Source organism: Bos taurus, chromosome 19 (assembly GCF_002263795.3).
Source record: "Bos taurus isolate L1 Dominette 01449 registration number 42190680 breed Hereford chromosome 19, ARS-UCD2.0, whole genome shotgun sequence".
NCBI classification, from domain to species: domain Eukaryota; kingdom Metazoa; phylum Chordata; class Mammalia; order Artiodactyla; family Bovidae; genus Bos; species Bos taurus.
In genome coordinates, this window is record NC_037346.1 from 7,922,046 (window position 1) to 7,992,214 (window position 70,169).

A 70,169-nucleotide genomic window follows, 5' to 3' on the forward strand; every position below is an offset into this window, starting at 1 on the left:
CATTTGACCATATATATGAATTAAGATTTATTCCTATATAGCTTTGTAGATTTTGATCCTATTATGAATGGTATTTTTAAAAATCTAATTTTCTAATTGTTTCCTTTCTCTTTTTTTTTCAAGTTTGTTTTGTCTGGAAATGGTAGTCAACTTTTTCACCAGTTCTGAGGATTTATCTGGAGTGGTTCTTGATCAGAAATTTTATCTCTTAATTTTGACACACAAGTTAGTTTTCCTTCTGTAAAACATGCAAATTCCATAATGTAAACCTGGGATTGTGATACCGTGTATTGATTTTCTTTGACTTAACAATTAACGTTTATTTAATTCTTACTGGAAGCCATATGGTCTATGGAACTGTTTTACAAAGCATGTGTCATTGACTAAGAGGAGGTTTTCATATTTCATACTATAATTATTTCTCAGAGATTCACAAAGGCCCTGAGAAGTCCTGCAAAGAAACCTCTCTACCTCACTTAAACCCTGCATTCCAAATTTATTTCATCACAGAACTCCTTTTCAGGCAATACCTTTCAGCCTTCTGAGGAACTGTTTTTAACAAAGAGCTCCCTTTGGGAATTGATGGTCTCAGGGAATAGTTATTGTGAAAACTGGTTAACTCCAGGATTGTCGTAAAGAATCTATTGTCTCTGTCACTACATTCTGTGGAAGCTGACCTGGGTAGAACAAGGCTCTATTTGGCATTTTCTGATCCTACTCTTGTGTTTAACAATAACACCCTATGGGTTAATGCTATCATGATAAAAAGAAAGAAAAATATGCATATTGGTCTTCATGAGCCTACTTATTACCTCTGTTCCCTGGGAAAGGACCACAGCTGGTCACAGTGGGAGAACGTCCTTGAAATTCTATTGCTATCTTTTGCCTGTTATGGAGATGACATTTTTTCCTGCTGCTATTACTCTTCCTGTTAAACCCCAGGCCCTCAGCTCTTCTGTAATGTTTTTTCCTTACATTGTACAGAACCACATATGTTTACTGAAAGCAGTCCTTTCTGTGTTCTGGATTATGTACAAAGGCTACAGTTTACCGGAGTATAACTAACTGGAAATGGAAAAGGCCCACAGGTAGGAACAACTTTTATCAGGGAAAAAGGGTTCTAGTTATTAATATATAAGTTTTCCTTGTATTGCTATTTCTTATCAGTGTTTATTAGAGCATTTGAAAGGATAATGATGAAGTTCATCCTCGTGTACATCAAAATCATTTGTGAGCTCTGAAAAAATATGTATGTAAAAAACTGGTCCCTATCTGGGACTTTCTGAATTGGAATCTCCAGGGAGCAGCTTAAGCATTTGCTTTTTTAAAAGCTGTGCAATTTACACCCTGGCTTTTATGATGTGGACTTTCTTTGTTCATAAACCACTTTCCCATACGGCTCTGCCTATGTTCTTCTTCTGATTTTGATGTAAAACAATAAAGAATATTTTTAAAGAAAATAAATCAATTTCAAAATCAGTTCCAAAACCCTAACACATTTTTTTTTCCTTGTCTGGCTCTAGTTGCTGTTTATGTAGAGAAATTTTTGAGTTCCAAATGTGTCACTTAGCATTTTGTTTAAAAATGTTTCCAGGCTTTCATATAGTAATAATAATTGTCACTTTAGGAATCATAATATTCCAACAAGTACTTACTTGTGTTGTAATTTAGCTAACCATTTCCTTACTACTGGACTGTTTATTTTTAGCTGCTCTAGGGAAAATGGCAACGAAGAACTTGGCGTGTATGCACTTTGCTTTTCTTTTGAATCAGTTCCCTTGGGATAATTTTCTTGAAATCTGGTTATTGGGTCAAAGGATATGAACGTTTTTTTATGACTTTTGTTAATGATTACTAAATTGCTTTCCAAAAGGTTGAAGAAATTCACAAAGTCATGCCCCAACTGCACAGCTTAATGGCTGAGGTTTTCAGGGAGTGGCAAGCAGTACTCGAAGTCTGTTGGGTGTTCCCATGACAGGTAGAAGAAATTGTTCTGTTAGCAGTCCTGTTACCTCACTTCTCCCTTCTCCAGCAGATCTTCTCAACCCCGGAATCAAACCGGGGTCTTCTGCACTGCAGCTGGACTCTTTACCAACTGAGCTATCAGGGAGTGGGTAAACATATCAACAGTTCTCTGCTTCTTCTCCCGCCCAGAGGTGGAGCCTACTGACACTTCCCTCGGACCCTGGAACACAGGCTGTCATGTTAACTTCTTTTGACCAATAGAATATAGCACAGCGATGCTGCCTAGGTCTGGACGTTGGTCTTAAGATGCCTGGCAGGTTCAGATTTCATCCTCTCGGAACCCCAAGCCACTATACAGAGAGGCCCAGCTTCGTTGCTGGAGAGTACATGGAGGGAGAGGGAAATCCCTGGCCAGTCCAGCTGGCAGTTGAGGCACCAGACAAAGGTGACTCCATCTTGAATTCTCCAACCTCAGTCAAGTCACCCAGCCAACATCTGGAGGAAAAACAAACCTTCCTGATGAGCTGATAATCAAGGGTTGTTTTAAGCCATTTGTTTGGGGGTGAACTGAAGTAATACATTTTATTTTGCTGAATGTCAAATGCAGAGGCATACCAGTGATACAATCAAGCTTCCTTAACCCTGTTTCAAGCAGAATGAAACTCACTGACATTCACCACCTCTCATCCCACCTCTGTACTGACCTCTGTCACAGAACTGACCCCGCTGTGCCATCTTCATGTCCATTTGCATCTGCTTTCCCTACCACATTGTGGGTATTCACCTTGGTAACCACAACAGTTTTCAGTAGGCCTGGCACAAAAGAGTTGTTAATGGGGACTTCCCTGGTGGTCTAGCGGTTGAGAGTCCACCTTGCAAGATAGGGGTCCAGGTTCAATCCCTGGTCGGGGAACTAAAATCCCATATGCCATGGGGCAACTAAGCCTGGGCTCTGCAACCACTGAGCCCTGACACTCTGGACCCTGTGCACCACACCTAGAAAGCCCCCACACCACAACGAAAGCCCCCACATAACACAACGAAACTCCTGAGCGCCACAGCTGAAACATAATGTAGCCAGATAAACACATACTGAAAAGCAGTTGTTAGAACTTATTTGCTGAGTGAATCTTGACTTGCTCTTGATTGAGTGATAAAAGCACTTGAAACGCAGTGATAGTTTTTATTCCTGGGCTCAGCACTGTGCAAAGTATTTTATGCTGAAAACCTCATTTAACTGTCACAACAATCCCATGAAGTAGGTCTTATTATTATCTTCATTTTGCACGCGAGGAAACAGAGGCTAGGCAAAGTTACTTGAGGCAACAAGTGTACTTGTGCTGATCAAGGCAATGCTTTAGGCTTTGGCAGCAATAAGATGAACAAAGTCACTTCAGTTAGGTGGCCAAAACCCACTGACATCTGGTTAGATGACTGTGTCATAGTGGACAGCACTCTCTCTGAGAGGGCTGCCTTCCAACTGCAGGAATGTCATGGAGGCTTGTGTAGGGCAAGTTCTGCACAAGGGTATCCAGCCCAAGGTCAGGTAGGGGCTAAAATCTAGGCTATGCTCACCATGGTGCCTGGCATAGAGCTGTCTATCTGGGGGAAGGGACACTTGTTGCTCAATGTGTACCGTGTCACTGGGTGGGTTAGTGGCAGTCCTGGGTAAAATGTGCTAGTCTATGGGAAACTGGAATGCCTGATCAAACACAAGACAGAGATGACTAAGAGACATGCCAGGTTTTAGAACGGATAGAGCAAGGAGACGGTTCCAGAGAAATAGATTATGTGGAGCCTGGGGGCAATGGAAAATCTAGGTGTGGTATCTGAGTGCTGTTCACCATCCTAGAGGTGGGTCACTTTGGCTAAATGTCTCATCCCTGGGAAGTTCCTGTCTCTCTGCCATTGTTTGAGACTTCCAGACTTTGCTGTTTCAGTCCATCCCAGCTGCAATGGTGCACAGTAAGTTATGCAAACTAGCGAAAATATTTCATAACGATTATAAACCTTGCCAGAGAGGGCTTACTGCAATTTTTCTTAGAGAGTCCAAGCAATTCAATGTCCATACAGCACCCAGCATGTGGGGCCTTATGGATCCTGACAGTTAACCCAAAAGAGATGTCTCTCATGGAATAAAATGAGATTGGTAACAGCCTCTGATTGCTCCTCTATATGCACGAGCGGAGCTAGAGCTGAAGGATCGAAACTGGTTTGGAGTAGAACTTCACTCTGTCCAAAGTAGCTTGCAGAGTTTCTCACGCTCCACTTCGAAACTGGAAAAAACTGGGAAGAGTGGAGAGGGCTCTGGGAAATGGCTAACCATACCCTTGTCAGACACCCACTGAATAGAACCAGAATTAAGATCTTCAAAATGTAGCTGGAAAATTCCCAAGAACAATGTAGCGGTGACGGTGTCTGAGTCTGGCTAGTACTTATTTGAGGCCCTTTCATCATAGCCACTTGGATGAGGCCTCTGCCTTGTGAAGACATGGCACGTGGGTGCAGACAGGCGGAAGGGGACAGCCCCCTTTTATCACCTGCTGAATGACATCACATTCTCTTGTACCACCTGGCATATATGAGCTCAAGAAAGAAAGGCACTATTTCAGTTTCCTAAGGCTGCTGTAACAAAGTACCACCAACTGGGCAGCTTAAAAGAATGGAAATGTATTGTCTCACAGTCCAGGGGGGATTAAGTCCCAAATCAAGACGGTAGCAGGGCTCTGTTCCTCTGAAGCCTGCAGGGGAATCCCTCCTTGGCTATTACCTGCTCCTGGTGGTTTGTGGGCAGTCTTTGGCATTCGCTGGCTTGCAGATGCATAAATCCAATCCACTGTCGTCACGGGATATTCTCTGTTCCCGTCTTCACAGGGCCATCTTCTTATGAGGACACCAATCATTTTGCATTAGGGGTCCAATCTACTCCAATACCACCTCAGCGCAACTGCTGACATCTGCAACGGCTCTATTTCCAAGTGAAGTCACACTTGGAGGTACTGGGGGTTAGGACTTCATCACTGGGGAGGGGACAGGGTCACACTTCAATCCATAACAGACACGCTCCTGTATAAAACTACTTTCTGGACTCCTAGATCTGCCTCTAGTATAGTGAACTGGTTAATCCATGGGTTCTGAGTCAGATTTCTCAAGTTAAAAATTTGGTCTCTCATACAGATGGCCAATAAACACATGAAAAAAATGCTCAACATCACTCATTATTAGAGAAATGGAAATCAAAACTACAATGAGGTATCACCTTACTCTGGTCTGCATGGCCATCCTCAAAAGATCTACAAACAATAAATGCTGGAGAGGATGTGGAGCAAAGGGGACCCTCTTGCACTGTTGCTGGGAATGTAGATGAATACAGCCACTATAGAAGACAGTATGGAGATTCCTTAAAAAACTAGGAATAAAACTACCATCAGTTCAGTTCAGTTCAGTTCAGTCGCTCAGTTTTGTCCGACTCTTTGCGACCCCATGAATTGCAGCACGCCAGGCCTCCCTGTCCATCACCAACTCCCGGAGTTCACTCAGACTCACATCCATCGAGTCAGTGATGCCATCCAGCCATCTTATACTCTGTCGTCCCCTTCTCCTGCCCCCAATCCCTCCCAGCATCAGAGTCTTTTCCAATGAGTCAACTCTTCGCATGAGGTGGCCAAAGTACTGGAGTTTCAGCTGTAGCATCATTCCTTCCAAAGAACACCCAGGGCTGATCTCCTTCAGAATGGACTGGTTGGATCTCCTTGCAGTCCAAGGGACTCTCAAGAGTCTTCTCCAACACCACAGTTCAAAAGCATCAATTCTTCTGCAGTCAGCTTTCTTACCCAACAATCCAACTACTGGGCAATCCCACTACTACCCTGAGAAAATCATAATTCAAAAAGACACAGTTGCCCCAAAGTTCACTGAAGCACTATTTACAATATCCAGGTCTTGGAAGAAACCTAGATGTCCATCAACAGATGAATGGATAAAGAAGTTGTGGTGCATATACACAATGAAATATCATTCAGCCATAAAAAAGAATGAATTTGAGCCAGTTCTAGTAATGTAGATGAACCTAGAGGTGGTTATATAGAATGAAGTAAGTCAGAAAAAGAAAAACACATATCATAGATTAACACACATATATATAGAACCTAGAAAAATGGTACTGATGAGCCTGTTTGGAGGGCAGGGATACAGATGCACACCTAGAGGACAGACTTGGGCACTTAGCAGGGGCAGGAGCGGGCGGGACGAAGTGAGTGGGTTGCACTGAAACAAATATATTACCATATGTAAAACAGATAGCGAGTGGAAAGCTGCTGTGTGACACAGGAAGCTGAACCCGGTGCTCTGGGTCAACCTAGAGGGGTGAGAAGGGGTGGGGGGTGGGAGGAAGTTTCCAGAGAGAGGGGACACAGGTATATACTTCTGATTGATTCACTGTTGTCGTATGGCAGAAACCAACACAACATTGTAGAGAAATGACCCTCCAGTTTAAAAAAAACACAACTGTCTCTACGTCTGTGCGAATGAGGGTGGGGGAGGTTAGAATAAGGTGCAGTGCACAGCGCTGGGTATTAAGTGCTCATTTAAGTACCAGTCGTCAGTGTTTTTACCTGTCACATCTTTCCACTGACTTCTCTGGAAGGAAATAATTTATTCTTTCCTGCAGACACACACGGTCCAGGGCAGAATCAAATGCTCTGCAGTTACGCGAACAGGGAGCAGAATGGAGAGTCGGAGAGGTTAGTTTCACTTGTTCATTCAGTTAGACTGAAGGAGGAAAGCCACTCCTTCGCTGTATTACCCATAAAGGAGACAGTTCATATTTGTTAGCACTGAAAAAGTTCTCTCTGTAGACGCTTCCAGTAGGAAAGGCAGGCATTTCTCAAACACATGCCCTTGACGTTGGAGAGGTTGCTGGGAGAAGACGACTGACTCATGTTTAAAGAGAGCCTCACAAGATGATGCTTTTGGTTTTTGGTTGTTTGTTTGGCAGAGCTGAGCTGCATGTGGGATCTGTTTTTTTTTTTTTTTTGACGAGGGTCAGACTTTATTGTGAGCAGGATGGTAGGGAGTGGGGCTCAGGTCAACCAGAGACTGAACGCATGTCCCCTGCATTGGAAGTGCGGAGTCTTAAACAAGTCTTAGACCCCGGACTGCTTTTGATGAAAGCATGTTTGAGGATGTTTTGATGAAATTCCCTGTGGTCAGGTATCAAGCCCTCACTCAGTTTTAAGACAGGCTCAGAAACTTCACAACAAAGACCCAGAACTGAAAGCTGAGTCAAACAAAAAAAGTTCATAAAAATGTACGAGATGTCGAAAACCAGAGGGCCACTTTTATAATTTGCAGTGACAAAAACCTACGTCTGTTGGACCAGAACTTTCCATCGGTCCAACCAATGGAAAGTCTAAGTCTCTCCTTAGACGTAATGGGCCCAAAAGGAAACGAATGATTCTCTGCCCCCATCTGGGTCGGTTGCGCCCACTTCACACCCATAACCCAGGCCAGAGGAAGCCCGGTTCCCTCTTCTTTACCGTCCATGACAGTAAAGCCAGTCTTGTCGCTACTACTTCTGAAATCTGCCTTGAGTCCAAAGCGTCTCTCTTCCGGTTCACTGCCATGGCTCTTGCCTCAGGCCACATCATTTTCCCTCTGAACCTCTGTACCGGCCTCCCAACTGGTCTCACTTTTTCTGTGCCAGTCTTCCTCTAGTCCATCGGTCCCCAACTTTTTTGGCACCCAGGGCTGTTTTCGTGGAAGAGTGCTTTTCCACAAATCGGTGGGGGTGGGGGGCTATGGGTCCAGGATGATTCAAATGCATTACATTTATTGTGCACTTTATTTCTAATCTAATGCCACCGCTGATCCGAAAGGAGGTACCTCTGTAGCCTGGAGGTTGGGGACACCCTGCTCTAGCCTGTCCTTTCCGCAACAGCTACAGCTCCCATTTCAAAGCAGAAATTACAGTGTCACTCTCTACTTCATCCTCTTTATGGCTTCCCATTCATTCACTAAACATTTTTACTGAGTGCCCTCTCTGTGCTCTACCCTCAACAGTGCCTCCATTCAGGAAAAGAAATAGTATATAGATTGCGGTAAATGCTGTGAAGAAAAATTAAGAAGGTGTGAAGGGGCAGGGAATTGTGTGTGTGTGTTTACAGTTATTAAACAGGGTCTCTGAGGAAGGTTTCACTGAGACTAAGTAGGAGGTGAAAGAGGTGAGAGTTGAATTCTGCAGAATATTCCAGTGGGAGGGAATAACTGGTGCAAAGGCCCTGGGGTGGAACAGAAGCATGCCCGGGAGCTGAACAGAGTACAACAAAATCAAAGCTTCACTATGGTTTATAAACTGACCCAGTTCCCTCACCCCCCAAAAAAACCCTTCCCTTGACAGTCCTCCAACCTTCTCCAGCACTCTCCCCACCTCACTGCAGTCCATTCACACCAATCTAGTTCATCAGACGCTGTTTCCTGAAACACAGGCAATGTAGCTGCCTCTGCAGGAATACTTCCCATCCAACTCTTAAGTACAATTTGCTAGATGGGCTCCTTCTCATCAGGCAGGTTTCAGTTTAAATTTCACCTCAGGCCTTTTTGAACCACAGAAATTAAAATAGGTCTCTTCTTATTACTTCTTTCCTAATTGTTTCCCTCCTGTCCCTAATAACATCATACAATTGGGATTCATATTTACATATATATATATATGAATTTATACTTACAACTCAATAGGCAAATGTTATCTCATCGTCATTTAAATTTGTATTTGAAAACTAGGGAAAATTAAGCATGTTCATAAGTAATATGAACTTTTTTCACTTCCTGTCCTCACTTCCCTGGCCAGCTGGAACCCGACCCTGTCCACCTGTACCGGGGGTTGGGGGGGGGGGGGCGCAATTTATTTTCCTAAGTTTCCTCTTGGCAATAATTATTCCAAATCCCAACCGTCTTTAGAGCAAAGTGTGTCACTCCGAAAAGGGGCAAGAGTGACATGTGAGTTGTGACGGGCACTCCCATTATGCAGTTGCTGCTAAGTCACTTCAGTCGTGTCCGACTCTGTGCGACCCCATAGACGGCAGCCCACCAGGCTCCCCCGTCCCTGGGATTCTCCAGACAAGAACACTGGAGTGGGTTGCCATTTCCTTCTCCAATGCATGAAAGGGAAAAGTGAAAGTGAAGTCGCTCAGTCGTGTCGACTCTTAGCGACCCCATGGACTGCAGCCCACCAGGCTCCTCCGTCCGTGGGATTTTCCAGGCAAGAGTACTGGAGTGGGGTGCCATTGCCTTCTCCCATTATGCAGTTATTATCGTGCAATTATTAAATATCACCAAATCACGTACAATGCAATGATGAATCACACTGAATATATCTATTTAAGTGAAGGCGAGGGAGGCGCTGCCCACCAGCGGCCCCTCTGCCTGCTTCAGGGGCCTCCCGAGGCAGGCAGACGGTCTCACTAGCCCCGGAGACCGTCCGCGGCCGAGGCGGGCGAAGCCGCGCAGAGCTCGGAGCTTCACCGATGGAAACGCGCAAGAAGCGTCCCAGAGCATCCAGCGCGGCCTGTCTCCCGAGCCCCACCGAGACGACAGCTCATCTCGCGAGAGCACGGGCAGCGCCCGGCGGCGGCGACGGCGGGCGGTGGCGAGCGGCGGGCGGCGGCGAAGCGCTCTAGACCGCGCCCCCTCTGGCGCGGCCGGGAGCGGCGCGCACGCGCAGGGGTGGCTGGCCGGCGTGGGGGCACGAGGGCGGGGGGCGGGGCCTGCGTCGCGCCGCGGGCACGTCGCCGCGCGTCCTCGGTATTTAATGTGTCTGTGTTCCCCTGGCCCGGCCGAGCACGTGGGGGAGCGGTCAGAGCGCTGCGCTGAGGGGCCGCGCGGTAGAGGCGGGGACCGGGGGGCCGGGGGGCGGCGGCGGCGGCGCGAGGACTCTGCACCCTGACGGTGGCCGAGCAGCGGTGAGTGGGGGCCGCCGGTGAAACGGGGAGCACCTGCGGGGGCCCCGGGGGCGGCGCCGTCGGGGCGGCGCTGAGGCGGCCGGGCCGTCGCCGCCTGTCAGGCAGGCCCTCTCCCTCCCACCGCCCGCGCGCCCCGCCGGGCCCCGCCTGACGCGCCTCTGGTGACCGGCCACGGCCGCCCTCGGCAGCCTCGCGGGCTCCCCGCGCGCGTCCTCGTCCCCGGGGGGCGGGAATCGCGGGCTCGGCGCTCCGTACGCCTCTCCGCGGCTTAACTTTCCGCGAGCTGCGGCTCACACCCTCCGGGGCACGGACGCCAGTGCGTCCCACCCAAGGTCGCCCGGCCTCGCGCGCGTTTCGCTTTCAAAGGTCGCGTGCGCCCGGCCTGCGCCGGGAGAGGCGGCGGCGGCGGGCAGGGCCAGGTGCTCACAAGGGCGCGGGAGTGTCCGAAGGCCCGCGGGCGCCCTTCCCCCGCCTCCTCCGGGGTTGGAGCTGAGCTGGTCACTTCAGAGAGCTCCCCCAACTTCTGGGCTCTCCCGTCGTGCCCCGGGTTTCGCCGCACCGAGGCCCGGCGGTGGCACACCCGAGCGGGCAGCCCAGCCCCTGGGAGCGGCACGCGGCGAACTCAGGGCACGGGGTCTCGGTCTGCGGGACCGCGAGGCTGAGCTCGGAGATCCGCTGTGCTTGGAACCCTGTTGCGGGAGGAGGGAGGTTTAGGGTCCTGGTATCGAAGGCTTGGTGTCTCTCGAGGACAAGCTCTCCCAGCCCCTTTACAGGGTGTCCGGGGAGACGGAGGCGTGCCGCCCCGGGCGCCCGCTGACCTCGCGCCCCGGGGCGGCCCGGGGGGAGCACGCTGGTTTCGGGGTCACAGGTCCCAGTGTGCGTGGGCAGGCTTTGGTCTGGATGCCTCGGGGGCGAGCTTTCACCAGCTCTCCTGCTTTGTGCCACCTTGGGTACGGTCGCTCCTATTTCCCACCCCCGGAGGAGGCCCAGAGAAGGACCGGAGCTGTTGGTGGCAGGTGGTGCCCAGTCGACTGGCTGGGAAAACCGCGCGTTTCGCGGTCCCCCTTTCCCGCGGAGATGACGAGGTTGGCGGACGCCTTCTTGCCCTCTCGTCCTCCGCTAACAGCAGCCGGGTTTATGTACACAACTCCAGGTGTCAGAGGAGGCCTCTCAAGCCGTGTCGGGTGTATGGGCAGAGCCCTGAGGTTGAACTAGCTGTCTTTCCCCTGTACAGGCTGTCTGGTGTTTAAATGTATCTCCTGTAGGTTAATCTGGGTTGCTGGACACTAGGTACAGTCATATCTTGTTGGTTGGTTTGTTTTCCAATACCCCCATCTCCTTTGTCGAAATTCTTGATCAAGAAACCCCATTCACAAAAAGCTGTCAATTCTGGGAATTAGTAACCTTACCTTGCTGCCACATTCTTGGAACTAAGTCCTTCCAAATAATTTTCTTTTAAATTCTAGTTAGAAGTTTGAGCTCTTAGCACTGCCCATCCCCTTTGCTCTTAAAGGTACAGAGCATCTTTGAAGCGAAGAGAGGGGAGCATGACGTGCCCGTCTGTCAAATTCCTCTGTTCTTGAAGTTCAAGGGATTCACCTGCTGATGATTTAAGACATTCTTAGCACTGGAGACAAGTGAGGTAGCTTTTTTTAACTTGTGTTGAACCTTTCCTCTAACTTCTGAGCTTGTATTATGGGTTCTGGGTAGTAATTCCTGGGTGTGCATTTAGATGAAGAATGGCCTTGGGCTATAGTAGGATCTCTGGATCCTACAGGTATGCAAATCATTGAAGCCTTGGTGCCTATCTGAATTCAGTAGGCTCTATTGTCACACATATTGTCAGGTGATGGCCCCTGAAGTCGCAGAAAACTGATCCCCTCCCAGCCTGTGGTGACACTGGTCTGCTGTCTAGCTCTTAGATTATCTGCTCTTCCGCCCAGCAGTCTCTAGGAAGTACTTGGCCACTGCAGGGTGTCGGTGAGGATGTCAGTTGAAGTGGCTGCTCAGGTGCCAAGGAGATATGTCTCCAGAATAAGGTTGCTCAGCGTCAATATTTTAAAGTAGTTTATTCTACCTAGTAATGCAGATTATTCTTGGGCGTTGAACCCAGGCCAGGTCAAAATCACCGTTTGTGGGTGTAGGCTGGTTTTAAGTTTTTCAGTCTTCTTTCGTCCTCAAGACAAATTGAGATAATATTTGTGGGGCGCAGCGCTGTGCCTGGCACATGTTGGGTACTCACACATTATTTTTTTTTTCCCTCCTTCTCAAGAGTCTCTGAGACTGACTTTGTTTCTCTTGAATCTGTTAAGTGACTTGAATATTAATAAAAGGACTCTATTCCCCAACCTCTCACCTGGAAACTTGGTTGGAAGGAGGAAAAATTGGCTTCCTACACATTGCCAGCCAGCCTCCTGGCTCAAGCCACGTGCCTGGTGAGCTGGTGCTTTCCAGCCCATTCTCCCCCAGTGCTTCCTTCCTAATCTTGTGAGTCTTGAATGAGACGTCTTCTCTGCAGTGTGGACTGTTGTGCTCTGGTGGGGAAGTTTGGATGTGAGTAAATGCCTTCACCCTGCTATCTAGGGAGTTTATCTCCTCTGGGGAGGAGGTTGGTCCTTATGGGCCTCTTAGTCCGTTGAAATCGTCTCATACTATTTGAGTTGCTAATCTGTGTGGGATATATTTTAATCCCAGACCTTCATTCCTAGGGCATGTGTTTTCATCTACATCCCTTTCTGATGTAATGCCTCACACAGATTTCACCTTTGATTATTAACATCAACTACCGATTGTGTGTGGCATTCTCACTGAGCAAACCTGCTGTCCCTCATACCTAATTTTAAACTTGGGCAATGCAGAACAAGGACAGTGCTTTGGGTAGGACAGAGTGGCTGGAGAAGTCACTTGTGGAGACAGAAGCTAAAATTTAGGGGACGGCTTTTCCTTGATAGTTACTCTGCGAGGTGAGTTACAAGCAGGCACCTCCCTGTTCCTTTAATCCTCACACTTCTGAGTACAGTTGAGGAGGGTGAAGCTGGAGGTCATTCGGGATTGTTTCAGTGGCAAATAAAAATACAAATTGAAGGATAGAGAAACTGACTAAATTTGTGTTTGGACTTACACTCGGTCCTCTGGAGGGCTTTTGTGAGAAGAACAAGGAGTCGTCAAGTCTATGGGGTTTTCACCTTTTCTGTCTGCTGCTTCCTAAGCAGATTGTTGCAGTAAAAGGAATGTGTGTTGCCGTTCAGCATTCTGAGGACTGGCTTTCAGTCTTATGGACCTTTCTAGGTGTCCTCTTCCTGTCCTGTATGGTTCTGCTAAGTGGTCTTTGTTCTGTTCAGTTCTTGCCATCTGAATGTTTCCACAGCTCAGTTTGGTAAGTTTGTAGAAGTTGATACTAAACTTGCTGTCGCCATCTGGCAGTGCTGGTCCTCACTGAGGCCCATGCACTTGGGAACAGAGCAGGGCCCCAGGAAAGTTCTGGAAGTAAAGCTGAGCAGTGCTGAGGTCTTGTTTCATCCCTGAGGGGTTAGCTAACAGGAGTCTTGATTAGGGGTGGCAGGGTGAGGTGGAGGTTGAGGTCTCTACAGCTTTCAAGACTGAAACCTGGCTGGAGTTCCGGGCAGGTCTCAGTTTCTGCAGCTGGGGAAATAAAGTTAGTCAGTATGAAATGCATTCAGATTGTGCTTCTGGGAGCCCTGGAGTTAGTCTGCCCCTTACAACTGCTGGTAGGTGGAGTTGCCTGCAGGGTGGGGTATGTTTGGGCCAGGGATGCCAGGATAGTACTGCTGCTGCTGCTGCTAAGTCACATCGGTCGTGGCCAACTCTGTGCGACCCCATAGACGGCAACCCACCAGGCTCCCCCGTCCCTGGGATTCTCCAGACAAGAACACTGGAGTGAGTTGCCATTTCCTTCTCCAATGCATGAAAGTGAAAAGTGAAAGTGAAGTCACTTAGTCCTGTCCAACTCTTAGCGACCCCATGGACTGCAGCCTACCAGGCTCCTCCATCCATGGGATTTTCCAGGCAAGAGTACTGGAGTGGGGTGCCATTGCCTTCTCCGAGGATAGTACTAGCCAGACCTAAAAAAAAAAAAAGTCAATCCACTGTTTTAAGTGCATTTGAAGTTCACTTAGCTCTCAGGTGCTACTGTATTAAGTGTTTTTATTTCTTACTATATCTTTATTTTCCTGAATCCATCCTTAGGGCTGGGGGTGTAGAGCTGCCTGTCCTATAGATAGCTACTAGTTATGGGTGGCTAGTTAAATTTAAGCTTTTTAAAGCATTAAGGAGAATTTAATTATTAGCTCCTTGGTGACATTAGTCACATTTCACATGCTCACATAGCTTCATGTGGCCCAAGGCTGCAGTACTGGACAGTGCAGATCAGGAACGTTTTCATCGTCACAGAAAGCTCTGTTGGACAGCTCTGGTCTTAGTTCTTTGCCCAACTCTAAGAGCTTCATTGTCTCGCCTTGTAAAGCATCACGTGTTTGGCCTTAGTCTTCTATATTCCACAAACCGAACATCTTTGGTGACAAGTGATTTATCAACTCTCTCCATGGCATGTTCAGAAGCAAGTTCTGGTCTGCCAGTTTGGAGGGCAGTGATCAATCATGAAACAGTTTGAGAGAGGCGTGTAGCAAGGGGTCTGGGGATGGGAGAGAGAAGTGAAAGGCCGGACGCTAAGCCTTTGGAAAGCCATCTTGGCTCGAGAGACTGTTCATCATCGTAAAGGTCCTCGCTAGTTCTCCAAGGCCTGTGCTCATTGGCCTTGGTCATCATGTCAGCAGACTTGCTATTTGGTCCTTCAGTGGCCTGGTGACTTTTGCAGGATCCCAGCGTGGGCCTTTCTAAGCCAGGTTGCGCGCACCTTACAGACGAGTGTCATTTTCATTCTGTCCTGGCAGGCCGTTTCAGCGGTAGGAAGCCTGTCTTTACCGAAGGCTTTGGGGAGAGTTGGTTCCCAGTGGGGATCCCCAAGTCTTGGTGTGGGTCTGGCTCTGGGGAGCAGGCTTTATTTCCATATGCCCCTCATCTAGTCCTGGGTGTGCTTGGTTTTAACCCTGCTAGACTGGCCTTTGGCATATACTGTGAACTCTTTTCTTGGAGCCTGACAGAAGATTTATAAGGCATTTATTGAGCATCTGCTGTATACCTGATAACTTAGGAGGGTTTTTGCACATTATTCCCTTTTTATTCTCTCTCATCCCTATGAGGTTAAGAATTTCTAGTTTTGTGTATATGGAAGCCAAGGCTCTGCGAAAAGGAAGCTGATTCCAGGACACAGGGCTGGGCTGGGTCAGGCCCTTTGGGGCTCTTTCTTATTAACTGCCCTGTTACCCCTCCATCCTCATCCAGAAAGTGAAACCAGGCTTTTAAAACGTAAATTTATTTATCCCACAAACTGAGTCAGACTGTTAGATCATTCCAGCCTCATTCAGCCTTAGGAGGGAGGTATTTGTATCTCATTTCTTTCAATGTTATTTTACGGGAAACGGGAGTTAAGGATCTTTAACGCCCTTATAGTTCCAGTGTTTTTATCGTCAGAATTATGCAACCGTCCAGTGCCTTCAAGCTGCACAGTAATGGCAGTGACTAAGAGCAGACAGCCTCCTAAGTGAGGTAGCCCTGCCTTAGGGCCTGGAAAACTGCTCTGAAGACTCTATGGCTTAGTTCAGTCACCTGGCTGAAAAGGCTGTCGTGAAGTCACTCAGTCCTTGGCTAATAATAGTGTGGCCTGTCAGACCTTGCACAGGGTCACGGGACAGTCCCCTGGCCCTCAAGCAGGCTGCAGCCCAGAGCAGCCTGGTCCCTGTTGGAGGAGGCCGCCCCACCGCCCCCATCACTTCCCTCCAGCCTTGGCTTGGAGGACAGGTTTCCACCCCCACCCCCCGCCCTGTGGATTTCCACCCCACTCACCTCCCCTTTCCTGTCTCTCCAAAGAGAAAGGAGTGGCTTGCCCGGAGCTGCATGGGCTGGGCCTGAGAATAACCTCCTCGCTTTGTCCTTTGACTTTGGTGCGGCCTGCCCGGCCAAGCATGTGCTGTCATGCTATTTTTAGCAGGTGGTCCCTTTAGGAGGGCCCAGTGCGTGCGGCTTCAGTGTGTGGGGCAGGTCCGAGCTCCAAAGCCGCCGCCTCTCTTAATCAGGGAGGAAGGGGGAGAAAACCCCCTGGAGACCACCGTGGGTGTGGGAGTGGCCACTCATGAGGTCCCCGGGGCTGCCCTATTGGGACCTGTGGCAGGGACCCAGCCCTTTCTCCTGAGCAGGCAGGCATGTGACCGAGGCAGCCCTCTGAGCGGACGCTTGTAGGTCAGGACTGCCATCCTGGGGAAGGACAACCCAGCGGCTGGGTGCTGTTTCCATGGGAAGTCACCCAGCCTGAGGACCGGCCACTAAAGAACCGCAGCCTGGAAACCGGCGTCCTCTGGCTTAAGCCAGAAGAAAACCACGAGGGAAGGGAAACTCATGCCGTTCACGGGGAATTCTTCCTGGGGAGTCACTGAGGCCCAAAGGAGACGAAAAAGGGGGCTGACGGATACGTTTTGTCCCTCATTGCCCTCCTTCCTCACCCTGCTCCTCCCTCGCTCCTTCTTTCCTCTGACTCGGAGCTGCCAGCCCCTCTCCCTGTTTCTGATTAAGGAAGCTTCGAGCCATATAAGGTCCTCTGTTGCCTATGGTTTATGTTGGCTGGAGAGCAAGATTGTTTTCGCAAAGTCTGATTGAAAGAAGTGGCAAGGGCTTCTGTGGGGCTGCGTATATGTGTGTGTCTGTCTGTGCCTGTGTCTCTCTGTCCGTCACTGCCCTCTGTCCCCAGCCCCCCTCTGTGGGGGGGGCCTGGGCCCCCTTATTCTGACAGATACGTTTGAAGGTGTGAAGGGCTGAGGGTAAGAGCTTAGCTCCAGTTCCCCAAGGGTAATGAGGGGTGTGCCCCCGGGTCTTCCTGGCAGATGAGTTTGCTGAGGGAACCTCTTGTCACAGCGTCCCTGCTGTGCTACCAGCCGCAGGGGCGCTCTGTCCTGGAATGGATTCTGCAGTCAGCTTCTGTTTATTAAGAACCTGCAGTCCCGTGGCTCTTGGGGCGCCCTCTCCGGAGGGAGTTGGATGAGCTTTAGCTCAGCGTCTGCCCAGCGGTGCTGGGAACGGCTCCTCGGGCAGCAGCCCGCAGTCCTGCCCTGCCCTCTGCTTCTGGCCGGCTCTTGAGTCAGCCAGGCTTGTGACTGCCGCAGGACTCTGGCCTGACTTCTCCCTGCTGGAACTTCTCCCCCTCCTTTCCCGTCCTCTTAGGTCTTGGCAGAGCTGCTCCTTGCCGTTCACGCTGCTGCCACCTCTGCAGAGATCTTCACTGACCATGCTGTCTAGAGCTAAAGCTCCTCCTCTCCCGGGCGGGCTTCACCTGGCTTTCCTCGGCCCGGGCTCCTCGTTTAAACTACACAACACTTTCTCAGCTCTCCCAGCTGGTACCGTTCAGAATGCCGTTCAGTTCAGTCACCCAGTCATGTCTGACTCTTTGGGACCCCATGGACTGCAGCACGCCAGGCCTCCCTGTCCATCACCAACTCCCTGAATCCACCCAAACCCATATCCATTGAGTCGGTGATGCCATCCAACCATCTCATCCTCTGTCGTCCCCTTCTCCTCCTGCCCTCAATCTGTCCCAGCATCAGGGTCTTTTCCAGTGAGTCAGCTCTTCACATCAGGTGGCCAAAGGATTGCAGTTTCAGCATAGTTCTTCCAGTGAATGTTCAGACTGATTTTCTTTAGGATAGACTGGTTGGATCTCCTTGCAGTCCAAGGGACTCTCAAGAGTCTTCTCCAACACCACAGTTCAAAAGCATCAATTCTTTGGTGCTCAGCTTTCTTCACAGTCCAACTCTCACATCCATACATGACCACTGGAAAAACCATAACCTTGACTAGATGGACCTTTGTTGGCAAAGTAATGTCTCTGCTTTTTAATATGCTGTCTAGGTTGGTCATAACTTTCCTTCCAAGGAGTAAGCGTCTTTTATTTCATGGCTGCAGTCACCATCTGCAGTGATTTTGGAGCCCCCAAAATAAAGTCTTGACACTGTTTCCACTGTTTACCCATCCATTCCCCATGAAGTGATGGGACCAGATGCCATGATCTTAGTTTTCTGAATGTTGAGCTTTAAGCCAACTTTTCCACTCTCCTCTTTCACTTTCATCAAGAGGCTTTTTAGTTCCTCTTCCCTTTCTGCCATAAGGGTGGTGTCATCTACGTATCTGATATTTCTCCCGGCAATCCTGATTCCAGCTTATGCTTCTTCCAGCCCAGCGTTTCTCATGATGTGCTCTGCATGTAAGTTACATAAGCAGGGTGACAATAAGGATGCACAGGAGTGTGGTTAATCCATTGCACGACGGGATGCCCAGGGCTCAGTGCTCTGTTGAGAGGCTGTGGGTTTCTTACACAGGTTCCCACATCTCTACAGTGTTATCTTATTACCTGAAACGTGACTCCCTACCCCTCCCTCCATCTTTGCTTCCTGAGGGCTCCCCCACCTGCAGTGGATCCTGGCTCCCTGTGGGTCTTTAGTCTTTATTAAACTGCTGGCTCTGAGGGGTTCTGCTGCCTGAGGCTAGCTTGCCCTCAGTAAGCATGTTCTCTTTCTGATTGTTGCTGTGTGTCAGGAGGCAGTTGGGGGTTTCTTGAAGCAAGGTTGCTATCAGTTAGTATTTGAAAATAAACAGTATAAGTTTGTACATAGGTGGATTAGCACTGATACATATTAATCATATAGGTAAAAGTTGTATGGTAATAGAACATGTAGTTAATATTTAGGAGCGTATTAATTTATCATAGGGTTGCTTGTAGAAGGATTTGACTTGACTCTGCTAAGGTTTGAAAGAACAGCCCTTTGCCCAGAGTGTTCGCCCACCTGTCCTGACCCCTTCTGGAGGGGGCTGGCCTCCCTCCTGAGTACTTCTGCAGGGCAGCCTCTGGGTCTCCTGGGGGGTCGGGTCCAGACCTCCGCAGATCCAAACCCGCGCACATTCGCGGCCCTGTAGGCTCTGTCCTTGGGCTCTGCGTCCATGGGTAAGGAAGGCTGGATCTGTTTCTAAGCAGTGTACTGCTTTATTTTTTCCTTCCTTCCTTTTAAAAAGTGCTGTCTGTTCTGTTTTTCTACTCTGGAAGATACGGACTTGGCCCACTCCTCTCCATTTTCCCCCTCATTGTCTCAGTAGAGGGGCAGCTCAGCGTTTGGTCATGTTACAGGGTTGTGGTATTTATATTGCCATGGCTGCAGAGTTCTAGCTTCTCCGAGTTTCCTCTCTGGTCTTCTCCCTTCCTCCTCTTCCCCTAGTTGATTTCCTGTGTTTCTTTAGCTTGGTATTCTTTGAATCTCTCTCCAGCCTCTGGCTCTACCTTGGGCCTTGGCCACTGCAGTCCACTGGTGGGAAGCTCCTCTCATGCTCACCGCGTGCTCAGCATCCCCGGGCCCCTGCGTCCTGGAACCTCCTCTTCCCCTTCTCTGGTGTTGCTTCCTTCCTCTCCTTTCTGGTTTTACTCCCTTGTCTTGGTGAGGACGTGTGCGAAGGTGGGCAGCCAACCAGAAGCAAGCTGCTCTGAACACAAGGACAAGCCCCTTTGAAGGCAGGAGTTGGGGCTGTGTGGCTGAAGGTGAAGGGTTGGTGGAAAGACGGCAGAGAAAGCCAGGCCCTCAGATCCTTTCTATCAATACCACGCCCGCAAAAGACGGGCTTTACTCTCGGAGTAGTTGAAATGAGAGCGGATCCAGATTTGGGTACCAGGTAGTGGCGGGAACGAAAGTCTGCGTGCTGAACGGGCACCCCGCCCCGCTTGACTGGCTCAGTGCTGCTGTTCATGCTCCTGTCTTCTCTTACCCCGGGACAGTCCAATTTGGGACATCTGGTGGCCAGATCCTCCCCCCGCAACCAGAACCCTTGATTCACTCTCGGGCTAAACCTGTCACTTGGTCAGTGGCAGTACCAGGCCAACTTAGGAAGAGGTCACTGGGGAATTTTCCCCCAAAGAAACTGAAAGGCTTAAAAAAAAAAAAAAAAGAAAGAAACTGAAAGGCTTGGAAGAAGGCCGTGTTTCTGTCTGGTTCATGTCTGTGCCCCGCTGAACTTTGTACCTTGTTGGCACCAATGAATTTTTTGTTGAGTAGAAATTAGCTTATGTGTTCAGGTCATTTCTGAGTTAGTCCTGTTGCACTGGCTGCCATTTGGGAAGTCGGTGTCGTATTCCCTCTTTGCGTCTTTTGCCTCTCCTCAGCATCTTTTCTGATTCCTTTTGAAGGCATGTGCCGTCCTTAACAGCTTTCGGGTGAGCTTGCTGTCCAAGCACACCTTCATATCTTTGGGGCAGTCTTGTGTTCTCTGGTTGTGGGTGGGAACTCCATGTGCCTGGGAGCACTACCCTGGCACCTGATCTGTCACCGTCCTCAGAGACCTGTCAGAATTCACTGGTAAAGCAAGAAGGTTGCCAGAAGCCAGGGATGAGGGGCAGGATGGATGTGACATCGTCGTTCAGGGATGCAGTGGGAAGGTTTTTGTAGGAGATGCTGATTTTATCACCTGAAGCTGAGTGAGGCTAGATGGTTGTGGGTTTAGTTGGAGGAGTCAGGGGATTTGGGGTGTTTCTTGCATGGGTTTCTGGTTTCTGAAGTTTTGCAAACTGGAAGTTTAATTTTGAATTGAGCTGGAGGAGGAGATCTTGATTTGAACCATGTCCAGATGGGATGTTTTGCTTCTGACTTCTTACCTGGAGCTCTGGTACTGGACCCCAAGTTTCTGCTTCAGCAGGAGAAGCCTTCCCTGAGCAGATCCTCTCACCTAGACATTACTGGGAGAAGGCTCCAGTCTCCTGGAGGGCAGCCAGGAAGTGCCCTGTGACTTATGGGACTGCGGGTCCCACCAGGGTGGGCAGTGTGGCGGGGCTGGCTGCGCTGGCTGCCCTGCTGCTGCGCTGGGCCGTCACAATGGAGGGTGTGGAGGCAGCCCTCTCTGTGAGCTAGTGTGGAATCTCTAGGGTGCTCACACGAGTCACAGCCCAGCCAGGCCCCCTAAGGATGAAGGTAACAACCCTGTGAGCACGGGCTGGGCGAGACCAACCACCTGAGGATGGCCGCGGCAGTCTGATTCCGGGGCCTCAGTCATGCTGCTGAGGGTCCGCGGCCCAGCGCACCATCGTCCCCCACCCTCAGGGGCAGGACCACACTCTGCCCGGCAAGGTAGGCACTGGCCATCGCGCCGTTGACCCGGCTCTTGTGTCTCCTTCGGGCCCTTGAGGACGCCCTCTAGCACCGCGTCTGTGCTCGGGACGCGAGGCTGCCACTTGCTGCACGTGGCTGTTTGGGTTTAAGCTGACATTAGATTTAAGGTTCAGTTCCTCTGTCGCCCCGGTCCCGTTTCCAGTGCTCAGGAGCCCCTTGTGACGAAGTGGCCTCCAGTCCTAGCCTTCGGTTGCCCCTCAGGGATGGCCCAGGCCTTTGCGTCTTGCGACCTGCTCTGCTTTGGCTGAATCTCAGCTGCCACAACTTCTCCCTGCCATCCTCGTCCTCACGGCAGAGGTCATACTCCTTTGTCCTCCCCCACCAGCTTTTTGGCTCTGGCTCCCGACTCTTTCTTCCCCTCTCTGCTGCCCCCTTCACTCCCCATTGTGTCTTGGTTCAGAAGCTCAGTTTCTGTTGTTAGCCCCATTACAACCTAAGGAGATCCTGGCCTTCTTTGAGACAGCCTCCTGGGGTGAGTACTCTTTGCCACGTCTGAAGGTGGGCTCAGCTTGGTGCAGTTCTGTGTGTGAGAGACACCCAGAGTCTTCCATTGGCGTTGTGAGCTTCTGGTGACAGGAAGTTTTTATTTGCATGGTTTAAATGTATGCACATAACCTCAGCCTGGTGAGGAATTGGGTAAATGCGTCCTGTACAGATCCAGAGACACCCTGGTAGTCCTATACAAAGACCTCTGTGTGTGACCTTCCTCCCAGGGTGGAGGGTGGTGAGGGGGGCGGGTCGGTGGGGGTGATGTTGGCCCAGCCAGCAGCCTGCTGTTCTCTGAAGGCGGTGGCAGCAAGTGCTGGGTCATGTAGCTATTTCCTGTCCTTGGAAGGGACCCCTTAAGAGGAGAAGCTCCTTAGCAAGAGTTTGATGTGCTGGACACGCAGAGATGGGGTGTCTTGCGCCCCCTGTTGGTGAACACCCCAGGACTGTAACACATCATGCTGGAATAATGGAAGAAACGTTCCAATTTCCACTTGGAGAGTGTATGACAGTCCATTCAGAACACAGGAGTGGATCCAGGCCCAAGCCCACACTGGACTTGTGAGCCTCCTGGTGTTCCCTCGGCTCTTGTGTTACGACCAGTTCCCCCGCCCACCCTGTCATGAATCACATGCCATTCTTTTTCTAACAATAACCGCAGCCAAATTGACTTAGTTACTGGGACCAACACTTGTTTTCTTGTTTAATAAATCTCCTGGAAATTTGCCTTCTTACTTAGCAGGAGGCTCTAGACTGCAGTGACTGAACTGGTCATCAGGCTTGGGGTGAGACCAGTATTTCTCCAGGGGTAAGCTCTTCTGTGGAGAAGGAAATGGCAACCCACTCCAGTATTCTTGCCTAGAGAATCCTGTGGGCGGAGGAGTCTGGTGGGCTGCTGTCCATAAGGTCGCACAGAGTCAGACACGACTGAAGAGACTTAGCATGCATGCATGCATTGGAGAAGGAAATGACAACCCACTCCGGTATTCTTGCCTGGAGAATCCCAGCGACAGAGGAGCCTGGTGGGCTGCCAGCTATGGGGTCGCATGGGGTCGGACACCACTGAAGTGACTTAGCAGCAGCAGCAGCAAGCTCTTCTGAGAAGCTGCAGGTGCCTCTGGGAGAAGGAAGAACTCTCTTTAAATCCTGGGGCTGCTGCTGCTAAGTCTCTTCACTTGTGTCTGACTCTGCGCGACCCCATAGACGGCAGCCCACCAGGCTCCGCCTTCCCTGGGATTCTCCAGGCAAGAACACTGGAGTGGGTTGCCATTTCCTTCTCCAATGCATGAAAGTGAAAAGTGAAAGTGAAGGCGCTCAGTTGTGTCCGACCTCATGAACCGCAGCCTACTAGGCTCCTCCATCCACAGGATTGTCCAGGCAGGAGTACTGGAGTGGGGTGCCATTGCCTTCTCCGTAGATCCTGGGGAGTCCAGGTGAATGCTGCAGTCTTGTGGGGCTGTGGCACGCACGTGCCAGCCTTGGGCTGTGTGACCACTGGGAAGCCAGCCAGCCTGCATCTATTCCCCAGCAAATGGACCTGCTAAAAATAAACAGGCAGCTATTCAGTTCCACCAGATTCAAAATAGCCAGGCCGTCCTCCCCACCAGTGTTAAGGTCCCTTCTGCATTCTTCTGCGAGAACGGGAGGCAGTGTCCTTGGCCTTCCGGGTAGTAGGCCCTAGGGAAGGAACCTGCCTTCCCAGTGAGTGAGTGTGAAGGCTGCTAGACCTATGGTGCTAAATGCCACTTGTATCTTCAAAGGTTCAGGTTAAAACAACAAGTCACACATGCACAGAACCAGGGCCAAGAGAGCAACTCGTGATTCTGTGCCCAGAGAAGGAAGGTAGCAGTGGGCTGACGGAGGCTGCAGAGTGTGTATGTATCTGTGTGTGTCTGTGTGTGTGTCTGTGGTCTGTGTTCAGGAGAGGTGGGCGCTTCCTACACCACCTGTCCAGGTCTGTCAGACCTTGTGAAGCAGGGAAAATCGGCACCTCACTGATTCACAAGTCTATCCAAGTGACATTAGCTCAGGTAGGACCCTTCCAGACTGAAGAGCCAAGGAAGTGAGGGGCAGTTCTTGACTGGTGGGAAGTGGGGCTCCCTATGAGGTGCTCCCAGGCCGCCGTGCCCTTGGTGAAATCCACTCGCCTCCTGAACGCGTTGCCTTTGGGTGGAGTGGCTGCTGGTCCGGGGGCTTCTGGCCCTGGTCCCAGTGCCCTTGCTGCTCTGCGCCCCACTCCCGTCTGGGGATCTGCTCGCTCTGAACTCAGGAGCCGGGAGCAGTTCCTGCGGGAGACGGGGCAGTGCAGGGCCAGGTGCTGCTGCTCACACGGAAGCTGTGGCTCCTCAGCTTGAGGGCCCGGGTGAGTGGTGGGCGCTGGGGCTCCGCTGGGACATCCCGGGTCCTGTGGGGAGGGTGACGTTGCTTCACAGGAGCAGCGTTTCCCGCCTTCTCTGAGGCCCTTTTGGGTATTGGTCCAGCTTGGCAATGTAGAAAGTGTTTCCTGAGCTGTCGTTAACTGAGTGGCCTATTGGGCTGGGTGAGGCTATAGGTGGTGACTCTTGCTGGGAGCTTGGGCCTCAGTGTGTGCGGACCGAACTGGGCTGGAGGGTGAGGTGGGCAGGTGGCAGGTGTCGTGGCCCCAGTCTACACTAGGAAGGGAGCAGAACGGGGAGGCGGCAGGGGAGGCCTGGCATGGGGCAGGTTGCGGTGTGTGTGTCCTGGGTGCAGGACCGAAGCTCGACAGGGGTCTGTGTCTGACCTCTGCCTCAGGGTAGCACAGATCTGATCCGGGAGTGGGGCGGGGCCTGCGGGAGAGCAGACCCCTGCCATCAAGTTTAGTTCCAAGCGAGTGGGGAGCGGGTTCTCCCAGCTGTTTTGAGAAGCAGTTTGTATCTTGGATAGCAGCTCCCCACTTACACCCTGATTTTTAAGACTGTAAAAGTTGGGCCCCTGGTATGTAACGTGAGGAGATTGCCCACTCTGGGTTGTTAAGACGTAGGATTCTTTTTCTTCCTCTCCATCCCATTCCATTTAATCTCTTACCTGAGAGTAGAGAATGGCTAGAATACGATGGGAATCACAGCTATAAACTCTGGGATTGCCGAATTAGTGAAGAAGTAGAATAGGAATTTGCTGATGAGAAGAAAACCTGGGTTCATACCCCAGCCCCACTTCCTGTTGCGTGTGATCTCTTGGGTGGGACTTGATCTGATATCAGGCCAGGGACGGACTGCCTTATCCTGAGTGCCCCCTTCCCCCCAACCTGTTTTCTTTCTCAAATTTCATTTTTTAAATTTTTTATGTGAAAGACATTAAACACAAAGCAATTCTCCTTAATCTCACCTTTTCTGGGGTGTGCGCAGGTTGTTATGGAACAGTGATTCCCCAACTTGACTGCACTTTGAAATCACCTGGGTTGATTTCAGGTGGAATCAAAACCTGACGCCCAAGTCTCAGCCTGAGATTCTGATTTAATTGATCTGGGTGCCACCTTGGGGTTTTAAAGGTTCCCAAATGATACCAACAGGCAGCCAAGGTGGAGAATCTCTGTTAAAAAAATTTTAAATTCTCTTCCTGAAAGAAAGAAGACTATCTCTATTTACAGATAAGGATAAATAAATAGACAGGTCTGGGAAGATTTGCGAGATCAATGTACAAACCTCCCCCTTTCCACAACCAAGAGGCCTGACGCGGATCTTTCCCAGTTTTTCCTTGAGATTATGTGAACATAATCACAAATGCACACTGGTCTACAGCTTTTGTTTTCTGTATCACGGCAGTTTTCCCATGTCAGTACATGAGATCAGCTTCCTTCTGCAAAACTGGTATATGCATAGGTTCTGCAGTACATTTAGCAGTCATTCCTCTGAGTTTTGCTTCAAATGATACCCCAATGAATGTTCTTTTTTTATAACTTTTTATTTTATATTGGAGTATAGATGATTTACAAGCAGTGTAATAGTTTCAGTTGAACAACTGTGAGGAGTCTCCACCATTCATATACATGTATCCATTCTCTCCCAAACGCCCCTCCCATCCAGGCTGCCATATAACATTGAGCAGAATTCTATGTGCTATACAGTAGGGCCTTGTTGGTTATCCGTTTAAAATGGAGCAGTGTGTATATGTCGATCCCAAACTCCCTAACTATCCCTTCCTCCCACCCTTCCCCCCCAACAACCCTGAGTTCCCAGTGAACATTCTTAATACATAGAGATGTCTGCCTGTGTTTTTCTTTTTTTAAAGGAAAGATTATGGGTGTGGGATTTGGGCATCATAGGATAGGATCATTAAGTTTTAAGAGAAGTACAAACTTCTTTCCTTGCTCTGTACAATGCCTTGTTTGCACACACCCTTGGGTTCTGGATTTAATGTGGAGTAGACCCAGGTTCTTTTCCATGGGGATGGTTTTGATCCCTGACTCCTGTACAATGTCACGAACCTGAGTCCATAATTCATCAGGCACTCTATCTATCAGATCTAGTCCCTTAAATCTATTTCTCACTTCCACTGTATAATCATAAGGGATTTGATTTAGGTCATACCTGAATGGTCTAGTGGTTTTCCCTACTTTCTTCAATTTAAGTCTGAATTTGGCAATAAGGAGCTCATGATCTGAGCCACAGTCAGCTCCCAGTCTTGTTTTTGCTGATTGTATAGAGCTTCTCCATCTTTGGCTGCAAAGAATATAATCAATCTGATTTCAGTGTTGACCATCTGGTGATGTCCACGTGTAGAATCTTCTCTTGTGTTGTTGGAAGAGGGTGTTTGCTATGACCAGTGCGATCTCTTGGCAAAACTCTATTAGCCTTTGCCCTGCTTCATTCCGTATTCCAAGGCCAAATTTGCCTGTTACTCCAGGTATTTCTTGACTTCCTACTTTTGCATTCCAGTCTCCTATAATGAAAAGGACATCTTTTTTGGGTGTTAGTTCCAAAAGATCTTGCAGGTCTTCATAGAACCGTTCAACTTCAGCTTCTTCAGCGTTACTGGTTGGGGCATAGACTTGGATTACTATGATATTGAATGGTTTGCCTTGGAAACAAACAGAGATCATTCTGTCATTTTTGAGATTGCATCCAAGTACTGCATTTCAGACTCTTTTGTTGACCATGATGGCTACTCCATTTCTTCTAAGGAATTCCTGCCTGCCATTATATGGTCATCTGAGTTAAATTCATTTTAGTTCACTGATTCCTAGAATGTCGACGTTCACTCTTGCCATCTCCTGTTTGACCGCTTCCAAATTGCCTTGATTCATGGACCTAACATTCCAGGTTCCTGTGCAATATTGCTCTTTACAGCATCGGACCTTGCTTCTATCACCAGTCACATCCACAACTGGGTATTGTTTTTCTTTGGCTCCATCCTTTCATTCTTTCTGGAGTTATTTCTCCATTGATCTCCAGTAGCATATTGGGCATCTACTGACCTGGGGAGTTCCTCTTTCAGTATCCTATCATTTTGCCTTTTCATACTGTTCATGGGGTTCTCAAGGCAAGAATACTGAAGTGGTTTGCCATTGCCTTCTCCAGTGGACCATATTCTGTCAGATGTTCAAGCTGGTTTTAGAAAAGGCAGAGGAACCAGAGATCAAATTGCCAACATCCGCTGGATCATGGAAAAAGCAAGAGAGTTCCAGAAAAATATCTATTTCTGCTTTATTGACTATGCCAAAGCCTTTGACTGTGTGGATCACAATAAACTGTGGAAAATTCTTTAAGAGATGGGAATACCAGACCACCTGACCTGCCTCTTGAGAAACCTATATGCAGGTCAGGAAGCAACAGTTAGAACTGGACATGGAACAACGGACTGGTTCCAGATAGCAAAAGGAGTACGTCAAGGCTGTATATTGTCACCCTGCTTATTTAACTCATATGCAGAGTACATCATGAGAAATGCTGGGCTGGAAGAAGCACAGGCTGGAATCAAGATTGCCAGGAGAAATATCAGTAACCTCAGATATGCAGATGACACCAACCCTTATGGCAGAAAGGGAAGAGGAACTAAAAAGCCTCTTGATGAAAGTGAAAGAGGAGAGTGAAAAAGTTGGCTTAAAGCCCAACATTCAGAAAACGAAGATCATGGCATCCGGTCCCATCACTTCATGGGAAAGAGATGGGGAAACAGTGGAAACAGTGTCAGACTTTATTTTTCTGGGCTCCAAACACTGCACATGGTGATTGCAGTCATGAAATTAAAAGACGCTTACTCCTTGGAAGGAAACTTATGACCAACATAGATAGCATATTGAAAAGCAGAGACATTAGTTTGCCAACAAAGGTCCATCTAGTCAAGGCTATGGTTTTTCCAGTGGTCATGTATGGATGTGAAAGTTGGACTGTGAAGAAAGCTGAGCGCCGAAGAATTAATGCTTTTGAACTGTGGTGTTGGAGAAGACTCTTGAGAGTCTCTTGGACTGCAAGGAGATCCAACCAGTCCATTCTAAAGGAGATCAGCCCTGGGTGTTTTTTGGAAGAAATGATGCTAAAGCTGAAACTCCAGTACTTTGGCCACCTCATGTGAAGAGTTGACTCGTTGGAAAAGACTCTGATGCTGGGAGGGATTGGGGGCAGGAGGAAGAGGGGACGACAGAGGATGAGATGGTTGGATGACAGCACCGACTCCATGGACATGAGTTTGGGTGAACTCCGGGAGTTGGTGATGGACAGGGAGGCCTGGCGTGCTGCGATTCATGGGGTCGCAAAGAGTCAGACATGACTGAGCGACTGAACCGAACTGAAGTGAGACCCAAGTTCAGCCCCTTGAGGTATTTTAACCTTTAGGATGGTAATAGGTATTCCAAACCAGGTAGTTGAGGATTAAACAATGCACGGGAAAGCATCTAGTGAGGTTGTGTTTGAATCTGAAGCTCCAGGGTAGCATCTTTGAAGCTTTCTGCCTGAATGGATTAGTACAGTCTTCTGAGCCCCGGCCATTGCTTAGCTTTGCTTTTGTATTTTCCAGTCCCATTGCTTCATCTTTGAATATTAGCAAGAAGGTTTCTCTTTACAAACAAGGGAGTTTCTGGAAATGACTGCCCCCAACGCCTTCACTTTGGAGCAGAACACTCCTCCCTGGGCCTTCCCCAGCCGCCATGTGCTGGGGGAACCTTGGTGGTCCTGTTAAATGGCAGCGTGCGATTCAGTGGGCCCGGGGTGGGCAGCAGGTTCTCAGGTGACGCTCAGTGCTTCTGGTCCATAGACTATGCTTCGAGAAGCAAAGTTTCCAGGCCTGTTTTCGCAGTGGTTGAACTTTCTTTTGCCTTGGCTGAACATTAAAACCACCTAGGAAACAAGAGTACGCTCTGGTATTTCCAGAGTGCACTCATGTAAATAAATTCAACTAGTAGTTGTTTAGTCACTAAGTTGTGTCTGTCTCTCTGTAACCCCGTGGACTGTAGCCCGCCCGCTCCTTTGTCCTTGGGACTTCCCACGCAAGAATACTGGAGTGGGCTGCCATTTCCTTCTCTAGGCCATCTTCCTGTCCCAAGGATTGTGAACCCACATCTCCTGCGTTTCAGGTGGATTCTTAACTGCTGAGTCACAGGGGAAGCCAAGTTAAACTAGTGCAAGTTTAACAGTTAAAGAATCGTTAAAGCATCACTTACGTCCACTACCACGCACAGACCACATTAGGGATAATTCACCGTAACAGTGGAGGATTTTTCGTTTTAAGGATTCTTGTCATTTTTGCAGACAAAATAAATTTTGCTGGTAGGGAGGCAGTGCATGCAAGTGTGTGTTCTAGAACACGTCCGTCACATGCCTCTCATGAGAGCTAACCCTGCTTTACCAGCACTTCATGTATGTCTCAGCTGACCTTAGCCAGCCATTCCTTACAGTGTGTCCCCGCCTCACAGGTGGAGAAAGCCATTTCCGTCTCTTGTCTACTGCCTCTTCTGGGCTCTTAGTCCTCTTTGCCTGGATCTGACGGACCAGGTACTCAGCTTCCTTTCATTTGACATGCTCCTGTAATAAGCTAGAAGCACAGTTTGGGAGTGTGTGTTCCTTGCAAACCAAAGCTGGTTCTCTATTTACTGCAGAAAAAAGCGCAGCCTCTGCAGTGGATGCAAGAGCCTCACTGAACCCGCTGAACAGCTTGACTCTCAAACCACTCGATTTCCACAGCCCTGTGTGTTGCTGGTCCCTCGCCTTGGGGCACCCCCCATCCCTTGAAAAATCTCACTTGTCCTTTGTTCTGACTTAATTGTGGCATAACTACTGTTTCCTTGGCTGATGATTTGGGGGATGATTTTGAGGGGACGTGTCCACACGGATTTCCATGGGTATTTAAAAGTGCTGCAATATCACCTGAATAGAAGTGTTCTGGGAGTTGAGAGAATGAAAACACTAAACACAGCTAGTCCCTTGTGGAGGAACCTAGGGAGAATTGGGCATCAAGAAGTGACGCAGGAAAGGACTTGGTTTCGGGAGCCGGCTCAGTGTGTTTCAGGGGAGTGTGCCTGGATGAGCGGGCAGCAGGCCAGGGGCAGTGCGTGCCCCCCCCACCCCACCGCGTGGGTCACTGGCCGGGGTGTGCCCAGAGGGAGGGCTGCGCCTTCCAGGGGCCAGGGGCGCGGCTGGCCTTCCTGGGCAGTGAATCCCATCAGGAGCCCTCGCCGGCTCTCACGGCTCCCCCTTGCTCTCCTCTTCCCGCAGGTGTAATTACTCCACGCCTCCAGGATGACGATCCAGTTCCGTTCACTCTTCCCCCTGGCCCTGCCTGGAGTGCTGGCGCTCCTCGGCTGGTGGTGGTTTTTCTCCCGTAAAAAAGAGCCCCTCGACAGCCACGACAGAGCAGCGGAGGCCGGTGCGGTGGCGCTGCGGGCCGGCCCTGAGGCCCAGGAGGTGCTCCCAGTGGAAGATTCGCGGCCTGGAGCAGCCAGCCCACCGCCTGAGAGGGAGCTGTGCGGTGGTGGCAGGCCCTCGCCGGAGCCGGCGGCCCTGTTGCGGGCACACCCGGCCTGCCGGAGGTCCGAGTCCTCGGGCAGCCTTCCGAACCCCGCGGACACGAGACTCCGCCCGGGAGCGCGCAAGGAGGTGGAGCTCACCCTCGCGGGCGACGAAGCCAAGGCTGTCCCTCTAGAGTGTCCCCTGCCAGCCCCCAAGGGCCTTCCGTTCCCCCACGAGGCAGTCGAGGTGTGTAAGCGAGAGGCCGTGCTGGGACGGCCGGGGGGACGGGGCCGCCAGGGTCAGCCTGCAGCCCCCGCGGAAAAGCCGGCCCCTGAAGAGAAGGCCCGGGAGACAGGGGGCGCCGAAGGCACGGGGGACGCGGTGCTGGGAGAGAATGTGCTGGAGGAAGGGCCGGCGGCCTGGGAGCCAGCCCCCGAGTTAGAGTTACAGAGCAGCCGGGCGGCCGGAGCGGGAGAGAAGGACCCGGGCCGCCTGCTGGAGGAGGCCGTGGTGGAGGCGGCACCCGAGGAGGAGACGCTGGCGCCGCGGGGCCTGGCGGGCCGAGCCTGGGATGGAGCCTTTCCCCAGGAGCAGGGTGGGGAGGAGACTTGGGACAGAAGCGAGAAGATCGAGCAGGCTGCCTTCCAGATCATCTCCAAAGTGATCCTGGAGGCCACCGAGGAGGTGCTGGCCACCACCATGGGCAGGATTGCAGGCCGGGTGTATCAGGCCTCAGCCACCCAGCCCCAAGGGCTGAAGGAGGAGAGCTGTGCCCCCGCCAGCCAGAAAACCCCCCTGGGCCTGGAGGCCTCGGAGCCTACCCTGACTGCGGTAGAGGCGGCCCCGGGTCTGAGGGACACGGCCCTCCCCTCCACAGAGCCTCCGGCAGGGGACCTGCCAGCGCCAAAGACCTACGTGAGCTGCCTGAGCAGCCCTCTGTCCAGCCCCACCAAGGACAGGAAGCCAAAGAACTCTGCACACCACATCTCCCTGGCCCCCTGCCCTCTGCCGGCTGCCCCCCTCCGCGAGTTGCTGGACGAGGCAGGCGGCACCGGGGAAGAGACCACCCATGTCCCCTGCGTGTCTGACGGCGGCCAGGCTGTCCCCTGTGGCGCGGCCTCTGGGCAGTGCTCAGATTCCGCCAGCACCTCGGGGCTTGAAGACTGTTGTCTGGAGACCTCCCCCAGCCCCAGGGGCGAGGCCGCCACCCCACCGCTGCCCGAAAGTACTGTGCCCGTCAGCAATGGGGTGCTGAAGGGGGAGCTGTCAGACTTGGGGACTGAGGACGGATGGACCGTGGACGCGGAAGCAGACCATTCGGGAGGTAGGCGGGCCTGGGGTGTCCCCGAGAGGAGCGGGGTGTCTCCCCTCATTCAGTTGGGAAAGGTGGCTGGCCTGCCTCTGCTGCTTCTGTAGTCACGATGCTCTTCTACACTGTGTCCCAGCTTCTTGCAGAAATCGGGGTACAGGAGAGAGCTGGGGGGGCAACTGAGAAGTGAACGCTGCCCTGAACCCCAAAGCCATGGGAGCTGTAACTTGGTTCTGCAGCCGGGGACCCTCCCCAGCCCTTCTGAAGGAACCAGCTCAAGTTGGGTTCACCCAGTAACTTAAGTGTACACACTAACTTCCTAATAGCTTTTGTAAAGACGGAGAGGCCCCTTTAGCTTTAATCCGCTTGAGTACCAAGAACGGGTGAGCTTTTTCAATGATTTATTTCCTTTTAATAACGTGCTTGTTCCCATGTCTTCACCTGCTTTCCTTCTCCAGAAGCTCTTTCGGGGTAAGTGCCCAGAGAATGGCCACAGCCTCGAATCCTTGCGGGAGGCTCGCGCCTCCTGCCTGTTGCTGTCACCTATTCCTTCGCAGAGAACCTCAGCCATTTCCTTTCTGTGCAGCTGCAGTTCCACCCCCGGGAAAGGGGCACTTTGGTAATGAAGTGTCCAATGGGTTTTTCGAGTGCTGACCCCAGCGTAGACAGTTCAGACCGCTCACTTACAGGTCAGCAGCTCCTGACCCTGGTTTTGCAGCTTCCCTGGGGTATTTGCACTTATCTCACGGAAGAGGCCGCGGGTTCCTCTGCGGGTCTGCAGCCTGCTTGTCCTGGAGGTGCTCCCATCATCTGAGCCCCAGGAAGGCCGGGGCTCCTCTGGGGAGCTTTACTGCTCTCAGCAGCGTCTTGTGGCACCGCGTGTTGTCGCCTGTAAGGCGCTGTTAGTGACGAAGACACTGCTGTTTTGTGTGCCTGCGATGGGAAACAGTGCTGCCGGCCACCCGTGTGGAGAAGTCAGGGGCCAGAAGGGGCACCCGGCTTCAGGGGTGCCAAGTTACTTTCTTAAAGTCATTCTAAAACATCTGAAAATGGACGGAAGTGGACCCCAGTTTGGCAGTGGCGGCTGCTGGGATGAGTCTAGGCCTCAGAGGAGGGGTGGTGGGCCCTGGGCACAGCAGGTGGGGGCTGCCGGGAGTTGCGGTGTGGTCTGAGCCCCCTCTAAGTGTCATCAGGGTGGAGGCCCATCCTGCTTGGTCGGGCAGCAGCTGGGGGCCGGGTACGAGCCGAGCCCGCATCGGCCAGGTAGGCTAAGCAGACCTCTCTCCAGAAGGGTGGTTTTCCCAGCGTGAAGGCCCTAGTGTCGAGGGAGGCGCCTCGTCGTAGCTGGGAGGAGTGCCTGCCTCTGTCTAGGCAGGGCCGGGATCGCTTGGTAGGGGATTATGTCCAGGGCTTAGAGAAACCATGTGGAAAATAACCTAGTTAGTAGCCTCTCAGGAGTGATCTGTTTCTGGCAGTCGAGTCTTCCATATTTCAGCCAGAGCCACTTTCTGAAGCCGTCTGACCCCTTGTCTGGGTTGTGGGCCCCCTGGCAGACCCCGAATGTGGGTGTCCTCTTGGGACCGAAGACCCATCGGGAGCCCTGAGAGCCTTCAGCGGTGCGCGAGTCAGGCCTCAGCAGAGGGAGGGGGCCTCCTCCCGTCGCCCACTCTTCCCGGCCCTGACCGGGATAAGGGCAAGTGGGGACTCTGTAGTTCTGATCGGCTGAAGGCCCCTGCGTGAGTGCCCCGGCCTGGGGCCTTGGGGCCCAGGGACCCTTCATCGGAGGAGCTGCTTGGTTGTGTGTAGACCAGCTGTGACCAATTGGGCTCCACCGAGACCTACACCAGGCGCAGGCCGCCGAGACCTTGGGGACCTGCTGGCCTGTCCCCTCCCCCACCCCATGGACTCCCCTTGCTGAGCCAACATCAGTTTCTTCCCAGTTCACCACTTGTCTCTGCTCCAGCAGCTGTGCTGGGCGCGGCTGCCAGTTCAGCAAGTGGGGCTGTAAGTGACAGGCTAAAATTAGGTGTATCTACACCCCCAGTCCGCCTTTCATTGGGGCTGTTCTGAGCCTTCTAGACTGCGAGTTGACAGTCACCTGCCAAGCCTGAGGAGGGGGCGTGGGGCGGGGGCCTCCTGGGAGTGCCAGTTTGGAAGTTGTACGTTATTAACTGCTCTGGGCCCGTGTCTGTGCGTGCTGCTTCCTCCCCTGCAGGCTCAGACGGGAACAGCATGGACTCGGTGGACAGCTGCTGTGGCTTCAGGAAGCCTGACGATTTCCAGAATGCCCAGGCAGGCTCCAATCCCAAGAAGGTCGACCTGATCATCTGGGAGATCGAGGTGCCAAAGGTAAGGGCTGTGAGCGCTAAGAGACCCCGGGTCCCAGGTCAGCGGGCTTGGGAGAGGGGGCCAAGGGGGGACCTAAACCAGGAGAAGCCCCCAGGGAGCCGGAGGCTGAAGGGGTGGGAATGCTCCGCTTTGCCTGGAGTCTGGAGAGCTCCGGCAGCACGGAGTCCCTCCAGCTGCCCTTGGGGGCGGCGTTCTCACACTCCCCAGCTCCTCCCCTCCTCAGGGCTCTTCTGGGCGTGCAGGGCTCAGATCAGTTTGGAGATGCTAGCAAAGCGAGGCTGAGGACAGGGGCTGGCCAGGAGTCCCCTCAGCACGCTCTCCTCACGCTCTCCAACGCAGACTGTATTTTATAATTGAGCACAGCATAAATCCGTATTTTAGAGAGCTTGAGGAATATAGCAGTTTAGGAAGAAAATAAAAATCAGCTTAATCCTACCCCCGAGAGTTACTAGGAAGACTTTTATTTCCTTCTCATCTTGCACCCTGTGGTTTTTAAACAAAACTAAGATTATGTTGCTTTAATTAATGCTTTTAAATATTTAACAACTTAATTTTCCTGTGTTATTCTTTGAAAATGGAATTTTAACTGCATGATTCATTGTGTGAATGTCAGTTTACTTCACCAGTCCCCCAATTCCAGGGTGCTTAAGTGATTTCTAGCTTCTTGCTTTTCTAACTTACATCTTATTAGCTTGATCTTGACGTTTGTCTCAGGGGTTCAGAAATAATTGGCCAACTGCATTCTTCTGGGCTCTTAGCCTCCTGCCAAGGTGGAAACTTGGCCTGGTGTGACCTCGAGGTCAGGCGGGCCGCTCTGACCCACACGGCTGGCTCCCTTGGTTATGTCTTTATCCCATTGATCCTGAAGGCAGAGCTGCCCTCTTTTCTCTCCTTCAGTGGTTGCAAAGGGCACACCCAGGCAGCTTTGGGTGCAGGGTGACTGTGTCCCTAGCAGCTCTGCCGGGTGGGGTCATTGGGGATTGCTTCAGGGTTTGTCTTATATTGGGCTGAGTTTGGCTCCTGTTGCTCACAGGGGATGTGTGCTCTGGAGTTGGCAGCCGGAGCCCAAGGGTTCTTTCTTAGACCTTTGTTTTCAAACTGAGGCCATTCTTTGGACCTGAGCAGACTTGGAGAGGTAGAGGACTCAAAAATCCAACCTTGTGCTTAGAAACATCCCAGTGTCTAGGAGGAGAAAATGCTGCCTTTGCAGCCTCTGAATGTGAGCCCCGTTGTGGGGGAGGAAATGGAGACTGCTGTGTCCTGGGGCTGCTGCCTGGTGCAGCTGCTGCGTAGCTGTGTGCAAGGGAAAGGCGCTCAGTTGAGTCCGACTCTGTGCGAATACTGGAATGGGTAGCCTTTCCCTTCTGGGGATCTTCCTAACCCAGGGATCGAACCCAGGGCTCCCACTTTGCAGGTAGATTCTTTACCAGCTGAGCTATCAGGGAAGCCAGTAGCTGTGTGAGCCTGGCCAAATTAGTTTAACCTCTCTGGGTTTGTTCCATCAACTGTAAAATGGTGATAAACAGATGCTGTTTGTTTTGCACTCAGAACCGTGCCTGGTGAGTGAGTGCCGAGAATACGTGTGAGCCTGACCTGGTGTGAAGCAGAGACGGGTCTTGGGGATGCTCGAGTTTGGCTTCTTGTTAACCCTCTCACTTCTCTCTCTCTCCCGAAGCACCTGGTTGGTCGGTTGATTGGCAAGCAGGGACGCTACGTGAGTTTTCTCAAGCAGACATCTGGTGCCAAGATCTACATCTCCACCCTGCCTTACACCCAGAACATCCAGGTCTGCCACATCGAAGGTCAGTGGCAGCCGCTGCCTGGGTTTTATGACAGTTTTCTTACCTGGAACGTAAGTGACTTGAAGCATTTGAGTCCCACTTGCTCCCTTTTGGAGTCTAAGTCTCTGAATAGAAAGCCCTGCTGCTCACCCCAGGTGAAGGGAGTGGGCAAGTCTTCCCTTTAGCCTCATCTTCACTTGCGGTACTTAAAGGAGACTCTGGATCCCCCAGATCTTCTGGCGGGAAAAGGGTGGGCACTCGGGGACTGGCCAGGGGTCCTGGGCTGATGGTGGACAAAGGCCAGGCCTCTCCGTCAGCTAAGCTCCTGTTGCGTTAGTGCAGTCGTAACCAATAGAGGCCAAGTGTGAAAGGGCGACAGGCTTCCAGCTTTAGATGCATTTCACCCTAAGGCGAGGCTTGGCATTTTGGCACCTTACAGGTGCACCTGAACTCTGGGGAAAGGCGGTGCGGGGCGGGGCGGGCCTGAGTTCAGTTTTGCTCTCTGTCTGAGCCCTGTGACTGTGGTCTGGCCCCACATTCAGGCTCTCAGCATCATGTGGACAAGGCGCTGAACTTGATTGGCAAGAAGTTCAAAGAACTGAACCTCACCAACATTTACGCTCCCCCGCTGCCTTCGCTGGCACTGCCTTCTCTTCCAATGACTTCCTGGGTGAGCATGCCCCTTCCTCCTGGCTGGCCCCAGATGGAAGCTCCCGAGGCCGTGGGCAAGGAAGGCCCGGGGCACACTGAGGCCTGCCCCCTCACCTCCGGCCAGTGGCCAGCTCTGCTTTTAGTTCTCTGGGTTGGGCTGGGGGCCAGGGTGCTGTAGGAAACCGGAGGCCTCTCGGTCCCTGCTTGGAAGGACCGCTCTCCCCACCTCTGCCACCTGGGCAGTCTGTTCTCCAGGCAGTTGCCTGGAAGGAACTACTCCCTCCTGACTGGCCGTGTGCAGGCTGGCTCGGGATGCCTTCGAGCTGTGCCTTGTCCTGATCACCCTGAGACCTGATTCGGGGACCCCCCGGTGGAGTTGGGTCCAGCGGTGGCCCTGGTGAAGGAGGCCCTTCCCCTTCCATCCTCACGAGGGGCACCTGTGTCATAAAGGGAAAGACCCCCACTCCACCTCCAGCCCTGGGAGCCCTAGCAGAGGAGCTGGCGTTTTGGGGCCTGTGTGCTGGGGCTGTGGGGTCTCTGGGGCCTGTCACCCCTTGCTGCTGTGTGCCTCCAGCCCTGTGCGCCTCGTCTCACTGGGAGCAGAACTGTAGGTTTCTGGAGGCTGAGAGCACTGCGTGTCACACGTAGGCTGGGTGTGCACTCCAAGAGAACGTTCAGGACGCTGGCCTTTTCATCCTGTGTCTCCTCCCTCCCGGTACCCTTGTGCTTCGGGGGAAGGGTGGGTGTCCCTTCCTTTCTTGTGGATATCTGGGAGTGGGCTGACCCCCACTCCACGCTTCACTTCTGAATCATCGGGGTTTCCCGTGAGGCTTGGCCCCAAACCCACTCTCTCTTTTTCAAGTAGTTGAGCGGTTGGTGAGGCCTCCTGTCCTTGGGCTCTGAGTGGCTGGAGCCATGGCTGTCAGCCTGCAGGGCCGGGGGGTCGGCGCGGAGCTCTCACCTGAAGCTCTTTCTGTGGCCGCCTGGCTGGAGGTGGCGTGGATGCCCTTCTGTGTCCACAGTGCCTCGGTGTTGCCTTAGCTTGGAGGGATGCCAACAGTCACGCTGGAGCTCCTGGAGTCAGCTGCCGTTCCAAGGAGCTGGCAGAGTGGCCCTCAGGCTTGACCATCTCTTACTCTTGTTCTCAGTGGCCACCCCATCCCTGTTTGCCTTCCCTGGGTCTTACAGAGTCTGGAGAAGAGGTGGACTGGGCAGAAGCTGTGCCCAGGCCCGTGGGCGGCCAGACGCTCCATCCACCATGGACACCTGGGGGCCTCCTTGCCCAGCTGAACTGAGGCCACCTCTTGTGGTTACTTGGGGCATTGCAGGGTCAGGGCCACAGGGGAGCCAAACACTTTGAACGGCTTAAGAGAATTTTCCTTGCACCTCTGCTGTCTAGGAGCCATGTTGCTTTGGTTTGCTGTGCCTTTTTCGAAGATGTGTCGATTTGGAGTCTTGCCCTGGGGCCTCAGAATTTATCCCAGGTGTGAGAAGGGTTGCTGAACGCACATGCCCCTCTGCTCTCTGCAGCTCATGCTTCCGGACGGTGTCACTGTGGAGGTAATCGTGGTCAACCAGGTCAACGCCGGGCACCTGTTTGTGCAGCAGCACACACACCCCACCTTCCACGCGCTGCGCAGCCTGGACCAGCAGATGTACCTCTGCTACTCTCAGCCTGGCATCCCCACCTTGCCCACCCCAGTGGAGAGTAAGCGCTGCCCTCGGGGCCAGAGGGGGGCGCCTGTGCTCTGGCCAGGCTCGGGGAGAAGTTTTGGGGGGTCTCCTCTTGTTCTGCCCATGGTTTTAACCAGCAGGAGGCTGTTCTGGGGCTCTTCATGGGAATAGCATCCCTGAGTTCTTCGTGTCAGCTTGGGGTGCGCTGGGCTCCATTCCCTGGCTAGCTCACACTGGTGTTTCCATAGGCTGACGGAAAGAAGGGGTCAGAATACAGAGTTGGCACGAGGGTTCAGGTCTCAGCTCTGCTGCTCGCCTGTTGAGGGCTGGGGTGGCTACTGTGTGTGTCAGACACGCACAGTACCTGCTGCAGACGCCACTCCCATAGACGGTCCCAGAGTCTGGTGACGGTGGGTTGGGGCATCTCCAGTCAGCGGGTGAGAAAATGAAGACTCTGAAGTCAGTGACTTGCCCAGGTGGACCCTGCCCCGGAGCTCTGTTACCTTCATCACCCTCATTAGCAGAGATCTAATGTCTCTTACCTAACTTGACTCCTAACCTGAAGCCCCCAGTGGGCGTTAAGACATAAGGAAAACTTGAAATTTGGGGGACATTTTATATTAAGCTTTTCCTTTTGGAGGAATATTGTCAGGTTCTCTGACGTTGCTTCAACCCAGAAGTGAAGACAGAACTGGAGGCCAGGAGGTGACTGGACTGGACTGGGGCCTGCTCTTCAGGGTCAGGGCACAGTGAGGCCAGCCGTGTCACGGCCCCCGCCCTTGCTGCTCCGGGCTGGGGTTGGTGGCGCTCAGGGGCACTTGCGCTGTGGCCTGGTTGACTGCCCCGAGCATTCCTGCTCTCAGCACCGTCCTGAAGCAAAGGCCAGAAGTGGGCTTCGGGCTTGGGAGCCCTCGGTCTGGTCTGCGGTGGGCCAGAGCAGGTCCTGGCAGCCAACCAGAGATCTGCTGCACTTGAGGCTCTGGATTCTTTCTGAGACATTCCTTTCAGAGTATAAGGCAGGTGCTGGTCTATTCCATGAATTCTGGAATTTACCTGGCTTATATCAGGTAATCTGTGTCTACCTTTGGCCTCAGAGAACGTCTCAGAGAAAGAGGCGTGGGTGGGCACTTTCTGGTCTCGGGGGCGTTGCGGCAGCAGAGATGCACGGCTGGCAGGCCTTGCCCTTGGTCCGTGCTGGGCCCGGGATGGCCTGTGGCCGCCCCGCCCTGCGCCGGCTCTGGGCACACGCTCTCGTCTGCCCGCAGTAACAGTCATCTGCGCTGCTCCTGGCGTGGACGGGGCCTGGTGGCGAGCCCAGGTGGTGGCCGCCTACGAGGACACCAACGAGGTCGAGATTCGCTACGTCGACTATGGTGGCTACAAGAGGGTGAAGGTAGACGTGCTGCGGCAGATCCGGTGAGTCGAGTCGGCCGTGATGTCTGCCAAGAGGGCGCCTGGGACGTGGGTGGGTTCTTCCTGCCGCTGCCCACTCTGGGAGAGGATGATGCAAACGAATCCCGTCCTTGCCTCAGCCAAACAGAGCAGAGAGGCCCGTCCAGTGGAAGAAGTCCAGGTGTCGCTGGGCACAGGGAGGCGGCGTCTCTTGCGCGCTTGATGGAAGCAGCGCCTCTGGGGCCGGGCCTGCGCGGGCGAGCGGGAGCAGTGGCCTGTGCCTGTCGTGTGCGCCTCTGTGTGGCTTCACTGGGTTTTGGGGTCACGGCACTGAGCGGGAGGGGAGTGTCCGCCTGGGGTGAGGCAGTGTGGCGTCCGGGCTCAGCTCGGACCATGCTTGTCTTTCAGGTCTGACTTTGTGACCCTGCCGTTCCAGGGAGCGGAGGTGCTTCTGGACAGCGTGATGCCCCTGTCAGGTAACAGGTGGGGCCGCGGGCCGGGGCGCAGCAGGTGTTGAGAGGAGGTCTTCTCTGTGAGACCCTTGTTCTCAGCTTCCAGGCTTAAGCAGCACAGGTTGCGGCCACTCTGCTTCCATGGACTGGTCTGGGTGGAGGCCCGAGAAGTTGCGTTTCTAACAAGTTCTCCGCGGTGCTGGTCCCTGGACCCTCGCTTTCAGGCCCACTGCCCTGGCCTCCACCCGGGCCTCTGGCTTTGAGAGGCTTCCTGCAGAGACTGCTCCGTCCCTAGATGCTCCCAGACCTTAGCCCTGTGCTCCCGTCCTCCCTGCCTCTCACCCTGGGTGTGTCCTTGTTAGGAGGGTATGATCTGACAAGAGATGCTGTCGCGCGCCCCACCCACCTGGGACCGCTGCGCAGAGTGGACTGTATGGCCAGCTGCCTGGTCTGAATCGCACCTGCATCACTGTGGGCGCGGCTGACCGTCAGCCACTGACCCTTGTCTCACATGTTCTCACCTGTAACGTGTGTTCCTGAGTCCGTGAGATGACAGTCCATTCAGCCCCCGAATCAGTGTCGGTGGCAGCGATACTTCCACTGGAGGCAGCCTCTGTCCCCCGGGGGGTGGCATGCAGCAGGCACCCCGAGTGTACCCAGGGAGGCCTGGGGCTCTGTCCCGGGAGGTCCTGCTCCGTGGCAGCGTGTGACGTCTGCTTGGAGAACACCTGCGAGCTGTGTGACGAGTGCTCGGCCTCTGAGAGTCGAACGCTGCTTTTCCCTCTCCTCAGACGATGACCACTTCTCCCCCGAGGCGGACGCGGCTATGAGCGAGATGACGGGGAACACAGCGCTGCTGGCTCAGGTGTGTGGTGCGGGCGGGCTGGTGGGTCTGTCTCAGGAGCCCCCGCCTGGCGCCTCCAGCCTCTCTGAGCTCTCCTGGCTTCTTGTGAGCAGACCTATAGCGCCTGCCTTCCCCTGGCCCACACCCTAGGTCGACCAGCAGTCTTGAATGAGAGGGGCCTGGGGTAGCTTATTAACATCATGGGGGGGTTTTCTCTCAGGTTACGAGTTACAGCCCAACCGGCCTTCCTCTGATTCAACTGTGGAGCGTGGTTGGAGATGAAGTAAGTTCTGGCCTCCTCTCCCCCGTCACGCCCAGAGACGCTCTTGGTGGCCGCCGTTGGGGTGGGGATGCCGCTGTCATCTAGCGGGTGGCGGCTGGAGGTGCAGCTGACGATCCCCGCGGAGCTCTGGCGGCCCCGTAGCAGGACGTCCCTGGGCTCTCTTGGACCTTGTCCCTTGGGGTTTCCCCTCCGTCCCCTGGTACTAGAGTGTGGAGAGCCTGCTCGCCCGCTGGGAGAGCCTGTCCGTGAGCCCCTGGCGGGCCCGGCCCAGTCACTCAGGCGCCGGTGATGGGGCCTGGGCTGAGGGGGACCCGGAAGGTAGGCCCAGTGCCGTGGCCGCGCTCTCCAGCACCTTTCTCTCCTAGGTGGTGTTGATAAACCGGTCGCTGGTGGAGCGAGGACTCGCTCAGTGGGTGGACAGCTGCTACTCGAGCCTCTGACCCGCTCCACACCACCTCTGGAGTCTGTTTTGCACTGTTGAAATTGGGCTTGGCACTCAAGGCAAAGACTTTACAGCAGAATTACAAACACTTGTTGTCTCCAGAGAGTCCTTTCGTTCCGTACTGTAGTCATGTTGAGCTGTTTCCGTCTCTGAGACGAGGGAATTGTGGGTTCTTTTCAAAGCCATCAGATGGCGTGTAACAAGCCAGTCAGCTTAACCTGGCTCCAAGCTGTTTATAAAACAAACAAAAACGATGAAAGGAAAACTGCCTCAGCTCGGTTGTCCTGCCCTCCCCCCATTCCCTTCCTCCCTTCTTCCTGCCTCTATATTTCCTCCCAAACCCAAACCTCTGTAAGCAGACAGGCCAAGGGATGTGTTCTTGCTTTTGGGGAAGGGATTCTTTTACCTTCAAGGCTTTCTTCAGGGAGCAAGACATGAACTGACTGATGGGCGTCAATCGCTTGTATAGCTTACAAATGAATTTATGATTGTTTAACCATTTTTTATGAACTCCATCTAGGTCTCTAAGAAGACAGACTTTTTAATGCATCTGTAAATACAGAGCAATCGTACCTCCGGCCTCAGTCAGTGATAGAGGAGGGGGGGAACTTATCTTGCCAAGCCTGGTTGTAATTTGTAACCATTTTCTATTTGTGCAAACTCTGTAAATATGTTTAAAAAAATGTAATTATTTTGTACAAGATACACTGGAGAACAAAGGGAACTCGCGGTTTTTCCACATCCCGTGTCATCTATGGCCGCTGCCTGTCCCAGCTCCCATTGCTTCCTGCATAACCGGACAGGGTGAGCGTATGGTATAGGGTGTGACCCGGGGATTTTTTTTTTTTTTTTTTCCTGTACAAATTTGTTTAAAAAAAAAAAACAAAAAAAAAAACCCTCAGTGGATTACCTTGCAGTGGTGTGTGTTGATTCTTTTTTAGACTGATTTCATGCAGCATTGTGCGATTTAAGTAACTTAAACATACAAACATACAAATCTCAAATTGTATACACTGTAGCTTCTGTTTTTTCCCATGGTGCACACAGCTGGGGAGTCGTGGGGTGGTTGTGAGTGTGGCGGGCTCTAGGGTGCCACTTAAACTAGGAGACTCATGGCTCTCTGAAGACAGTTTAGCCAGAAATTTCCATCTGGTTTTTTCCTCCCCTTTGCTCCACAAGGTGGCGGCCAGCCTTCCTCTGGCTTCTTCCTGTGATGTTCTCAGACAGCCAGGCTTGAGGAGAAAGCACTGGTTGCCCAAATTCTTTGTGCACTCTTAATAAATCTGTGAAGTGATTTAAGAGCAGAACCAAGTCTTGATCGAAAGGCCTCTCCTCTCGAACATAGGCTCCGGGCCTTGAGCCGTGGCCTCTGGGCCTGCCCACCCCTCCAGGGTCCCTGGAGTGCTAATAGAGCCCCAGGGCACAGAAGGCATTCTCCCCAGAGCTGCAGCCTCTCTCCCTGGGTTTGGGTACCGAGTGGGTGAAACACAGGCTTCAGTTTCCATGTTCAGATAATGGTGGTGGTGGATGTTCAGTGGCTCAGTCATGTCCGACTCTTTCTGACCCCATGGACTGCAGCACACCAGGCTTTCCTGTTTCACTCTCTCCTGGAGTTTGTTCTAGCTCATGTCCATTGAGTCGGTGATGCCATCCAACCATCTCATCCTCTGTTGGCCCTTTCTCCTCCTGCCCTCAATCTTTCCCAGCATCAGGGTCTTTCCCATGAGTCGGCTTTTTGCATCAGGTGGCCAGGGTATTGGAGCTTCAGCATCAGTCCTTCCAATGAATATTCAGGGTTGATCTCCTTGCAGTCCAAAGGACTCTGAAGAGTCTTCTCCAGCACCACAGTTCCAAAGCAGCAATTCTTTGGCACTCAGCCCTCTATGGTCCAACTCGTGTCTGTTCACTACTACTGGGAAAATCATAGCTTTGACGATATGCACATTTGTTGGCAAAGTGATGTCTGTGCTGTTTAATTCGCTGTCTAGGTTTGTTATAGCTTTTCTTCCAAGGAGCAAGTGTCTTTTAGTTTCATGGCTGCAGTCACCATCCGCAGTGATTTTGGATCACAAGAAAAAATCTGCCACTGTTTGGTATCAGCCTCATAAGGCAATGAAATTGAAATATTCCTGCTGGAATGGAGCTTGGCCCTCAGCGAGCTCTCGTGTGGTCTTAACCACCAACAGCCCTCACTCCCAGCCGTAAGTGGGTTGTGACTTTGGTCAAGTTGGTTATACGCGGGGCTAAGCCTTTTCTTTACAGCTTGCATCACTGAAACGGGACGTGGCGTGTGGCAGCCTTTAGGCTAGTCTGAAGAGGGCTGTCACCGCCGGGGGTGCAGACGTGGCTTCTCTCTTGGGAAGCAGTGGAGGGGTTTTGACGGCCGGAACCCGTGATTCTGTGCAGGGTGGAGTGCAGGGGAGGTGACGGAGTGGAGGCCAAACCAGAGTGGTCTGGCTGAGATGGCTTCCTCTGGGAAGGCTCTTGGGCTGACAGGTGGTGGGATCAGGACTAAGGGCCCAGGCTCATGGGGGGCAGGTTGTGCTTGGTGTCTCAGGGCTTAGCTCTCAGGGCTGGGATATTGGAGAAAACGTAAGAAGTTACTGAGGAGCCTGTACACTTTGGATAGATAGTGTTTAGGTTGCCGTGGGCCTTGGATTAATTTCCAGAGTTCTGAAAAAGGTCATTTTGACCATTTTGCTGGTACTTGCGTTGCTTTTACTGAGGAGTGGATTTCCAGGTTCATGGAGGTCCTCATTCTGCCAGGCCAGATGGTGTCCCTCTGCTTGTTGGTGTGTTCTCGGAATTACCCGGGGGAGCCTGGTGGGCTGCCATCTATGGGGTCGCACAGAGTTGGACACGACTGAAGCGACTTAGCAGCAGCAGCAGCAGCTTAAGTGTAAGCGTGAACTCTTAAATGGGAGAAGCTAAGGGCAGGGATGATCTCCGCCAGGTGTGAGGGAGAGGTGGATGGCTGAGCACAGGAGCCGGAGAGCCAGCCTGTTGTCACTGCAGGTGCTTGTGTGGGCTGTAGCCCCTCTCTGGTCCTTGGGGCACTGCTGCGGGAGAAAGGACTGGACCTAGAAGGGTGTCGGTGTCTGTTCTGGGGTTACTGCTGCACCACCGTAGGCTTAAGATAAGGTTGAGCTGGAGTTGCGGAGAACTTACTGCCAGGTGCTGTGCTGTTTTACAGTAATCCTTGGTCCTCAAAAGGCTCAGTGGTAAAGAATCTGCCTGCCTGTGCAGGAGACACAGATTCCATCTCTGTCATGGAAAGGTTCCCTGGAGGAGAAAATGGCAACCCACTCCAGTGTTCTTACCTAGAAAATCCCGCGGACAGAGGAGCCTGGTGGGCTACAGTCCATGGGGTCGCAAAAAAGCTGGACGTGACTTTGCGGCTAAACATCCCTTGGTCCTCATGACCACCTCTGGGGTGAGCCACAGCTGACCCCAGAGATAGATGGTGGGGACTGCGGTTTGCAGGTGGAGCAGATGTGAGGCTGAAAGCCAGGTTCTGGACCACAGCTCCTCTGTGTCAGTGTGAGAATGATCGTTCCCCCTCCTGTGTCCCCAGACACCACGGTGGCTCACTGACCAGCCTCTAGGAGAGTTTCAGAACTGAGAATTGGAAAAACACAGACAGGAGAGATCCATCATTTCACCTCTTAGAAAAATTAACATTTATGTAAACAAACCCAGGAGAAACTCATGGCACCTAGGCCAGACAGGAAACATTTTAAATCTGATCTAAAAGGAAAACAGTCTCCGTGGACGTCAAAGAATGTGGACAGAAAATTGAAAACCCAGACCCGTTTCTAGACCAGCTCTGTCCAGCGACATGGAGTGTGAGACGTGTATAGTTTGAAATTTTCTAGGAGTCTCAATAAGAAGGAAAGAGCAGATGAAATCAATAATGGTTCATTTAACCTATCTCAACATGTAATGGGTGTTAGAAATACTGAGATATTTGGGTGTTTTTATATTAAGTCTTTGGAATCCCGTCTGTGTATTTGCACTCACAGCAGCTCAGGTGCTCCACAGTCACGGGGGCCTGGAGGCTGCTGGTCTGGGCAGCTCAGGACTGGCCTGTTGCCTTCATCACTATCACTCCAGTACTGACAGCCTCATGGGTATATTCTTACTCAGAAATTCTGGGTTCTTTGGTGCATTTAATTCTCCAGGTAAACTCTAGAATGATTTTTTTGCGGGGGGAAGGGAATTGTGGAAAATGTTCTGCCACACCTGAAAATAATGCATTATTGTTGGTTTGGTATAAAATTTTATGTGATCTATTAAATTCAGCTTGTAAATTAAATCTGTTTTCCTTTTTTGCTGTCTCCCTCCACCCCCTCCCCCAATTTTTTTCTCTTACCTGTACTATCCATTTCTAAGAGGAGTACATTAAAGGATTTTGTATGTATTGGCATCATGTTTTCCTGTCTCCTTGACAACTTTGGTGAAATCTGGAAAGTCAGTAGGTGAATTTCACCTGTTCATTGTGATCACTGTTGTCATATTATTTGGTGTTTAGTTCATTTTCCTGTTGCTTTCTGACTGGCTCTCTCTCTCTTTTTTTTTTTTGCTTTCATCATTATTTGCTTGGTCAAAAATTTTCCCTGTAGTAAATTTAACAACATTCAACAAGTATTAATTAACAACATTAAGTTATTAATGTTATTAAGTATTAACAACATTTAACAAGTATTCAACATCTTGATTCTGTGTTATCAGTGAGTTTTAAGTTACCCACTTTTCTCCCTAAACAAGAAGAAACTCAGCAGAATGTCAGATTTCTGCCCTTCCTACAAGTATGTGCACACACACACACGTTCTGTGTCCCCTGAATTGTGTTGAAATATCTAGAATACAGTTCAGAATTATAAACTTTTCACATATACCTCTATCTCAAGAATGTTTTAATGGTGACATTGAACTTCAGTCATGTTGTCAACGATTTTTGCCCAACTCACTGTTAGGAACTTTATTGCTCATCTATTTCTTTTTTTTTTAAATTTTATTACCAAAAAGGAAAAATTGAAGGATGAAGGATGATTACAGTATTGTGTTCTGACCCACGCCAACACGAGTCAGCCACGAGTGTGCACACGTCCCCTCACTCTTGAGCCTCCCTCTCACCCCTCTAGGTTGTCGCAGCCCCTGTTTGGGTTCCGAGTCACACAGCAAGTTCCCACTGGCTGGCTGGCTTACACGATAGGGTGTGTGTTTCCAGGCTCCACTCGTCCCACCCTCTCTGTTTTACCCTCCCCCCATTGCAGCCTGCAAGTAGGTTCATCAGTAGTCTTTCTAGATTGCATATGTATGGGTTAATACGCAACATTTGTTTTTCACTTTCTGACTTCACTCTGTATAATAGGCTGTAGGTTCATCCACCCCACTGGTACACACACATGGGCACCTTAGCATTGACAAAGGAGGCAAGAGTATTCGGTGGGGCAAAGATAGTCTCTTCATTAAGTGGTGCTGGGAAGACTGGACAGCTACCTGTAAAAGACTGAAATTAGAACACTTCCTAACACCACACACAAAGAGAAAATGGATTAAAGACCTAAATGTAGGATCAGAAATAATCAAACTCAGAGGAAAACAGGCAGAACACTATTTCTTATATACGTGTTCCTGAGTTATTTTGATTCACTTCTAAAGTTATTTTGGGTTGTGCTGGCTCTTTGCTGTGGTGAGTGGGCTCTCTAGTTGCAGAGTGGGGGCTCGCCTTTTTTGCAATGCCCGGGCTCCAGGGTGCGCCAGGCCTCAGCAGTTACAGCTGTGCTGGTGCCCAGGCCTGTGGGATCCTCCCAGACCAGGCATAGAACCTGTGTGCCCTGCATTGGCAGATAGATTCTTATTCACTGGGCCACCAGGGAAGTGCTTTTGATTCACTTCTGTTTGTTGTGTTTCTTCTGACTTTTCTGTGTTTTCAGAACACGTATGAATCGTTGGTCATCAGAACCTTTCTGTCCTGAGGTCAGCCTTAGTGTCTCTACTGGAGCAGATGCCTGCCAAAAAAACTGCCCTTCCTCCTCCTCCGCACAGTAGGATCACACATTCTGACACCAGGCGCCATTAGCGAAGGGCGGGTCAAGGTGCCCTCAGTCCCAAGGCTGAGGCTTCAGGAGGCATCGTGTGCCCTGCTGGCCCAGCATCCGCTAAGTTCCGGGTGGAGACTAGCCTGCGTGCCCGGGTGCCCACAGGGAGATGGTGAGGAACGGAGCTGCAGTCACCACAGAGGGGGTATGGGGTATCCCAAGTGGGTCTGTCGTGAGTTATGAGGTCTGGGGGCTACGTGTGGCTTATCATGATCAATGGTGTTCTGGCCCCAGACTTCCCTCTGAGGACACTGAGCTCTGGCCGTGGCCTTGGGGGCAAGTTCCTTACTCCCCAAACCCCATCTGTGAAAGAGTGAATTAGGTGCGTACAGAGGTGTCTGCCAGGTTTGACTTTACACTGATCTCTGAGGGCCTTCCTGGCGATTCCTCTTAGGGGGCTAACTTATTTTGCATTTTTACAAAGCACATTATCTAGGAGAGATCTTGGCTGTTTGCCGCTAGCAGTAGGCCCAGCTAACAGAGGGTGGGGACAGCCCCCCCATCTTGACCTGGGGTGGCTATCTTGTCTTTCCTGGCCCCTGGCTTGGTGATGGACAAAAGCTCCGCCTGCTCCCACTGGTCTCTTCTCTCCATTGAGCGCCTGCTGTATGCCAAGCATCCTGCTGTGCTGTGCTTAGTCGCTCAGTTGTGTCTGACTCTTTGCGAGCCTTCCAGGCTACTCTGCCCTTGGGGATTCCCCAGGCAAGAATACAGGAGTGGGTAGCCTATCCCTTCTCCAGGGGATCTTCCTGACCTAGGAATCAAACCAGGGTCTCTTGAGTTGCAGGCGGATTCTTTACCAGCTGAGCTGCCACATAAGCCCAAGTATCCTGCCAGGAGGCTGCAAAGATGGGACACATTCTGGCCCTTTGGAGGCATCTCTACCTGGGGAGGCGGGCTTGGTGAGTCTGCACAGCTGGTGCTTCGACGTGGAGCCACCCTCCCACACTTCCTATGGGATCCTGGCAACTGCTGGTGAGGTGGGCACCGGGGGCTGAGAATCAGCAGAGCTGGACTGGAACCCAGGCCTTCCGGACTCCAGGCTGAGCTTTTCTCTGCATGTGGTGCCTCAGCTTCCCTTTATGAAGCCAAGTTGCCTGTGCCCAGCAGGAGGCGGCCTCCACTGGGCTCCGCTGAAGGAAGGGGAGGCCGAGGGAGGTGGGCAGTGGGCGGCGGAGGGGAGAAGCCGGGCGTGCTACTGAGATGGAGTTGGCCTGCGGGACTAGGAACAGAGCTGGTAAAAGTGAGAGCAGAGGAGGCCTCACAGTAGGCAGTCTGCAAGGACTTCCTGTGTGCAAGTCTTGTCTGTTTTTTGTTCTTTAATAGGTGGTGCACATAACACAATACATGATTCCAAAGAAAAACGAAGAGAAGAGGGCACCGCCACCTCCTTTTCTGTCCCCCAGACACACGTCTCCTCTTTGGGAGACTGTTATGAGGTTCCCCTGTTCCTGCTCAGCACATGTGAGCGATAGGGCGATGCAAACCACGGTCACAGGGCAGGCCCGAGTCTGTAAATGGTGTTAGCTGCACAGAGCAGCAGCTGTGTGTATACTGTCTAGGGCTGCGTTTCTGCTGCAGCCACGCAGTTGAGCAACTTGGATAGAGGCCACCCCGCAAAGCCCCCAATACCCAGTCCTTTATAGAAAAAGTTGGCTGACCGCCCCCGGCTGTAAACATTTAAAAGTCAGTATGTCCTGCCTCTTTCAACCAGAAGTTCCTTTGTTGAGAATTCCAGAGCCTCAGGTTCCTTGGGATGGGGTCTGGTCGGCGACCCCCTGCTGGAGGTCTTGTTTCTGAGCAGGTGAGCGGGCCAGAGCCTGGGGTGGAGGAGGCAGCAAAGAGTGGGCCACCACCCAGTGCGCTGGCAGCACCTGTACTGACGCTCAGGCCCCCCACTGACCCACGTCTTCCTCTTAATAAGACTCCTGGTGATTTGTGTGTACAGCAGGGTCTGAGAAACACTGATCCAGGGGTTGTCAGTCATGTCCGACCTTGGCTGTGTATTTGGAATCGCCTCAAAAACCACGTGTGCCTGGGACCCATTCTCAGAGATGCAGATTTTAAAAAATTATATATGTGGTTGCGCTGGGTCTTAGCTGCGTCACGCGGAATTTTTCACCCGGCGCATGGAGACTCTGCGGTTGTGGCTTGTGGGTTTAGTTGCTCTGCAACATATTAGAACTTTGTTCCTTGACCGGGGATCAAATCCTCATCCCCTGCATTGCAAGGTGGATTCTCAACCACTGGACCACCAGGGCAGTCCCCAGAGATGCAGATTTAATTGATCTCAACAGCCTGGGCATTTATTTTATATATATTTAATATTAAATATATATATATATATATATTCTTCCCTGGTGGCTCAGCTGGTAAAGAATCTGCCTGCAATGCAGGAGACACATGTTCGATCCTTGCGTCAGCAAGATTCCCTGGAGATGGGAATGGCAATCCACTCCAGTATTCTTGCCTGGAAGATCCCTTGGACAAAGGAGCCTGGCAGGCCACAGTCCATGGGGTTGCAAAGAGCCGGACATGACTGAGCGACTAACACTTTCACAACTTTCACTTTTCATATTAATATATATAATATACAAACACACATATATAAATGATTACCTTTGGAGTATAACGTATACTCTCTATTTGTGTATAGAGTGCACAGATCTTGAGTAGAGAATGTACACATTTTTTTGCATAATTACACCTAGGGTAGCCATTACCAGTGAAGAAAGAGGAACGCTTCCCGGGTTTCTCTCACGACGTTTTCTGGTTGGGACCCCCTTCCAAGGAATCCTAATTCTTGTGTCACCCTAGGGTTAGCTTCACCTGTCGTGGAGGGATCACCCAGGAGGTGCGTGAGGTCACGTGCCTCGGTGGTGCCTCGCTGTGCCAGCTCCTCCTCGTGAACACGCCGCAGCTCTCTGATCCAGCCTTTGGACGACTGTCATTTCAGTTTCCACGTTCAGGCTGTAATGAATTAAAGTGCTGTGATTTCTTCTTGTGTTTTTAGTGGCTGCTGCTGCTGCTGCTGCTAAGTCACTTCAGTCGTGTCTGACTCTGTGCGACCCCATAGACGGCAGCCCACCAGGCTCCCCCGTCCCTGGGATTCTCCAGGCAAGAGTACTGGAGTGGGATTTCGTGGCCACGTGTATCCATTTCTCTTGAGCCCGCACCTGGGCGGGTGCTTGCTGGGCCATGCGGGAGGACTAGGTTTACCTTCAGTAGTTACTTGTGTACTGGGACTTTAAAATGCTCAGCAGATGACTCTGATGTCCTGCTGTTATTTCTTCCAGCTGCTGTTCTGTCAGTTTCCCCAGTCACCTTCCAGTAAATTCCTCACCCACCTCTGTTTCTTGCCACCCGTAAGCCCTGTCTACCAGACGCCGGGCAGTTCCCACCCAACCCCTGAATCCCCTTCAGTGTTTAAATCTCTCCCCATCATCCCTATCGACGGGATTCTGTCCAGCCTCACTCGGTATCTCCACTGCCAGCAGCCTAGCTCAGACTCTGGACCCAGTTCTTCCTCCTGGGCCCTCCAGGCATGGACACAGTAGCAATCTACCACAGGGATGTGGTGTCTGTCGATTCCCAGCACCCTCCCTGTCTTGAGAGCCCTAACACTGGGTTGACAAGAGGGTGAGCAGGCGTAAAGCCTATAAAGCACTCGGCACAGGCACTGGTGGACAGTACTCAATAAATGACGCCCAAATGCAGATAACAGAACGTTTCCCAACTCACTCCAAGTTTTGATGGACAGTACGGTGTCGAGACTTCCCTGGTGGCTCAGAGGTTAAAGCGTCTGCCTGCAATGCCGGAGACCCGGGTTTGATCCCTGGGTCGGGAAGATCCCCTGGAGAAGGAAATGGCAACCCACTCCAGTACTCTTGCCTGGAAAATTTCATGGACAGAGGAGCTTTGTAGGCTACAGTCCATGGGGCTGCAAAGAGTCGGGACAACTGAGCGACTTCACTCACTCACTCACTCACTCATGGTATCGAGAGCCGCACTATCTGATGGGGCAGCCTCTGACCACAGGCAAAATCTGATGGGGCAGCCTCTGACCACAGGCAGAGAGCTCTTGAAAAGTGACTTGTCCAAACTGAGGCGTGTTGTAAAATATATACTTTGTGAGAAAAATGATTACATGTTGAAATAATATTCTGAATGTAGGGGGTTAAAGAAAATAAACACCCTGTACTTTTTTTTCTTAAAAAATTTTTTTTTTGGTTTTTACTTTTAAGCTGGATAATTGCTTGATTTATTCTCTCTAAACATGTTTATTTTCTTTATTTTTGGCTGCACGGGGTCTCTGCTGCTGCGTGCAGGCTCTCTCGTTGCGGCGAGCAGGGGCTGCTCTTTGGTTTCTCACTGCGGCGGCTTCTCTTATTGTGGAGCCCGGGCTCCAGGGTGCGCAGGCTCGGTAGCCGTGGCGAATGGGTTTCGTTGCTCCACGGCATGTACAATCTTCCCAGACCAGGGATCGAATCCACATTCCTTGCATCTCAAGGCGGCTTCTTAACCACTGGACCACTGTGGAAGTCCTGGTGTTTTTCAATTTTTAATTAATTTTTTTTCTTTTTGTCTTTCTCTTCTTTCTTTCTTTGTGTTTTTAAATGGCTGATGGGCATGTGAAGATGGCTCAGGTGGAGCACAGGTTGCTGTTGGACTGCGCTGGGGAGAAGCATGTCATTACAGGAGGTCACTTTTTCATAGAGTGTTTCTCAAATTAGGGGCTCATGTTTTTTGCTTCAGCGTTTATATGGAGTGACTCCTAAAAATGCAATGTGCGGTGCCCTAACCAGAAACTCTTATTAAGAGTGAGACTGGGAATCTGCATTTTCAACAACCTCCTCAGCTAACTCCTGCCCTCTTAAATATGAGATCTACTTCTTCTAGAACTTGGGGTATTCAATATTCCTCTTTAACAGGTATGCTCCCGTACTTCAGATTGTGAAAAGATGGAGCTCTTATTTCCTACTTTGACTTGGCCTCCAGGAAGTGCTGAGGACTGCTTTGGGTTAAATTAAATCAGCAATTAATTCCTGTGTAACCCGGGTGGCTATTTTGCTGTCTGCCAGTATGTTGGAATTGTCATGCCTTAGGTTGGAGGCATCTGGGGGACACACACCAAAGTTTGTATTGTTGAGTTTCTGGCTTCAAAAGACTTGTCTTCCCGTTGCATTTCTGCCTGTGGTTGTTCGGAGGATGAAAACAATCATTTAACTTCAATAAGAAGTTTACCTAAAGAAAAAAAAAGGAAGAAAGAAACAGGAGTTAACCAAGGGAAATGCACTCCACACAAGTCAACAATTTCTTGAGTCATTTACAAGGGTCTGCAATTCTTTCTGCACAGATTGCTGCCACTATGGTCTCAGACCACTAGATGGCACCATAGCACAAGTTTCTGGAAGTGTTACCTCCCTCCAACTTCTCTCCCAACTGATTGAACAGTGGTTCTTCAAGTAAAGTCTCAATCTCAGAATTTTTTAGAGATGCAAATTCTCAGGTTCTACCCAAGATCCACTGAGTCAGAATCTGCTTTAACGTACCATCCAGGTAGCTCTGCTGCACGCTAAAGTTTGAGAATCACTGTCCTAGAATCCACCTTGGGATTCAGTTCAATTCAGTTCAGTTCAGTCGCTCAGTCGTGTCTAGCTTTTGCAACCCCATGGACTGTAGCACACCAGGCCTCCCTGTCCATCACCAACTCCCGGAGTTTACTCAAACTCATGTCCATTGAGTCAGTGATGCCATCCAACCATCTTATCCTCTGTTGTCCCCTTCTCCTCCTACCTTCAATCTTTCCCAGCATCAGGGTCTTTTCCAATGAGTCAGTTCTTCGAATAAGGTGGCCAGAGTATTGCAGTTTCAGCTTCAGCATCAGTTCTTTGAATGAATATTCAGGACTGATTTCCTTTAGGATGGACCGGTTGGATCTCCTTGCAGTCCAAGGGACTCTCAAGAGTCTTCTCCAACACCACGGTTCAAAAGCATCAGTTCTTCGGTGCTCAGCTTTCTTTATGCTCCAACTCTCATATCCATACATGACTACTGAAAAAACCATAGCTTTGACTAGACGGACCTCTGTCAGCAAGGTAATGTCTCTGCTTTTTAATATGCTGTCTAGGTTGGTCATAACTTTTCTTCCAAGGAGCAAGTGTCTTTTAATTTCATGGCTGCAGTCACCATCTACAGTGATTTCTGAGCCCCCAAAATAAAGTCTCTCACTGTTTCCGCTGTTTCCCCATCTATTTGCCATGGAGTGATGGGACCAGATGCCATGCTGTTAGTTTTCTGAATGTTGAGCTTTAAGCCACCTTTTCACTCTCCTCTTTCACCTTCATCAAGAGGCTTTTTAGTTCCTGTTCACTTTCTGCCATAAGGGTGGTGTCATCTGCATATCTGAGGTTACTGATATTTCTCCCAGCAATCTTGATTCCAGCTTGTGCTTCTTCCAGCCCAGCATTTCTCATGATGTACTCTGCATAGAAGTTAAATAAGCAGGGTGATAATATACAGCCTTGACGTACTCCTTTTCCTATTTGGAACCAGTCTGTTGTTCTATGTCCAGTTCTAACCGTTGCTTCTTGACCTGCATACAGGTTTCTCAGGAGATAGGTCAGATGGTCTGGTATTCCCATCTCTTTAAGAATGTTCCACAGTTTGTTGTGATCCACACAAAGGCTTGGGCGTAGTCAATAAAGCAGAAGTTTTTCTGGAATTTTCTTGCTTGTTCAATGATCCAATGGATGTTGGTAATTTGATCTCTGGTTCCTCTGCCTTTATTAAATCCAGCTTGAACATCTGGAAGTTCATGGTTCATGTACTGTTGAAGCCTGGCTTGGAGAATTTTGACCATTACTTTGCTAGCATGTGAGATGAGTGCAACTGTGTGGTAGTTTGAGCATTCTTTGGCATTGCCTTTCTTTGGGATTGGAATGAAAAATGGACCTTTTCCAGTCCTGTGGTCACTGATGAGTTTTCCAAATTTGCTGGCATATTGAGTGCAGCACTTTCACAGCATCATCTTCTAGGATTTGAAACAGCTCAACTGGAATTCCATCACCTCCACTAGCTTTGTTCGTAGTGATGCTTTCTAAGGCCCAGTTGACTTCACATTCCGGAATGTCTGTCTCTTGGTGGGTGATCACACCATCGTCATTATCTGGGACATGAAGATCTTTTTTGTACAGTTCTTCTGTGTATTCTTGCCACCTCTTCTTAATATCTTCTGCTTCTGTTAGGTCCATACATTTTCTGTCCACTATTGTGCCCATCTTTGCATGAAATGTTCCCTTGGTATCTCTAATTCTCTTGAAGAGCTCTCTAGTCTTTCCCATTCTACTGTTTTCCTCTATTTCTTTGCATTGATTGCTGAGGAAGACTTTCTTATCTCTCCTTGCAATTCTTTGGAACACTGCATTCAAATGAGTATATCTTTCCTTTTCTCCTTTGCCTTTTGCATCTTTTCTTTTCTCAGCTATTTGTAAGGCCTCCTCAGACACCCATTTTTCTTTTTTGCATTTCTTTTTCTTGGGGATGGTCTTGATCACTGCCTCCTGTACTATGTCACAAACCTCCGTCCATAGTTCTTCAGGTACTCTGTCTATCAGATCTAATCCCTTGAATCTATTTGTCGCTTGTACTGTATATTTGCAAGGGATTTGACTTAGGTCATACCTGAATGGTCTAGTGGTTTTCCCAACTTTCTTCAATTTAAGTCTGAATTTGGCAATAAGGAGTTCATGATCTGAGCCCCAGTCAGCTCCCAGTCATGCTGAAGAAGCTGAAGTTGAACGGTTCTATGAAGACCTACAAGACCTTCTAGAACTAACACCCAAACAAGATGTCCTTTTCATCATAGGGGACTGGAATGCAAAAGTAGGAAGTCAAGAGACACCTAGAGTAACAGGCAAATTTGGCCTTGGTGTACAAAACGAAGCAGGTTAAAGGCTAACAGTGTTTTGCCAAGAGAACGCACTGGTCATAGCAAACACCCTCTTCCAACAACACAAGAGAAGACTCTACACACTAGCAAAGTTATGGTCAAAATTCTCCAAGCCAGGCTTCAACAGTACATGAACCTTGGGGTAGCTTGGGTGAATGAAGGTGAGTGGAAGTGGCTAGAGGCCTTGCTGGAGAAGGGTGAGGTGAGCTGGGGGAGTGGGGAGGCTGGGAAGGGAGACAGTGAAGGTCGCTGGTGCAGGGACAGGTCCACACTGTCCGTATTTGGACAGGGCTGGTCCAAACAGGACAGCAGTTAAGGAAAAGGGAATGGGTGGCGATTTTGTACCTTTCTTTTTAGGTTAGGCATGTCAAACGGTATCAGCTGGATGGGGGTAGAAAGGGAGAGTCACTAGGGAACCCCCACCTTAGATGAAAGGTCCTGAACCGGGAAAAGAAACGCAGGCTGCTCAGCCTAGGTCTCCATTATGGAAGGCTATCTGTTTCTGCCCATTCTGAAATTTCACCAAAGCAGCCACTGTTAATGAACTAAAATCTTGCAACCCTCCCGAGATGATCCACGAAGATGGATGCTCAGAAATCAAAAAGAACCTTGAGACTAGGGGGAACTATCTCTAGTGTATTAAAATCGTGTCTCTGTCAAGCCTATCTGTATCCTAAGGGGAGGCCAGTGCCAGAATTAATTCATATCTTCTTTTTCCTTCTGCACGCAGACAAAAATTCCTCTCGCGGGTGGTTCCTGTTCTTTCAAAGGAGCAACGCATCATGCAAATAATTTTTTTTTCAGCTGTGACGTATACAGGTTAGTTTGATTTATTTTTGATGTCAGAAACAAAATGGAAAGTTGGCGCTTTAAAAACGAGTGTGGCTGGCTGAATAAATAAATAATATGCTCTGGGCCAGAACCTGCCAGTGCCTCCTTAATTGCCCATTGATTCTTTAATTCTCTGCACTTTAACATCTGCGGAAATTAAGAGGCCACAGAGCATGGAGATGTCTTTTGTTAAACAAATGAAGGAAGCTGGGTTTTAGAAGGTGTAGTTCTTCCTGGGCTCTGACCTGGTATTTAAAGGCGGGAGGAGGAAAGCCAGGAGCCCTTGGTGGTTTCTTCCGGAGCAAGCGGGACTCACTTGTTTCCAGACATGAATATTTATGGTCTGTTCCCAGCCCTGAGAACACGGAGCGACTTAGCACCAGGACATCATGCGTTCCTCCTGCGGTTTCCTGGGTGTAGGGAGGCGGCCTGGCGAGGCCCCCCTCTGGAAGGTCAGGGATTGATGTTCTACCCTCGCCCACTAACCTGAGCGGGCAGGCCACACGTCCTGGGGAGCCACCTCCATTTCTCGCAGGAAGGGAAACCTCCCCGGAAGATTTCTTTATCCTCATTTCCAGGCTGGATGGAGGCACCAGCCATTCTCACCAGCCTCAGGAGAGACCCTTGGTGTGTCCCCAGAAGGCTTCCAGAACCCCGTGGCCTCCAGAGCATCCGAGCTCACCACCACCCTTAACCTTCATCGGTCATTCCAAACTTTGGAAAGTTCGAGCGCTTTCTCTCCTCCGTGCCTCTGCCAAGACTGTCTCCGCTGCTGCTTGCCTCTTCTAACACGTGAGGTTCTTGCTTCTAGGAAAGTACTTCTGTGTTCTTTCCACCCCTGGACTCCCAGCCTCTTACCTAGATGTGGAATGGTGGCCTTCCAACCCCCGCTGGGCCATTGAGGCACTTGGAACACCCTTCTGCTGAGACATTGCCTCCTACTATTTGCGAGTCCCTAGGGAGCAGGGCACGTCTTCTATTTCTGCAACTGGTCTATGAAACAGGCCCCAGAACGTCATCGACACTCCAAAATGTTTGGTTGAATGAATAAATGATGAAGTGCATCAGACCCCAAGTGGATACTATAGAAACTCAGTTAACAGAGGATGGAACCCTCAAAAGGGAATTCCATGACTGTTTCCTTGCTTTTTTGGCTGAGCCTGGCTAAAAGCTGTGTGATCTTGGGGAAGTTACTTAACTCCCTGGGCCTCAGTTTGCTCATCTGTGAATTAGGGTCAATAATAACAGCGCCTTCTCAAATCGTGGGAGTTTAACGTAAAGTTTCTGGCATCTAGGATGCACTTGATATTTTGTTTATTATTTAATACCCTTCAGCTGCTAAATGGTGTACAGGCAGCACCAGCTGAGTGGTTCTCTGGAGAAGCCTCTCGGAAGACAACTCCATCGTCATCTGCTTCTGTGGGTTCTTACAGGGTGGGGTCCACCCCTTTCCCTGGATCCAGGGGACCCATCATTCCCTCCACACTCAAGACCCAGTTCCTGGTCCCCTCGCCACTCTCCCCTTGAACCACCGTGGGATGCTCCTGGGCCGTAATTATGGCTCCAGGGGGACCCCGCCGTCAAAACGCCTGCTGCCCTGGCCCCCGCTTCCAGATGCCCTTTCCTTCTCAGCTGGGAACCGCCCCCCATTCGGGCACACGTCCTCAGCTGGCTGCCTGCGGAAGCCTCCCCTTTCTCAGTCCCAATTCCCCTTTCCATCAGCATCTCCATTACATTCGAATTCTCGCCCTTCCACTTATCAAATCAGCATCGCACCTGCCTGTCTCCGCCACTGTCAACATCCCTGCCTGTGTGCCGCCTGCAGCCTGGGGCCCACCGCTCCCCCCTCTCCGGCAATTATGATTCCCTCCCCAGCTCACGTCGAAAGTCTTTGTTCTTCTCCCTGAACGTTCAAGTTAATTTCTACCGACTGTTTATTCAGCCTTTGTACTGGCGGGCCCGCTACTTACTCAGGAAGCGAAGCCCCTAGAGGGAGAGAGTGGGGACGCTGCACAGCACTTTAGGACAGGAAGGAGACACTTCAGAGAGAGGGGGGTGAGGCAGGCGCTGGGGGGGCCCTGGACGTGGGTGAGGGGCGGGGAGATCGGCCCAGGCGCTGTTTTTTGGGTTAGCATCCCAGTGGTTGATGAGGCTGTGAGCGTGTGTGCATATGCATGTGGATGCACACACACGTGCATTTACAAACCTGTGTTTATGTAGGAGGCTGCAAAGCATAGCTGTCCGTGGCCATAAGTGCCTCTCAGTTGGTCTTTTTTTCCACCCAGCATTTGGAGTTTGCAAAGGGAGTTCTGGGCAGGCAGCCTTGCCCTGCTCTGGAGCAGAGACGAGGTGGTCCCACGGGGAGGGGCACAGAGGCAGATGGGAAGCCGTGACGGGGGAGGGCTGGGCGGGGTGGCCTGGGAGAAGCCGTGAGCAGGGAGGCCCAAGGAAGAGGAGGCCTTTTTAAGCTGCCTGCTGGGAGGTGCTGCTGAGACGCTGCAGCCTTCACAGAAGACTCAGTTTGGGGAGTAGCAGCTTTGTATTTGAGGTTGCTTGGAGGATAGCTGTGTGTGCAGAGAAGAGTTCATTTATGAACTAGTGCGGGGGTGCCGATTCAGCCACAGCCAGGGCTAGAAGTCTCTAACTTCCAACAGCTGGGAATTTTGAGAAATCTTGGTGAGAGCTTCAGCCTGTGCGATGAAGGGGTTGAATCAATGTCACCCCTTAGGGAGCCTGGGATGCTCTATATAAACACATGTGTACACATCAGAATATGTTCATAATATAGAAAATGAATAAATACAGAATTTTATATAACATGTATGCACACTAAGTCACTTCAGTTGTGTCCGACTCTGCTACCCCATGGACTGTAGCCCTCCAGGCTCCTCTGTCCATAGGGATTCTCCAGGCAAGAATACTGGAGTGAGTTGCCATGCCCTCCTCCAGGGGATCTTCCCAACCCCGGGATCGAACCCACATCTCTTATGTCTCCTGCTTTGGCAGGTGGGTTCTAGGCACACTAGCCCCACCTGGGAGGCCCTATATAACATACAGTATGTATAAATTCAGACCTCCCTGGTGGCTTAGTCAGTCAAGAATCCGTCTGCAATTCAGGAGACCTGGGTTCGATCCCTGGGTCTGGAAAACTCCCCTGGAGAAGGGAATGGCAACCCCCTCCAGTATCCTTGCCTAGGAAATCCCATCAACAGAAGATACTGGCAGGCTACAGTCCATGAGGTTGCAAAGATTTGGACACAACCCCCACCACCATGTATAAATTATACACAGCATGTTAAATATAAATGTATAAACTCATATATGGTAAAATATAAAATACATAAAAATCAAATATATTTGTATAATACAAATACATCAAAGTATATATATTGTAGTATATAATCATGTATGTAATTATACACAAAATACAGAACGTGTAATCATGTTTTAAATATGTATAAATGTGGATATATACACAAAATGTAGTAAAACCTTGGACCATAAAATAAAGCCACTCTTTGTTTTTCCCCTTCTATCTCTAACTTTTATTTGGAGTGGTTACTGCATTTACATTTTCCAACTTTGTGTATAATTGATGCATACTTGGTATACAATCAGTTGCACATATTTAAAGCACATGGACAAGCCTGCGAAGCATTGCCAGCCAAGATAATGAACATATCCATCCCTCCCCAAATTTACTCCAGTCCCTGTGTAATCCCTCTGCTTGCTCCCCACCTCCCTCCCATCCCCAGGCGATCAGCAATCTGCTTTATGTCACCGCAGATCAGCTTGTGTTTCCTGGGACTTTGTATAAACAGAATCGTACAGTGCGTGCTCATTTCTGCCCAGCTCCTTTCACTCAGCCTCCTTCATGGAGACCATGTTGGTGCCAGCGTCAGGGGCTCCTTCCTTTTTATTGCTGAGATCCTCTGAACAGATGGACCACGCTTTGTTTATTCAGTCGTGTGCAGAAGGACACTTGGGTTTAATATTCACATGAGAATATCTCTACCTCCCACCCCACCACACAATGAATTGTAGGAAGTTCCTCTTGCTTCCCAAGTTTCTCTTTATTTCTTAAGAGCCTGAAGAGGTGCAGAGTTCATTTCTCCAAGGTAAGTTCAGGGCCTGCCGCCAGCACAAGGGTGCCTGCCTGGGAGGTGGCCCACGTCACTTCACCCTCATCAGCTCCTCCCGGGGGCAGGCTGGCCGTGGGAGGCCTCCTAACACCACTCCTTGTGTCTGAGGCTCCTTGGTCTCAGGGAGCTGGGTCAGAAGAGGTGCCAGCGGCTGGCCTGGCATGCTACCCAGGTCACTCCTATGCAACCTGTTCTCTTCATGCCTGGACATATCTGTGTGTCAGGGTGGATTCTGGGCTGTACCCGGGAGTCAATGTGGTTACACTCCTGTGAAAGCTCACACTATGGGTGCTCAGCCCCTGCTGCTGACCTAGAGCCTCAGTGGGGCCCTCGAGTCTCTAGCTGTTGTTTCTGGAAGGCTCCGGGCAGCCCTTCACATTCCACCCAGTCTCTTAAGTGGTTCCCCGCCCCCACCCTCCCTGCAGCCTCACCAGCTCTCTTGCTGTTTCTCAAGCACGCGTCGTGTTCCCGCCTCAGGGCCTTTGCGCTTGCTGTTCCCTCTGCTAGAACGTTCTCCCCCTGACATCTGCTCCTCTTTTACCTAAACTTTCACCCCCACAGCTTTTCATATCTCCTTTCCCACTTTTTTCCCCTCTAGGCATCACCATCTAACACATTGTATAGTTGACTTCTCTCTCTCTTGTTTATCATTGTCTCCTCCACTAGATTCTAAGCTCTATGAGGGCAATAATTTGTCTACCTGATCCGTCGGTAGCCCTAGCTCCTAGACTGCTGGGCACATTGCTGCTGCTGCTGCTAAGTCGCTTCAGTCGTGTCCAACTCTGTGCGACCCAATAGACGGCAGCCCACCAGGCTCCCCTGTCCCTGGGATTCTCCAGGCAAGAACACTGGAGTGGGTTGCCATTTCCTTCTCCAATGCATGAAAGTGAAAAGTGAAAGTGAAGTCGCTCAGTCGGCCGGGCACATTACAGGTGCTTAAATATTTGTCAAAAGAACAAATAGGTGGATGCCTGGCTCACATCCATTCCATTGGAGAAGAGCGTCCTAGTCCCTTCAGGACAAATAGCCTGAAGAGGCAATTTCAACCTAAAAAGGGTGTGAAGCTTCCACACTGAGAGCTGGGGACTTGGCTCTTTTTAGCAAGTCCGGGTAGAGCCAGCAATGCCGGAACTGTGCCCCCGGGGCTGCCAGGGTCAAGTCTTCTCCATGGGTCAGCTCCTCCAGGTGTCTGCAAACTGTTTACAAAAACAGTGAAATCTGAATAAAATCTAGCTTTCACTTAATAGTAACACACCCATGTTGGTTTCTTATTTCTGACAAATATGCACTGTAATGCATGATGGCAAATATTAGGAGAAAATGAAATTAATTGGATGCACATATTCAGGAACTCTTGGGACTATAAGTCCTCTGTGAATATAAAATTAGCAAAAGAAAAAGGTTATTTTAAAAATTTTTATTGCATTAGTAAATGTGAGTGAGTGTCAGTGGCTCAGTCGTGTTCAACTCTTTGCAGCCCCATGGACTGTAGTCCGCCAAACTCCTCTGTCCACGGGATTATCCAGGCAAGAATACTGGAGTGGGTTGCCATGCCTTTCTCCAGGGGATCTTCCTGACCCAGGGATTAGAACTGAGTCTCCTGGCATTGCAGGCAGATTCTTTACCATCTGAGCCACCAGGGAAGCATTAGTAAATTAAATTCATGAAAAATACAAATCTGAAATTATGGGCGACCATTATCTTCTTCAATAGAGAATTTATTGCTATGTGTTGCTTTGGTTACACAGCATTGGAAAAAAACCTCGACTTCCTCAGTGGAGCAGTTGAAAAAACGGCAACAGATTTAACAGCTGCCGCCCTGCGGTCTCGGGATATGCTGGGCTGAAAGGGGAAGGTGGGGAGCTCACTCTGAGGTCTGTGAAGCCAGCGGCCTGCGAGGGGTTAATATTTTGTACAAAGCCCATTGGAGTGTGCCTGTTGTTTCCTTCGGTTTCAAAACAGTTTAAAACCTCTTTGAACGGTGACATTTGCATCTAAAGTTGCAGAGCCCCCCGTGAAGCCTCTCCAGGGCTTTGCCAAGCACACTTTGAAAACCACAGGTCTAATCACAAGTTCCCATTTTACAGAAGAAACTGAGGGCTGGAGAGAAAGGACTAAGGTCTTAACAAGTCCAGGGCCATCCAGGTTTTCCTTTCTCCAGCCATGAGGTTTATTCCTGTGGATGGATGTAACCGGATTATTCTTTCTAACTGCTGGATAGAAAGTCTTTGAATGCTTCAACTTACGTTTTTCTCTTGATGTCATGGACTCTATTTCCATTTTTTCAAAGCTCCAGTGAAACATCTTAAGCATGTTTCCTTATTCACATGTCTAGAGCTTCTTTTTGTGTGTTAGTTGCTCAGTTGTGTCCGACTCTCTGCAATCCCATGGACTACAGCCTGCCAGGCTCCTCTGTCCAAGGAATTCTCCAGGCAGGAATACCAGGGTGGGTTGCTATTTCCTCCTCCAGGGGATCTTCCCAACCCAGGGATCGAACCCGAGTCTCCTGCATTGCAGGCAGAGTCTTCACTATCTGAGCCATCAGGGATAGAGCTTCTTTCTGTAGGACGTGATTTCTAAATTGCAGGATATACATACCCTCAACTTCACCAGAAAACACCAGATCATTCTCTAAGTGCTTGTAAGAATCACTGCTCGGGACTTCCCTGGCCGTCCAGTGGTTGAGACTCTGTGCTTCCAGTGTAGAGGGTCTGGGTTCAATCCCTGATCGGAGAACTAGGATCCCATAAGCCGCAGAGCCAAAAACAAAACAAAGCAAAAAGAAAATAAAACAAAACTCAATGCCTGTTGTGATAGTTGCCCAATTCTGTAAATATACCCCAAATCACAGAATTGTGCAAAAAAAGAAGTGAACTTGCGTGCTCTGGTATGCAAATTGTAACTCAAAAATTTAAGAAGAGAAGAGTTACATGCCTCCAGAGCAGAGCACACCCTCTGTGAGTCCCCACCCCACCTGTACTGGAGTTGTCAGGAAAGAAGGGAGCGGAGACCCCCATTCCTCTAGTGTGATACCCTTCCCTCTGGAAACCTTGATGGTCCCAGGACTGGGTTCTTGCCCTAAGCCAGTCCCCACTCGCTGGGTGGCCTTGGGTGAGTCACTTCCCAGCCCGCCAAACCAAGTCTGACTCTCATCTGGGATGTGGGGACGAAGGCCAAGCTGGCTCCTAATCTGAGTGTTTTCACTCAAAACTTCACCACCTTCCCCATAAAAACAGACATACGGATTTCCATGATTGAGAAAATACGCCACCATCCTAGGCTACTCTGAGCTCATGAATGATTTACAGTGAATTTGTATTTCATTAAACACGGCAACGTGCATTACATTTTGAAATGGTCATAAAGGTAGCTGTGATCAACTTGTTTCTTCATCACCATGTTTTATACGCACCCACACCCCTGCGCCATCGTCACCTCTCCATCCGTGGCCGGAAACTGCTGGACTAGAGACGTCTGTGATGGGAAGCTGGCCTCGTCTCTTCAGAAAGGACCTGAATCCTGCTTTTGCCGTCTGCCACGTCGCCTAGCTTCCTGGGGCCCTAGCTTACACTCACGTGTGCATGCGTGCACACGGCACTATTCTGAGCACATGTCATGTACTAAATTACACGCGGAACGCAGTCCCTGACCCCGTGCCCTCTAAATGCTAGTTCTTATTATTGCAATTAATCCTCCCATCAACCCTACGAGGGAGTTATCATTCATTCATTTATTTGGAGATTTATATCTCATTTATTTGTTTAGATATTTATGGAACGTGACTGTGTTCCAGGCTTCAATTAGGCACTGGAGATACATCAGGGAACAAAAACAGTCGCAAATCTCTGCCTTGATGAAGCATACCATTATTCTACACTTTTTTTACACTTAAGGATGCTACATTATTTTACACTTAAGGATGCTGGAGCACAGGAAGGTTAAATGCTTTTTCTGAGTAAGAAAGAAGGTAAAATCCCTTCACTTTCACCCGGGAACTGCTTCTCCTCGCACCCAGTCCGTCCACATGATGCCTGCGGTAGCTGCTCTGGTCTCTCACGGTCCTGCTTATGGCCCCTGGACCACGCAGAGGACAGGAGTTCAGCTCCGTGGGGTTTTGGACCTGGGATCAGAGAAACACAGAGTCAGCCCCTGGAAGCAATGAGAGAAGCTGGGGACGTTTTCTTCCGTGTCGAGAATGTCACTCTGGAGGGACCCGGAAGCAAGGCATGGAGAGGTGCAGGAGAGACAGACAGACAGACACGCCGGTGTCATCTCTCCAGACTCAGCCATTCCTGAGACCCGGCCATATTCCTCTCTGGATTCGCGGAGACCCCAGTACTTTTAGACCAAAATCTCCCTTTTGGCTTCAATTTGCACCCAAAGCGCTCCTAGTTAGTTAGCAGACCGGGAGCGGCCAGGGCCCCGTGAGAAGGTGCTCCAAGCCTCTGTGAGCGCCTGCCACACCCCAGCCTTGCCTTTTGGCATCTGGAGCTGAGACTGTCCTGTTCTTAGATAACTTTGCAATAGATTCTCTACCTCCGGAGCATGTGGCTGCCACCTAACTCTTAATAAATCAGACGGGCGCTTTCTGCATGGAAAAGAGCCGCAGCCATACATCATTTTTGTTTTCTTCTTGGGGAGAACAGCCATGCTACAGCAATAACCTGCCACGTATATGTCTCAAAGCCCTATTTATATAGCCATATGGATAAATATATATAAATAGGACTGTGGAATAATAGATTAAGGGATCTGCTCATCCATAGAAGACTTATGGGGCTTTCAGGACCTAATGGCGGCCTGATTCAGTAAGAAAAATGGGTCTTCAGCAGGATGTGGCCAAGAATTAGATGAGCCCATAACCTGATGGAGAGCCCGCCCAGGCGATGGGGAGGAGGGGAGGGCCGGATGAGGACACAGAAGCTCTGGCAGGACAGACTGCGGGAGGGGCTGGGCCGCGCGGGACTGCAGAGAGCCACGGGCCCTGAGCTGTCTTCCCAGCTCAGCCCTGAGTTTGCTCTGTGACCTTGGGCAGGTCGCTTGCCTTCTCTGAGCCTTGGCTCCTCCCGTGGACTCACTGCCCTTCCAGCGGTTCCCAGCCTCTGTGGGGCCAGTTCCCTGGAAGACAGAGTTTCCACAGATCGCTGAGTGGGCGGGAGTGGTGTGGGGATGACTCCAGCACATCACACTTACTGTGCCCTTTATTTCTAAAGGGCAGACCATCAGGCTTTAGATCCCAGAGGTTGGCAAGCCCTGCTCTAAGTCCTGTTTTTCCCGCTCTGACATTAAAATGCCTCTGAGCTGCAGGGTTGCTGCCCTCGGAGGTTGGGCCAACCTCAGGGAGGTGGAGGTGTTCTCCCAGGCCTTGAACCATCACTGGTGAGTCCCCTGAAGCTGTATTTCTCAGGAGAGACTTGCAGCCACAAGACTAGGCGCCCTGCTGCTAAGTCACTTCAGTCGTGTCTGACTCTGTGCGACCCATAGACGGCAGCCCACCAGGCTCCCCCGTCCCTGGGATTCTCCGGGCAAGAACACTGGAGTGGGTTGCCATTTCCCTCTCCAATGCATGAAAGTGAAAAGTGAAAGTGAAGTCACTCAGTAGGTCTGACCCTCAGCGACCCCATGGACTGCAGCCTTCCAGGCTCTTCCGTCCATGGGATTTTCCAGGCAACAGTGCTGGAGTGGGGTGCCATTGCCTTCTCCTGGGGCCATCTAAATGGCAATAACAACAGCTGACATTGCTGTTTGTCGTTTAGTCGCTAAGTCGTGTCCGACTCTTTTGCAACCCTTCGGACTGTAGCCCACTAAGCTCCTCTGTCCATGGATTTCCCGGGCAAGAATACTCAAGAGGGTTGGCATTTCCTTCTCCAGGGGCTCTTGCTGACCCAGGGATTGAACCCACATCTCTTGCATTGGCAGGTGGATTCTTCACCGCTGAGCCGCCTGGGAAGCCCGACAGCTACTACGGCCTCATTATATCTGCAAGACTGCGTCTGGGTGCTCTATGCTTGTGCTCAGCAGCAAACATTTATCGAGTACTTACTATGCCAGGCACTGTCCCGTACACCGTACATATATTACCATCCTCACAAGAACGTGGGAGACAGGTGTCATAATTTCCTCCATTTAGAGATGAGGAAGCAGAAGTACAGGGAGCTCCAGGGACTGGTCCAAGGTCCAGCAACTGGGAAGTGATGGTGTGAAGACACCCCCTGGAGTCTGACTCCAGCGTCTGCATTCCTAGTCTCCTCTGGGTATGTCCCTCGTACAAAGCGAGAAGCAGAGGCTACAAGGGGTTAATTCGTGTGTGAACAGCCGGGCTCCTTGGAGTTCTCAGACCCATTAGTTTCGTGGGAGAGGTTAGAGAGAAAAAGTATTTCTCCCCACTCCTTGTCTTTCTTTCAATTTTTCCAAGTCAGTCATTTTTTTAAAAACAAAAGCCTATTTACAGAAGCGACATACAGGACCCAAGATAACCACGTGTCTGCCATGCTTCAGCGAACCTCCAAATCAGAGATGGGCTGGATAACGTGTACCTGGAGCTATTGGCTTTTTCAGGATTTCAGGCTTTTTTTTTTTCCCATTCCCTCTGCGGGCTGAAGCCAGGCTTTTGTGACTTGATGAGGACACATTTCTCCTGGGGTGTAATAAGGCAGCCAGAGTTAGACCTAATGCCCAAGAGAGAACATTTGCTATTTTGAAAGAGTTAATCCTAAAGCTTCTTTCTTTGGCTCCTGCCTTTAGAAAAGGCATTTCTAAGGCAGGTCCAGGCAAGACTGCACCCACAATAATCCGCCCTCAACCATCTTAAGGCTAATCGGGAAACTTTACTGAGCACTTGTAACATGCCAGGCCGGGCGCTGGTGGCGGGTTTACCTCTCCTGACGCCTTCTCCGGGTTGTTTTTACTGTTACCCTCACGTCGCAGCCGAGGAGCTGAGGCACAGAGGTGCATAGCTCAGCTGAGATGCCTCAGCCAGCAGGGGGCTGAGCTGGGACTGGAGCCCAGACTGGCACCCCAGACCACGCTCCTGCACCGCAGGGCCCCCCCGCGGGCACGTGGGCAGAGCCCGCCCCACTCCCCGCTGCCCATCTCCAGCTGCGTGCTGGAAGTCCACAGACCTCTCTCAGACCTGGGTCTGCATGCAGGACAGACCTCCCGGAGGTTCCCAGGGGCCCTTTCTTTAAGCTGTGGTTTATTACCCAATGAAGACATGTCAAAATGGCTCGTAAACATTGTAGTGTATTTCAAATGCAAACATGTTTAAAGTTAAGCCCATTAGCACGAAAAATAATATAAAGCAATTTAAAAGTGCTTTTCCAAGACAGTTACTGAATTTATTTGTTCACAGCTCACACAGACAGTAGAATCTGATAAGGGAATATAAGTATTCTTTTGTTTTTATTGGAATATAACACATATAGCAAAGTATCTGTGAAGTACACTAATCTGAGGGATATACTTGATGGCGTGTATACACACACACACACACGTATATATGTCTCCCCAGTGGCTCAGCAGTCAAGAATCAGCCTGGAAAGCAGAAGACACAGGAGACGCCAGTTCAATCCCTGGGTCAGGAAGGGCATGGCTACCCGCTCCAGTCTTCTTGCCTGGAAAATCCCATGGACACAGGAGCTTGGTGGGGCGCAGTCCATGGGGCTCACAAAAGAGTCAGACACGACTGAAATGATGGCGTGAGCACGACACATCCCTGTCACCCTACCGGATCAGGATATTTACAGCACCTAGAGGGTCCTCTGTGCCCCTTTGCAGGCACTGCCCCCCAAGAGATAACCACCATTATGACTTCTATCACCACTGACTGGTTTTGCCTACTCTTGAATTTCACATAAATTGAGTAATGCAATGTACATTCTCCAGAGTCTGGCTTCTTTCCCTGAACATAATATATGCGATCATCCATGTCTTTGTGTGTAGCAGTGGTTTATTCTTCTTATTGTTAGCATTTCAATTGTATGAAAGTGCACAATTTATCTACCCATTCTCTTGTTGATGGCATCTGGGTTATTTCCATTTTGGAACTATTACAAATAAACTATTACAAGCACTTACTATACATTGAATGTTTGTTTCCCCCAAAGATTCTATGCTGAAACTGAATCCCCAACATCGTGATGTTTGTAAGTGGGGCCTTTGGAAGGTGATTATGTTGTGGGATTGGTGACCTTATAAAAGAGACCCCACATGTCCCACCCGGGGTAAAAAAAATAAAAATAAAAATAAAAGAGACCCCAGAGTCCGCTTGCCCCTTCCGCCGTGTGAGGGCAGAGCAAGAAGATGGCTGATCACAAATCAGGAGACAGGTCCTCATCAGACACAGTGTCTGCAGAACTGTGAGGAATAAATTTCTGCTGTTTCCTCAGGGTGTACGCTCAAAAGTGGGATCGCTGGGTCATATGGTAGATTTTTTTATTCCTAGTGTTTTAAGGAATCTCTATACTGTTCTTCTTATTTTTTATTCCTAGTGTTTTAAGGAATCTCTATACTGTTCTCCTTAGAAGTTCTATCCATTTATATTCCCGCCAACAGTGCAGTAGGGTTTTCTTTTCTCCGTACCCTCTCCATCATTTATTATTTCAAGTTTTTGTGTTTGTTTTTTTTTTATAATGGCCATTCTGATTGGTGTGAGCTGATATCTCATTGTAGTTTTGATTTGCATTTCTCTAATAATGAGCAATGAAGGAATGGAGATGCAGAAGTAGAGAAGTAGAGAACGGCACAGCAGGGGAAGGAGACGGTGGGAAGGACTGCGAGCGTGGCACGGACGCATAAGCACTAAAACGTGTAAAGCAGAGAGCTAGAAGGGGGCTGCTCTGTGACACCGGAGCCCGGCCTGGCGCTCTGCGATGACCTAGAGGGCTGGGCCGGGGAGGGAAGAAGGAGGCTCAAGAGGGAGGGAATATATGTGGATTTAATTATGACTGATTCACTTTGTTGTACGGCAGAAACCAACACATCATTGTAAAGCAATTATCTTCCAATTAAAAAAAAGATTCTGTTGTTCATGTGCCGCCTAGTCTGTGGCATGTGTTACAGAGGTCTGGTCAGACTAAGGTGATGTTCCTGCCCGCCTTTTTGGTGGCCTCTGCGCTCGTTTCCCGTGGACAGGGTGTGTGCATGTTCAGTGTTATGTGTACGGCACCATCATTCTGACAGCAGCGCACAAGTGTGGAAGGAACATTTAGAGATGGAGGGCGGATGTCACGTCCTGGGTCGTGTCAGCATCAGGGTTTGAACTGAGTATTTTGGAGAGATGTCCAAGTTTACACAGGACTTCCTTGCGGCCTGGGCCTCAGGGTGCCCCCCTGGGTCCCTTTCTGTTAAGAAAACTCCACTGAGGCACTGCTTTTGTTATAGGAATTGC

At 50.7% G+C, this 70,169-nt stretch overlaps 1 protein-coding gene across 3 annotated transcripts; it reads left to right on the forward strand.

The window, feature by feature from the left end:
- Nucleotides 1–9,799: 9,799 nt before the first annotated feature.
- On the forward strand, nucleotides 9,800–46,179 carry AKAP1 (A-kinase anchoring protein 1). Of its 3 annotated transcripts, XM_010815724.4 has the most exons (12): nucleotides 9,800–9,923; nucleotides 11,437–11,565; nucleotides 30,343–31,900; nucleotides 34,101–34,234; nucleotides 35,910–36,036; nucleotides 36,558–36,685; nucleotides 38,197–38,374; nucleotides 39,606–39,756; nucleotides 40,141–40,208; nucleotides 40,976–41,049; nucleotides 41,249–41,311; nucleotides 41,677–46,179. In XM_010815724.4, the coding sequence occupies exons 3-12, from the start codon at nucleotides 30,367–30,369 to the stop codon at nucleotides 41,749–41,751; spliced, it is 2,532 nt and encodes an 843-aa protein (XP_010814026.1). In that variant the 5' UTR covers nucleotides 9,800–9,923; nucleotides 11,437–11,565; nucleotides 30,343–30,366; the 3' UTR covers nucleotides 41,752–46,179. The 3 variants fall into 3 exon arrangements, with proteins under 3 accessions (XP_010814026.1, XP_005220005.1, XP_024836364.1); XM_005219948.5 differs by lacking the exon at nucleotides 11,437–11,565; XM_024980596.2 differs by lacking the exons at nucleotides 9,800–9,923; nucleotides 11,437–11,565 and adding an exon at nucleotides 20,942–21,148.
- Nucleotides 46,180–70,169: the final 23,990 nt, after the last annotated feature.

What these genes read in the sequence shown, in the direction of transcription:
- AKAP1 (XM_010815724.4), top strand. Translation starts at nt 30,367, where the DNA reads ATGACGATCCAGTTCCGTTCACTCTTCCCCCTGGCCCTGCCTGGAGTG. An exon ending in ACACAGCGCTGCTGGCTCAG is followed by an intron (nt 41,050 to 41,248) that starts GTGTGTGGTGCG and finishes GTTTTCTCTCAG; the next exon opens with GTTACGAGTTACAGCCCAAC. An exon ending in GGAGCGTGGTTGGAGATGAA is followed by an intron (nt 41,312 to 41,676) that starts GTAAGTTCTGGC and finishes TTTCTCTCCTAG; the next exon opens with GTGGTGTTGATAAACCGGTC.